General features: G+C 55.6%; 5 protein-coding genes across 7 annotated transcripts; 4 read left to right on the top strand and 1 right to left on the bottom strand.

The window, feature by feature from the left end:
* Positions 1-10,237: 10,237 nt before the first annotated feature.
* Positions 10,238-11,795, bottom strand: PDRG1 (p53 and DNA damage regulated 1). 2 transcript variants are annotated; one of them, XM_069034094.1, is made up of 5 exons: positions 11,618-11,776; positions 11,444-11,519; positions 11,274-11,348; positions 10,912-10,992; positions 10,238-10,600 (listed from the first exon to the last, which is right to left on the bottom strand). In XM_069034094.1, exons 1-5 carry the CDS (start codon positions 11,699-11,701, stop codon positions 10,518-10,520), a joined length of 399 nt encoding a protein of 132 aa, XP_068890195.1. In that variant the 5' UTR covers positions 11,702-11,776; the 3' UTR covers positions 10,238-10,517. The 2 variants fall into 2 exon arrangements, with proteins under 2 accessions (XP_068890195.1, XP_068890196.1); XM_069034095.1 differs by lacking the exon at positions 11,274-11,348 and having other exon boundaries at positions 11,618-11,795.
* Positions 11,796-16,308: 4,513 nt separating this feature from the next.
* On the top strand, positions 16,309-23,243 carry XKR7 (XK related 7). The gene is made up of 3 exons (XM_069034323.1): positions 16,309-16,733; positions 22,009-22,208; positions 22,291-23,243. The coding sequence occupies exons 1-3, from the start codon at positions 16,309-16,311 to the stop codon at positions 23,241-23,243; spliced, it is 1,578 nt and encodes a 525-aa protein (XP_068890424.1).
* Positions 23,244-27,077: 3,834 nt separating this feature from the next.
* On the top strand, positions 27,078-30,876 carry CCM2L (CCM2 like scaffold protein). 2 transcript variants are annotated; one of them, XM_069034050.1, is made up of 10 exons: positions 27,078-27,154; positions 27,405-27,572; positions 27,866-27,949; positions 28,045-28,228; positions 28,596-29,047; positions 29,129-29,264; positions 29,416-29,479; positions 29,699-29,846; positions 30,029-30,167; positions 30,368-30,876. In XM_069034050.1, exons 1-10 carry the CDS (start codon positions 27,125-27,127, stop codon positions 30,643-30,645), a joined length of 1,683 nt encoding a protein of 560 aa, XP_068890151.1. In that variant the 5' UTR covers positions 27,078-27,124; the 3' UTR covers positions 30,646-30,876. The 2 variants fall into 2 exon arrangements, with proteins under 2 accessions (XP_068890151.1, XP_068890152.1); XM_069034051.1 differs by lacking the exon at positions 27,405-27,572 and having other exon boundaries at positions 27,107-27,154.
* Positions 30,877-32,180: 1,304 nt separating this feature from the next.
* HCK (HCK proto-oncogene, Src family tyrosine kinase) lies at positions 32,181-41,853 on the top strand. Its single transcript, XM_069034174.1, has 13 exons — positions 32,181-32,277; positions 33,713-33,842; positions 34,244-34,286; positions 34,546-34,645; positions 34,792-34,890; positions 35,032-35,135; positions 35,562-35,711; positions 36,016-36,168; positions 36,488-36,670; positions 37,118-37,194; positions 39,583-39,736; positions 39,960-40,091; positions 40,664-41,853. Exons 2-13 carry the CDS (start codon positions 33,714-33,716, stop codon positions 40,864-40,866), a joined length of 1,527 nt encoding a protein of 508 aa, XP_068890275.1. The 5' UTR covers positions 32,181-32,277; position 33,713; the 3' UTR covers positions 40,867-41,853.
* Positions 41,854-42,346: 493 nt separating this feature from the next.
* Positions 42,347-58,597, top strand: TM9SF4 (transmembrane 9 superfamily member 4). Its single transcript, XM_069033952.1, has 18 exons — positions 42,347-42,436; positions 47,922-48,035; positions 49,508-49,607; positions 49,973-50,141; positions 50,221-50,350; positions 50,748-50,871; positions 51,678-51,796; positions 51,909-52,020; positions 52,444-52,514; positions 52,922-53,054; positions 53,565-53,646; positions 53,738-53,813; positions 54,145-54,228; positions 54,411-54,586; positions 54,926-54,989; positions 55,531-55,650; positions 56,162-56,251; positions 56,579-58,597. Exons 1-18 carry the CDS (start codon positions 42,347-42,349, stop codon positions 56,726-56,728), a joined length of 2,004 nt encoding a protein of 667 aa, XP_068890053.1. The 3' UTR covers positions 56,729-58,597.
* Positions 58,598-59,393: the final 796 nt, after the last annotated feature.

Below are 59,393 nucleotides of genomic sequence, written 5' to 3'. Positions count from 1 at the left end.
ATGTGATCCCACTGGGGAGCCTTAGCCCTCACCAGGTGTGACATTTGAGCAGCCCGGTCTAGTGGGAGGTGTCCCTGCCCATGGCAAGGGGGTGGAATGGGATGAGCTTTTAAGGTCCCTCCCAACTCAAACTAGTCTGTGACTCTATGGAGGGAGGTTGAAGGTGGATCGTAACACTGGGTTGACCAGTGGTGGTTGAAGAGTGCTGTGGCTGAGCTGCTGCAAGGGTCACTGTGAGCAGTTGTCTGCCCCTGGAGAGGGGGGTGCTGGCTGCATAGGAAAGCCACAGTAAGAATGGTAGAACATGGATTGTAAGATTTGCTCTGTTCTAGCTCCCAGTGCTCATGCAGAGAGACAGAAAATTGAAACTGATCCTCTTCGTCCACAAAGAAACAGCAGGTCTCAGTGGTATCCATATTTATTTATTTTTCCTCTCAGAATATGTGGTGCAGTTGATCCCCAGAAGCTTCTCAAGGGCAATTAAAACAAGTCATACTGTGGGAGCATTTGTTGTGCTGAATCTTGTATTTCTCTTTCTACCCAGCTGAGTCAGAACAGCTGCTTAGCAAAGGATCTGAAGAGGTTTCGGAAGCAGTTAGAAAGGGAAGCGGGAAAGCCTGAGGCAAGAAAAAGTGCCTTTATTCTGAAGACCCTCAAAATGCCTTCAGAGTACTATTTGTTTGTGGAAGAATTTTGCAAGAATCCTGGCATCACTTGGGTTATGAAACTGGTGTGTGCTCTCCCAAAGAAAGTGAGAGATGAATGGATGCCTTCATTCTTCAGAGGGAGAGGAAAATATGCAGGAAACCCACGGGAAGAATTGGGCAGAGGAAGGTGACATGGAGCAGCAGTGCTCCTGGCCAGGTTCCTGATCAACATGTACCACTGAAACGCTGCTTCTTGTGTAAGAGTTTATTTCAGCGGCCGAAAGTCAGCTCAGTTTATTTGCAGAGCCAAAGTTAACTCAGTGGTGAAGGTATAAAGTGCAGAGCTCTGTGTGGGGGAACAGACTGTTCTCCCAGGGGTTCTGGCTGTGGGGTTATGGTTGAGTTCATGCTCTGAAAACTTTCAGTTCAGCTGCAGGTGTGCAAGAAGGTGTGTGTCTGTGTGTGTCTGTGTGTGTGCAGGGCAGGTGGCTAATTGGGCTTCTGGTTAACGAGCATTAGGGCAGCCCCCAAAGATGGAGCTGTGAAAACATCTGCTTGGATTTAGGGCAATCCCATTGTGTTAGATGTCAGCTGGTGCAAGTCCGATGTAAACTTACTGGGTGGAATTCCATCCTGAGAATGTGAAGAGATTATGGGAGACTCCATCATCACAGAATCCCGGAATGGTTTGGGTTGGAAGGGATCTTAAAGTTTATCTCGTTCCACCCCCCTGCCATGGGCCAGGGCACCTTCCACTAGACCAGGTTGCTCAGAGCCCAGTCCAGTTTGGCCTTGAACGCTTCCAGGAAGGGATATCCATTACCATTCTGGAGCACAAGTTGGGGTGGATTTGGTTGGTATGAACTTCTCTCTGCCCTGCAGGTAGAGAAGGGCAGCCTTATGCTCTGAGTCAGGTTTGTTCCCCCAAACCTGCTGCCTGTTTGTTCAGCTGCCTGGAGCTGCGCTGAACACCAAAGCTTCCACTTCAGCCAGTGATCTGGGCATTAAGGAAAAACTGTGTTTCCTTTAGAAATCCTGACAATACCATGTGACACTGAGAAAGGCCTTGCCTGTGCCAGAGGATTCAAGCCATTTAATGTCCTAAGTGTTGTGCTGTGGTGCATAATTAAAAACACACCCCTGCGAGTGAGCAGTCCCTCTGTTTTGTGCAGCAGGTCTGGTGAGGAGGCTGGGACAGGAGGATTTGTCTTACCCTTGTGAGAAGTGACTGGGAGGTAATTATGCAAACTAACTCGTGAATTACAACCAGGAGGATAGCAGCTAGTGATTATCTAACTCTACAAATGGGAACGTGTTAATTGGCAACAAAACCCTTATATTAAGCTGATTTTATGCCCCACAACCTCAATTAACATGGTAAATAGCCAGAACACAGTAAATAAGGATATATGAAAAGCCTGTGATTACTGAAATTATACCAACAACTTAAATAGATTGTGGCTGACCTCAAAACTTGCAGGCAAGTAAAAATAAACTCCATGTTAGTCCTTCTGTTGGTCTGTGTTCTGGAGCAGCCCTGTGTTGTGATGTCCCGGGTTGCCCCCTCCCACACTCAGAGGCAATAGTAGGTCAGGATGTGCCCAGTGCCACAGCCTGGGGCTGGAGGAAGCTGTGCCTGGGAAGCAGTGTCCTGGGGAGCTGTGCTCCTTGGGTGCCTTATCTGGGCCACTCCTCATCCCCTCTTATGCAATGTGCAGCCTAGGCTGTCTTCAGGATTTTTCTGCTCATTTGCCGTAATTCCCCAACATCTTTTTTGACCTTCCTGTTTAATTAAGTTCTTCCGTAACATACACAAATTTAAAATGGGACTTAAAATTCCCAAGAACATATGTTGCGTTACGTATATTTCTGGAAGCATGTGACAGAGTTTGTTTTTTGGTGCTGTGGGAGTTCCCCATAGGCTGCCTGCTCTGCCTTTCCTCCAGGAATCCTCCAAACACACATATGAGGGGGTTTTTGTTGGATCTCCCTGCCCCCATAACCTTAAATAAACATGCTTGCACACGAACAGCTGATGAATCTGGTTATGCAGGTCTTCTGCACTGAAATTCTGGAAAACTGCAGGAAATGCAAATGTTAAAGCCACTAAATCTGCTCTTCCATCTGTAGGTTGGCAAGTCACAAGGTGGGGGAATGTTCTGAAAACTGAACTATATAATTGTTTGAAGAAGGTGAGAATGATAGTCTTTTCTTTGGGAATATCCAACAGGAATTTTGTTCTTTTGCTCGTTTTTCATCCTCTCCTTCTGCCAGTGGCTTGGTCTGTTTTCCTATGGCCTCCTTCTGCAACATTCCTTCACCATTCTCTAGGGCAACAATTACAATGGATTTTCCCAAATGGCTGGATACTTTCTCTGGGATTTGATTTTTTACACTTCATGTACATATTTATATATAAACTTCCAATCTCAGGTGCATCTAACACTAGGCAGAAACTGGGTTATATTATCATATATATTATATATATATGCATGTTTTATAATATATTTATACTATACATTCTTTGGGCGGTCCTGCACAGGGCCAGGAGTTGGACTTTGATCCTTATAGGTCCCTTTCAACTCAGGATTTTCTATTATTCCAGCAGGGTAGGAAAAGGGCTGTGCAGTTCTACTGCTTGGTATTAGATGCATCAGATGAACCTTGTCACTTCCAACTCCTGCAAACACCTACAGGACTCGGCTGGCCCATCGCTGCTGCTGTCACCCTGTCTCTCTCCAGTCCTTTTTCATTGGAAAACTGGTGTTACCAGATCACTGGAAATGTCACTTTGACAAATCAGCTCAGCAAAAAGCTGAAATGTCACTCCCAGTTTTACTGTTAGTGGTTGAATTTTGGCAGCCTTTCTTCTTCCTTGGGTTCACAGAATGTAAGGACAGGGTGATTCATGGGAGAGAACTATTTGATTTTCAACGTGTCACACTTGCTGCTGGATTGAGTTTGATAGCTTTCATTAGATTAACACATCTTCCCAAAAGGTATGCCACCTCAATTTGATGGTTTAGGAGACAGGAAAATCCATCAGTTCTCTCTGTGAAAGTTCAGCAGAGTTTATGCTCGCTCTGAATGATCAAAAGCCTTTCCAGAGTGCAGGTGCAGCAGGCTGCCTTGGGGGAGGGTGCACCGAGGTTTGGAGACACGGTGACATGAAGATCTTGTTCCAAGCCCCCTGCCATGGGCAGGGACACCTTCCACTAGACCACGTGCTCCAAACTCCATCCAGCCTGGCCTTGAGCACTTCCAGGGATGGGCGTTAAAACCCACATTTGAGTGGTGAAGGAGGTTCTTGTTAATAGATCCCTTGGGGTGAATTAGAGTGAAATGACACTGAGTGACTAATGTACATATATGAGGCAGGTTTGTTTTAATTTAAAAGAAAAGGGGGCATACAGCTGTTTTGATTGTTTTCTATTAAAATATAAAAATAACACAAAGTGAAAAAGTATGGGAAAGGAAGAAAGAAAGGTATCACCACCCATGGATCCAGTGATGAGATTTGATCATTGCAATTTCAATGTCTGTGGTCTGCATGATGGTCATGATGGTTCATCCATTAGGAGCCCACACAACAAAGACTTCCAGGGGTTGTATGTGTTCAGTCTTAGGGGAAATGCCTCAATACCTCCCTTGGGGGGTTTTACACTGTCAGATGCAGCTGTGCCTTATAGAGAGGGAGGAAATGGGCATGATAAAAAACATTACCCCACCTCTGCAGGATCTGCTTCTTATCAGCCTTTTCCCTTATCTGATGCAGTAACACTTTCTCTAAGTGGGTTATCTGGGAAACAGTAGATCGAAGGGCCCAGCTTATTTACCTAAGCAAACTTAGGTTTATCACAATGGGGAATTCACAGCTTCTCTGGGCAACCTGTGCCAGTGCCTCACCTTCACCTACAGCACTAGCTCAGGGCAGTTGTTCTTTCCTTTTCCATTACTTGTTGATTACTTCTGATTTTTACTATTTCTGGTCAGATAGCGTCATGCAGTGTTGGACTTCAGCTCAGGTGGCTGAAGAATGGGTTAATAGTTAGGGATGGACAGGGAAAATAATTGTCGCTGGGGCACAGAGGACTGTCAGAGTGAGAATAGCATATTTGCTTGTTCAGTGTCTGTCTTGGATCTTTATTTCATCCCAGATGTTCCTCTCACAAATGTGGCAGCACAAAAGCCTGCACCTGACTGATCCCAGCCAAGGGAGGGGGACACACTGCCTGCAGGCTATTCCGGGCTGCTTGCTGTGGGATCTCTGGCAGGTGCAGGTGAGCTGACCTCACCCTGCCAGCTGCCACGTGTGCTACAGCCACTTAACTGTGCTGCCTCCTCTCCTGACACACAGCCAGGTGACTTCTTTGGTGGCAGCTTTGGGCATAAGACTGGGCCAGCCTTCTGTTTTAATGTTGCTTTGTGCATCTCTAAGTTGGATCTTTTTTGCTTTAAACTCAATAATGTTCTGGTTAGTGCACTCCTGGGAGGTAGATGTAGCTTAGCCCTTCACTTCTGAGACCTCAGAGGGACAGCAAGGCTGGCATTGCTGCACACAGCTGTCACTGTTAAGCTGCCTCTCTCAAGAGGTGGAAGCTCAGAGAAAGAAGGAGACAGAGAGAGGAAGGAAAAAAAATTAAATAAGTTGTCAGATTCCTCATGAATCTGAGAATGGTGTTTGAGCATAATGGAGGATGTGTTGAACTTCCCATTTTATGGGCTGCTCCCTTCTATAAATCTCTCTTGTCAGTAGGGACAGTCTTTGCAGCACCCGGATAGCAGGGAGGATGTAGATTGCTGCTGGGGAACTTCTGATGGAGACCTGGGGACTGTTTTCTCCTGTAGCTGTAGAGCAGTTAAGCCTGGAGAATTTAACTGCTGAGTGCAGTTGGCGGCCCCAACCTTCTGGTCTCTGGTCTTTTACTCAGAATTCTTGATGGGCTGTGGAGATTATGATTGAAAAAAAATCACACAGACTAAATGTGGGGTCATCTGTTGGGGATGACTTTGTATAATTGTTTGGATGTCTCAGGGCTGCAGGCGGGTGATCAAGCAGCCTGGACAGCACCCAACTCCCAAGTGTGGGACAGGGCCAGTGGAGGTTCTCATGGATATGGACAAGCACTTTCATCCAGTGTTCAGAAGGGGATTAGCAGTGACAAACGCTACTTTGAGCTCCTGGGCTGTGACATCCCAACCCATCAGGATCTGAAGCCCTCAATGTGTTATTAAGTAGACAACAAGTTACAGTGTCAAGTCAGCTGCTGGCCCTGGGACAGGGGTGTCTCATGATGCTTCTGCACCTTGCAGGTAGGGGTTTGCAGGCTGAGAGTGAGCTGGTGTGGTGCTGCAGGTGAGGTGTACAGCTCTGTGAACTGGTTACATGAAGGAAGCTGCCACCTGGAAGGACACAGCTGCTTTTGCTCAGAGTATCAGGTTTTTCAGCTGGGTGCAGCACCACCATATAACTCTGTCAGATCTCTAGCCCTGTGTTGTGAAACCCTGCCAATGTGGCTATTTCTGGAAGATGTTCCCCTCCAAGTACCAGCAAATCACAAGCATCAGAGCACTTGCCAGAGATGGAGGGTTATGATCATCTCTCCTGCTTAAGTATCACACAGCAGTGCCCCATCAGCACTGATAAACCTCCCCCCAGAGTGGTTTGGCTGCCAGAAATGAACATCACCAGGTCCGTGGTGCACTGACTGAGATGCAGGCCCGGAACTGAGGGTATTTAAAGCAACAACAAAAAGCCCCTTTAAAACAGAATTTGACTCCGTTGTTTTAGTTTGTCTGTTTTTTAACACAGGTTTTCTCCCTGGTTAAGTGAAAAATACTTATCATGAAATTCAGCTGAAAGTCTCAGAAATTTATCTGTTACATTTGCAATGCAAGTATTGCAACAGCAGGAACCCGAGAACGCAACTGATTTGTCATTACAAGAGTTGAGAGAAACAGAAACAGCAAGCAGTACTACAAAAATGACAAGCAAAAATACAATTATTATTCTTTCAGCCTTAGTCATTAAAGTGCAAGCAGAACCATAGGTAAGGCAGTTCCCTTAGATGTGACTTATGTTGATGGTGCTCTAACAAGAGATGGTCACTGGTATTACTTGTTACAGCACTGTGTCCTGTCAGCTTCAGCCCAGTATTTCACGTGGTGCCACTGGGGACAGTTTTATTTCAAATGAGCAAATAAATTCAGCTCAGTTCTGGTCTGGGATAGCTCTAATGTGCACAGTCTACTCCATTCACAGCCTCAAACAAAACTACTGCTAAGGCAGGCTGCAGGGAAAGAGCCGGAGTAACTTCAGTTAGTCAGGAAAGAAATTAATTGGAATGAAAGTCCTCAATGTCATCACAGTGCTGCTGGGCTCTCAGAGAGATATCTGAATGCTCTGCTGGAAACCTGTTCTCTGCAGACACCCACATCTGCAATTAAAAAGGGTTAATGCTCATCCTGTGAATCTTACTGCTTCAGCATGACTTTATTTTTCACTTTTCTTTCTGGAAGCCAAAGGGATTTTTTTTTTTCTTTAGTCTCATCAAGAACAGGAATAGAAACTTTGCAACAAGCTCAGAATGTTCTTTGGCTCAGCACATGGGAAAGAGATTTAGGGTTGGATTTCCTATTGCTTCACACTCACTCCTGCCTGCTAGCAGGGTAATGATTTTGTGGGTAGGCATTTTTCTTAATGAGCCATTGGCAAAACTGCCTGTTTCTCCCCTAATTTAGTGTTGTATCTCCTCAGCTGGGTTCTGGAGGTAAACACTTCACCTTCCACACTGCCAGCTTCCAGGGAGACTCTGAACTCAAGTTCATGTTCTGAAAGACCCACTTTGCATTGTGAACAGGGAGAGCAGGGGGTGAAGATGTTTATCACTGTCTGAAAGGTTTTATTAGAGTGTTTTGGATGGATGGTCTGGTTTCATGATTTCATTGGCAACTGATCATAATCCTCTAACCTTCCTAGTGATTAAATGATGAATATCCAGCAGCAGAGCAAAGTAAGGAAGCATGTTGCCCCTTCAGAGTGGGAAAACAAGTCAGCATGGGGCTGCCAAAGGACTGGAGCCCGTGTTGGAGCCAGGACTTACACAAGAGCTCTCTGTCAGAGGTCCTTGTGCACTGTGCCTCCCACTCATGCTGCTGCTGGAGTGCTCTGTTCCCAGTAGCTGGTCTTGCAGCATTTTGTCATTGACTTTACGACTGCTAACCCCAGATATTAACAGCAGAGAGATGTCCCCTGCTTTCAGCAGTTCAGCTGTGTCCCTGGTTGTCTGGGAGTTGATTCCCGCATGCAGCTGGGGAATTGTCATTGCTCAGGTACTTCAGTCCGTGGGTTTGATGCCATAGGCTGACAGGGAAAGAACAGCATGTTGGAGGGTTTGGCCTGGTCTGAAATGACAGGCCTGTCAGCAGAGGGGGAGATCTGGGTGTTCTGGTGAATGAGAACATCATAGCAAACACACATTTAGGTGCAGAATTCATCCAGTGCTGGCAGGTGCCCTGCTCAGTCCTGAAGCTGTCGGCACGTCCGCAGGAGGGGAGTGCACATCCTCACCAGGGTGTGCGAGCAATTAGGGGATTAGGAGACCAAAAGGACCAAATGTTTTCCAAAAATGGCTCTCTGTAGTCGCCGTGGTGACTGCTTATTGGGCATTTTCCTGAAGCTAGTTGTGTATTTTAGTGATAGGAAGCAGTGCTTGGATTCTCCACACTTGGAGAAGCTGACACACATTGTACTTTTTGCCATGCACGCCTCAGTGTGTCTACAATCACCTCTGGCTGTGGATTCGAACTAACAACACAGGAGCACAGCATCACCTGAAAGTGAAACATCACCTCGCCTCTACAGGCAGGAAGAGGAAGGTAATGTGTAACTTGCCTGTTCATGTTTTCATTGTGGCTGCTGTGAAGAAACAACTGAAGCAGCTTTTCAGGAATCTTGCTGCATAGCAGAAACTGTGGTGCTGATCCCAAGCCTGGAGGGATAGACCCTCATGGATGAAGTTCACTCTCCCCTCGTGTTGGGCAGCAGCAGCTCCCACTTCTCTCTGGACACCACAGGCTCAGTACAAGGCACTGGCTCCCTTGCTTCTGAGAGTTTCCCAGTTTGGAAGCTGCAGTGGGCTGGAATGAGGTATTTCAGCTGACACAGGGATGCTTGGCTGCTCAGCTGGCTCTCTGCACTGCAGAGCTTAGTTCTGTTCCGTGTGAGAAAACAAAGGGGCTAAACACATTCTGCACAGCAAAACAAAGCTTTTAGGGCAGGCAGGCACCTGATCCTCCTCCTGCTACTACTATGGAAACATGTCAGAGCAGAAAACCTGTTGCCATGAGACTGTAAAAATAACCCTGCCATCACATTATGGAGACACGGACTGGCTGCACCACATGGGTTATGTAAGAGCAGTTCCAGCACTGAGATGTGGCATTGTGAGCTGCCTCTTGCTCCCAGGAGACAAGCAAGCTTCTGAAAAAGCTCCAGGCAAGACAGTTTAGGTAGTAAGTCAGTTATTTTTAGTCTGTGTATCTGAAATGTAAGCCTGAAGTGGACAGAGACACATTTAGAGTACATAGTGTCAGCAGCAGAATTTTAAAAGTTAGACCAAGCAATGGCAGTTGGGCTTTTTGGTTTAAAGAAATCACACCTCTGAACTAAGGGGTCTGATACAGGGTATTTTTTGGAACTCTGTGTAATTTGAAGCGTGTTTAGAACTGGCCAGGGCAGGAGAAGGCCTTGCTAAGTTGGAAGGTGGTCAGGGAGCCAGGGAAATGGTGGTGCTGTGTTTGAAGTTCTCATGGCTGGGGAAAAGGAAAGAGAGCAAGGGACCAAGCCCAGGGACCAGGCCCAGCTCTGTTACTCTTGCAAGATTTGGCAGAACAGGTGAGCAACCTCAGGGCTGGAGAAAGGACAACAGTCATGTTTACAATTCTTAAACTCTATCCAGAAATATCTCTAGAGAAGTTCAAAAAATTAAGGGCTTGGCTAGACCCAGACACTTCCCTGTACGGAGAAAAAAATCAAACTCACTGTAGTCCTGTACTAATTATCACAGATTTTTTAAAATCTTATGCTCTTGACTAAGTTAAGCAATTGGGGGAGCACATTCAGAGGGGGGAGTGCAGAAAACATCAAATTTTAAAACCTTTGCAGAAACTACTGCTGGTTACATCAATTGTCCTTTTACTACAAGACAAACTCAGTGACTATTCCTGCTCAGCTCTTCTCAGGCTGCTTTTTTAAATATACCCAAGTTTTATCCCTTCATCTAGTCCTGAAAGCCTCATTTCTGTCGTCTCTTGCCTTCTAACAGTGGAACATGTTTTCCCATCGAGACTAAAAAGATGCTGCCTCTTGCCCCTCCCTACACATCCTAAGAGATTCCTGACATGCCTCAGATGTACAGCTTTGCTTTGTTTGAATGCAATGGGCGTGCACAACTCCTCTTCTGTGCTTCAGGCATGTGGAGGATTCCCAATCCCTCCTACTCCTGTTCCCAACGTGACAATGGACCAGCTCTGAAGCCAAACCCCAGAAGAGCTCATATAAACCCCCAACAAGGAACATACACATGGAGTCAGGAACGCCCCACTGCTCTGATTTTAATGATCCCACTTGCACCCCAGCCATGGGCCTTTGCCCAGCGCTGTATCCAGCATGGTTCTGCCACCTGAGTTCCAGCACAGAGCAGGAAAGGGTTTGTGATCCAAAGAAAATGCAGTGTTGTAACTAAGGAGCAAAACGATTCCCAGGGCCCTCAGCTGGATGGGCTCTGGACACACCAATGTCTGTAAATCCCGAGGACTGTGGCTATTGACAGTGACAGCCAAACACGCTGTAACAATGGCATGGCCACCTCAGCCCTCCAGGATGCGGTTGATGAGCTTCATTTCCTCAGCAGACATGGGATTCAGGTTAAACCCCTTCAGCTCAGGTTTACCTGAGAGAAGACATTGGAAAAAATCAGGATTTTGCCACAAAAGAAGTGAAGCACTTAATGCTAAACGTGAGAGGGGCTGTGGGGAGGGCAGGGACAGCCCTGGAAGCTGAAGTGGGGTCACCCTAACACAATGTCAGAGGGAGTTTAGGGGTGGGGGACAGCTCCACACAGAGACAGACAGTGCTGCTGGGACACACAAAAGAGATGGAAAAGAGGCTGTGGAAGCACATGGAACTAAGGAATTTCTGGAGCCTTCTGATGCACGAGTGGGCTCCCAGGCACTGAGCAAGATCCAGAGTGGGAGTGTTTACCTTGAGCTTCATAGAGCCGGTTGACCTTCACACGCAGGTCTTTCCGGAGGTTGTTTATCTCTTCATCCAGCTCTTCCTGGTCTGGAAGAGAGGCGGGAATGAGGAGGACTGTGGTGGGCTCTGGGATGAAGGCTTAATTTCCCGGGGGGGTGTCCCACCCTGCCCTCCACCACCCGCGGGGCCAAGCAGCTTCCACATGTGCTTCCCAGGGCACAGCACGGGCCAGAATCAGCCTCTCGAGAGGTTTTGGGCACCTCAAAGCCCATCCCTGGGCAGAACTCCGTTAATTTAGCCAACATCTTGTTAATTACGGTGCTTATTAAAACGCTTATAGCTACACGGGGTCCTCGGGGTGACCTCACCCTGCAGCAGCATCTCCCGGGTCTTCGCCTTCGGCAGCTCGATGAACATGCTCCCGAAGCAAACCATGGCCTTTTCTGGGGGAGAGGAGGGAAGGGAAGGGGCTGTCAGCGGAGCCGCTCCCCGACCCGCGGCCACGAGGTCACGGTGGGCGCAGCCAGCCCGGCCTCACCGTCGGACTCCGGGTCCTTTTGCAGCGCCCGCAGGGCCTCGCGGTTCCGGTTCCGCTTCACGTCCAGGTCCACGATCTGCAACGGGAGCGAGAGAGGCAGGAGCGGCCGCGGCCCGGGGCTACCGGCGGCGGGACAGAGTGGGGCGGGGGAGGCCCGCCGGGGAGGGGTCGTACCTGCTGCCGTGCCGCCAGCACGTCCTCGGCCAGCTCCTCCACCTCGGCCAGGTAGCGCAGCACGAAGGCCGGGTCCCGGGCCATGGCGGGGCCGGGCGGGGCCGGCACCGGGGGCTCCACCGGGTCCGGTCCGGGTCCGCTGCCGTTCGGCTCCGGGCCGCAGCCGCAGCCGCGCAGGAGGGTTCCGCGGCGGGAGGGCCCGGGGGCAGCGCGCCCTCTCGCGGCCACTGCCGGGAGCGCTCCCCGGTTCGGGGACCGCGGGGTCGCGGCGGCCCCGGTGAGGGGCGGAGCGGCGGGGACCGACCGGGGCTGCGAACACGCGTGGCCGGGGTCGCGGGAGGGGCCGTGAGTGGCCGTGGGCTGGGAAGGAGGTGCCCGCCGGCCCGGCGCCAGCCTAGGATCTCGTCCCTGGTGCGGACTAGCGATCCCGGGATTGGCTCCGGGATGCCTCTATCCTCACGGGACTCTCCGGCCGGCAAAAGGATGGAGGGTTCGGTGTGGCCATGAGCCGCTGAGCCCCAGAGTAGGGGTCCTGACCCCTCGGCCGGGGCCCAACCCACCCCGCTCGTCACAGCCCGGAGGGACAGGGGGCTGAGAGCCCCTCTCTTGCCTGGTCCCCTTGTGTGTGAATTATTTATAACTTGTCACAGCCCTTCCCCTCGCCCCCAGCACCACCGTCTGTCTGCTCTTCCTCGCTGCTTCCCAGCACGGTACCGCTGTTGGCAGCTGGGTCCTTGGAGCATCAGGTGGCCTCTCTGTCCTTTTTTCATCCCAGAAGGCAATACAGGGCACTCAAAGTGCGGGGCAATGAGCTCAGGTTTCCTTTCGTGCAGCTGGTGGCTTATCTGTAGCTCAGCGTCCAGAACCTGCCATCCCCAGGGAGTGGAGCCAATTGTGGTCCCGGCAGCTTGACTCACCCTCAGCCAGCCCCGGTGGCCCCAGTCTGTGTCAGGCAGGGGCTGGTCCCTGGAATATTCTGGCAGGGCACCACATCCATCTGCTGCCCTGAACGACCCTGCCTGCAGGAAGGGAAATATATTACACCTCAAAATGCTTTTAATCCCTTTCTTTCTGCCCCACCCAGCCATGAGCAAGAAGAGCTGGAAAGATGGGGTGTGGGAGATGCAGGGAGAGCCAGCACTGATGATGAGGACTGGCAGATCCTCACTGTGTGCGCTCTGCAGCGGGAAAGGGGCCCCTGGAGCCCACCCAGGGAATCCACCCACGGATTTTCATGTCCCATGTCCCTACTCTGGACAGAGCCCTGAAAGAGCATCTCAGGTTTCCAAATGCAGCCCTGTCCCCAGCTGGCAATCTCTGCCACCCTGGCTGTGCCACTCAGCTGCTGCTTCCCTGATGCCGGAGGGACCTCTGGTCTGTCTTGGATCAGTGCTTTGAAGAGAGGGAGCCCCAATGACCTGTCTGAAGCAGCAAACAGGGGCCAGGGGAGAGGAGGAGCCCCAGCACTTGGGGGTCCTGGCACATGTACTTCATGAGACTCATTAGACAAGGAGCTCCCCAAAGGTGATGACCCCAGTGCTGTGGCCCCTCTGGGCTGCTGGAGATGGGGACCGCAGGGGACAGGGATGGAGGGAGCGAGGCAGCGGCTGGCTGGTGGTCACCACACCTCCATGGGCAAATAATCCCTTAAGGGAGATTACCCAGATTGGAAGATTACTGGCCCTAATCCCATAAGGTCATTTGTTTCAGTTAACAGAGATCTCTGTCTGCAGCAGCACTGAATGAAGTACAGCGGCTTCAAGGGAGCAGTGGGATCGAGGGCTGGGAATGATCTGCACTCGGGTTAGATTCCTTCCTGACATCAACCAGAAAATGTACTGGGATTGGGGCTGGATGCCAATGCTGGGAAATGCTCATTTGTCAGTGGGAGCAGCTGGCTGGAGATCTGAAAAAGCAGGAAGGAGAGAGGGCTTTCAGAGACTGGGCAGGAGGGATGGGGATGGGGATGGGGATGGGGATGGGGATGGGGATGGGGATGGGGATGGGGATGGGGATGGGGATGGGGATGGGGATGGGGATGAGATGAGATGGGAATGGGTATGGGAACAGGGATTGGAGCAGACTGACTGTGTCCTGGCATCAGTGGAAGGAAGCAGTGACTCTGGGGTTGCCAATGACAGTGCAATGAAGGCAGGGTTTTGCCAGGAATGTTGGGCTGTATGGAAGGGCGGGGGCTGCTCTCCCTGGAAGGTGGGGCCCAGCTCAGCACAGGCATGGGGGAAGCTGCAGCTGAGGGATCACAAAGCCACGGGCATCTGGAAAACATTCTCAGGGCAGTGAGAAGTGGCTGGTGCTGCACTCTGCGGCCTCTCCCCAGCCAAGCTCTGAGCCAGCCACAAATCATCGTGGATTTCTCCTCCTGGAGCCAGTGCCAAGGGCAGGCATTCTGCTTGGAAGCTGGATTCAGACTGGAACCAGAGGTCCATTTGGACCAGTTCCCCTGGGAACTGGGCAGTCAGAGGGAGCAGCCACCCGCCCGCTGCCAGGAGCTGCTTTGCTTTGCTGTGTGTTTTGTGGAAAGAGCAGGTTTGGTTTCATCATGCTCCTTTTTCTTCCTTGCAGCCCTTTTCTGTATGCAGCCAGAAACCCTCCCTGCCTGCTGGCAGCTGCACAGGAAGCTTCAGGGATGTTTATAAGGTTTTTTTCTCTCTTCTCCTTTCATGTGGCTGCTGGGGCCTGTTGTTAAGATAAATCAGACTTCAAACCACGGTCTCCATGTTCTCAGGCTGTGGATCTTTAACTGCTGCTTCAGAGGGGATGTTTCAGGGTCAGGGGAGAAAGGTGGGTCTGTCTCCCTGATTTCCAAGTCCCCTCTCCCTGGCGCTGTGCCCACCATCATGGCAACGTGGTCTCTGCTGCATCACCCAGCCAAGACAGAGAGTGACCAGGGACCAAGCCCAAAGAGGTCTGGAGTGGCCAGGTGTTGAGACGGGCTCTGGCCAGTGGATCCCATCCTTGGAAGGGGCACTGTCCTGCCTGGTTGTTGATGAAAGGCTGTTTTCTTCGGGCTTTGGGATGCTGGGAGCATCCCCTCTCCCAGGCAGGCATTTGTGGAGGGGATCTGTCAGGAGCATCTCAAGGTGAGGTGTTTCATTATCGATGCTAATACATGCAGCACGGGGAGAGCCTCGCCGAGGGCCCGGCCACTCCCTTGTGCTGAGTAACATCTTCATCCCCTGGATTGTGTCCCAGGAATCCAGGCTTACCCCACCCCCGGTTTGTGCTGATCCCTCTGGCCGCCCTGCAAGGCAGAATTTGGAAGGTGGCCGTGTTTCCCGGGATCAAACACGCTCCCCCTTTCTGTGTGCCACGGTGTGCTGACCACGGGGCAGGCTCCAGCCAGGCTCCTCCGCAGGCAGATGCACCAGGCCGAGCCTCGGGGCTGAGCCGCAGAGCCAGAGCCTGGCCCCGTGGACTGGGGGCTGGGGCTGCCTTCAGGAGGCAGCTGCCTGTATGCAGTCACCCTCCCTGGAGACCCACCACAAAGGAGAGAAAGCCCTTTCCCTCCCAGCCCTTTCCCTCCCAGCAGTGCCAGGGATGCCGGCACAGAGCTGCTCCCCGTGCGAGCGCAGGTCCCGGGGGTACAGCCCCTCGCTCTGCCAGACACATTGTGTCCAAATTGGCACAGGCAACAAGCGGAGGAGAGGTGTTGTGACAGAGCCGAGGAGCAGCTCAGCATCAGGGCTCCTGGGCAGCCAGACTCCAGCGGCCTTGGTACTTCACTTTCAGGGACCTTCCCAAGGCTGAGAAATAACGTGTAATATTTTCACGAGTAACGTGTAACTCTTTCACGAGTTTCAGTTCAGGAACAACAAAAGCCTGCTACAAAACCCCATCTTTGGTCTTTTTAAAGAGGATACACCTTCTTTGAGCAACCTGGTCTAGTGGAAGATGTCCTTGCCCGTGGGAAGGGGTTGGCACAAATTGATTTTTGAGGTCCCTTCTAACCCAAACCATTCTATGATGATTCTATGACTCTCCCTCCAAAGCAGGGCTCAGATCCAGCCCAGCCAGTCCCCGCTGGGACCCTCTCTGGCTGCGTCGGGCAGGATTCTGGTGGTCTGTGGTCCTGTCTCAGCCCAAGGGGAGAACAGGCACCCACACCTCCGCCCACCCGAACCTTGGGGGGCTGACACCGCCCTGGCCCAGCCCAAGCCTAGACCCACTGGCAGGGTCTTGCCTGGGCTGAGCCTCGGGGCTGGGGAGCCGCGGGGCCGCCCAGGAGCTTCTCGGGAAGCTCCGGTCCTCGGTGGGCTGGGGAAGGGTGGTCGGACAGCACGGACAACGTGGTTCCGCCGGGACCGGGGTGGGGTGCAGGGTGGTCCCCACTGGCGCCGTGCGGTGCTCGGCGGGTCCGGGCGGTCCTTGCCGGCGGGGACCCGGGGGGTGGGGGCCGGTCGGGGGAGGGGCCGGTTGCCCTTCCCGGCGCGGGGCGGCGCCCAGCGGCACCGAGCGCTCCTCCGGGACCCCGCGGCGCCGGCGGGGGGGGGCGGCTGCCCCTTCCGGCGGGGGAGCGGCGGGACCCGCCGGGGGCTCCCGGCGCCGGCCGGGGGGGAGCCGGTGTCGGCGGGCGCGGGGCGAGGCCGGCGGGGGCGGGCGCTGCCGGGGCGGGCTCCATCCCTCCGGAAGTCTCTCCCGCTCCCTCCTTTCTCCTCCTTTCCCCCGACAACATGGCCGCGAAGTCGGACGGCGGCGGCGGCGGCCCGGCCGTGCTGCTGGAGAGCCCCGAGGGCGGTGGCGGGCGGCGGGAGGCGGGCGCGGAGCCCCCGGCGCGGCGGTACCGGCTGCGGGACGGGTGCTGGGTGTTCTGCGCGCTCCTCGTCTGCTTCGCGGACGGTGCCTCGGACCTGTGGCTGGCGGCCCATTACTACGTGCGGGGGCAGCGGTGGTGGTTCGGGCTGACGCTGCTGTTCGTGCTGCTGCCCTCGCTCGTGGTGCAGATGCTCAGCCTCAGGTGGTTCGTCTACGACTTCGCCGCCAGCACCAAGGACAGCGGCGGCGGCACCAAGGACAGCGGCCCCCGCGGCTGCTGCCGCCTCTGCGTCTGGCTGCTGCAGGGCCTGATCCACCTGCTGCAGCTGGGGCAGGTCTGGAGGTACGGGGGTACCTGGGGCGTGGGGGTGCCTGGGGGGGTGGGGGTGCAAGGGGGATGGGGCGGCTGCAGGGCCTGATTCATCTGCTGCAGCTGGGGCAGGTCTGACTGTATGGGAAGGTATGGGAGTACAGGGGGTGTGTGGGTAGAGGGCATGGAGGTATCGGGGTGATAGGGGTGCTGGGGGGATGGGGATGCTTCTGGGCTTGACACACCTGCTGAAGCTGGGGAAGGTCTGGAGGTACGAGGGTACCTGAGGGTTGGGGTCCAGGGGGCTTGGATGGGGCTGCTGCAGGGCCTGATCCACCTGCTGCAGCTTGGACAGGTCTGGAGGTACGGGGGGAGGGGGGACATGGGGGTCATGGAGCCAGGCGGGGCCTGGAGGGAGCGGCACAGTGCAGCAGGGACATGGGTGGGGATAACACCACGGAGACCTCAGGAGGGGTTGGCAGGGCATGAGGGAAGTGGGTGGGGATGGAGAGGTGAAGCAGGAGCCCAGGCAGCTGTGGAAAGCACAAGGATCAATCTCTCGGCAGCCCCAGCAGGATGGGTGGTGGGGAAGAGCCCCCAGCTGTGGGCACAGGGAGGTGTGGGTGTGGGCGAGGAGCTGCAGCCCAGCTCAGTGCCACAGCCCTGCCATCCGTGCTGCCAGGTGGTGCTGCGCCTGCTGGGGACCTGCCTGGCCATGGCAGTGTGGTCCTGGGGGTGTGAAGTGTTTATGCTGGGCCCTGAACACCTCGAGGCTCTTGTCCTGATCTCGCTGTATTTGTGGGGTGGTGGGCAAGGAGATGCTGGTGGTCCCCAGCCTGTTCAGGCTCTGCTGCTGCCCCATCCCAGTCCTGGGGACAGGCTGGTGGTGTGGGCAGGGCAAGCAGCAGACAGACCGGCTGGGGCAGCTCAAGGCCCTTCATCTGCCTCTCTGCAGACTCCCCAGATGCCCAAGGTGATGCTTTTGTGGCACCTTCCTCCTCTGTGCCGTGCACCCAGCCCCATGCCCTCCCACTCCATCCCCAGGCGCTGGGGAAGAGCCGGGCGCTGGCACCGAGCGGCTCTCGAGGAGCTGGTGCCGGGAGGGCAGACAATGGCAAATTCCCGGAACAATGCGTGGAGCCGGCAGCACTCCCGGCTCGGGTTTCCATCCTGTTTCCCCTCCCGAGTGCTGTAGTAGAGGCTCTCCGGTCGATCCCTGTTGGTGTCTGCTTGTTCATTCCTCTGCTGCTCTGGATGCTCCGGAGTGTTTAACTTTGTTTGACAGTGCAGTGTCTGCCGTGCCCAGCACACCTGCCAACACACCTGCCCTCCCCCATCCCCCTGACAACGAGGCCACTCTCGGGGTACTCTGGCTGCAGGGTGGGTGCAAAACGTGCTTCAGTGTGCGAGGGGAGCTGGTGAGGCAGAGGACAGGAGCTCTCTGGCCCTGCCTGCAGCTGGCGTGAGCCAGACACACCTGATCCCGGCCCAAGCTGGAGCTGAGCCACAGCCGGGGGCTTTGCTCCTGGGAGTGTCAGTCCCACTCTCGGATCGGCTGCGCCATGGAGACTCCTAAGCCAATTAAAGCGGTAACTCTCAGCACTCACCCTCCAGGACATGTTGGTCTCAAGCAGCAGCTGAGGCTCTTTCTAATCTCTGGATTTGGGATTAGTCCGGGTGACCAGTTAAATGCAGTTTGTTAAACCCATTAGTGGGGTTGGATCCGGTACAGGAGGATGTGGCAGTTAGAGAAGTGTTGGATAAGTGCTGCTGGTGAAAGAAAGGATTTTCCCTGGTCAGAGCACTGTGCCCCTTGCCAAACATATCCCCCTTCCTGATTTACCTGCCTCCTCCCTCACCTCTGCAGGTCTCATCTCTACCAACCTCACTGCACAGCCCTGAGCCCCACCTGTGATAAAGACCCCCAATCCTAAAAAAAGAGCTGCTTCCCACCTGAAAACACAGCTCTGAGCACTGGCTCTGTGGTTATCCCTAATTAAAGCTGTTGAAGTTAGTTGTCATTGGTATGTTCATGGTGCACATGCACAGACTCCATCATGGGTGGTCTCCGGAGATGCTGCTGGTGCCATGACCATGTGCCTGTGTAAGCAGCAGCAGCATGGGCCTGTCCCCAGCTGGTCCCACACCACCACTGTGCTTGTGGGCCATGCTTGGATGGTTTTGCAGCTCAGGAATTGTTATCCACTCACAAAGTCCCCAGATTCTTCACCAAAGCAGCTCTGCAGGGCAGGGGTGCTGTGCATGCCAGTGTGCCTCCTGCCCAGAAGCGTGTCAGGGTCCCCTGCCACCTGTGTGGGCTGGCAGCTGGCCAGGGTGTGCTGCAGGTCCCATTGAGCTGGGGACAGCCCTGTCTGTGCCTGTGTTAGCCCAGGTTCATATGTGGTTTGGCTGCCTGGGATCACTGGGGCCAGACCTCTGGTTCCCTCTCTTCCTGAAAGCCCCCATCAGCTTGTGTACCCCCATCATCTGCTGGACTGAGGACCCAGTGCCACCCCTCAGTCCTGGTGCCAGTCTGCTGGCAGACCAGGAGGGCAAGGACATCCTGGGTAGGCTCATGAGGGATGGCAGTGCTGGGACCTGCAGGTTTGCCCACCACTCTGCTCCCTGGAGCTTTGCTCTGTCTGTGTGGGAGAGGACCCCTTCCAGCCCTGAGAGCACCCAGCTTTGGGGTGTCAGCTTGTCCTGCTGCAGGACCCAGTTCTGGGGGTTCCCACCTGGCCCTGGTGCACAGGAGAAGGGGTTTTTAGGGCCAGACCAAGCCTTTCCCTGAGCACAAGTGCCCTCAGGTACTTCCATCCACCCTGAGTACCCAGGACACCTTGGGGAGTGGGGCTGGTGGGACACAGTGAGTGAGGTGACATGGGCACATGTGCAGCTCTCCCTGATGGCCTGGCTTGGTAGGATGTGTAAGGGATTAAAATGGCTGTAACAGAGAAGCAATTTTCTCCTTGTTTAAATACAGGATTAAGGGATGAGATCCCAAATTATCTTTGTAGGAAAATCACACTTCCTATTGCTCACTCTGGGACCAGAGGGTTGCTTGTCCTTTTCCATCTGAGGATGATGGTTAGCAGATTTGCTTGTAACCAGTGTTGGGCTTTTCTCCTCGTTCATTTTTTTCAACACCTGAAAACTGGGCTCAGTATTTGGGAGTTGGGGGCAAATGGTGACACTGGTGATAAATCTGGCTGTAGTGGGGCTCTGACAAAAGCAATGCCCACCCAAGCCACCAAGTTCCTGCTGCAGGGTTTTTGTTGGATCACTCTTTGCAATACAAAGGAGGGAGCAATTAGCCCTGAGAGCTCTCGCTGTTGGTTTCTGCCTCATCATCAGTTTTTTTGAAAATTAAATGATTTTTTTTCAAGTGATTGATTCTGTGTTTCCCGTGCAGCTGCCACGGCGCAGGGCTGGGGAGCGCCCGCTGCGCTGGCAGTGCCGGGATCGCTCACTGGGCTGAAACACCACGGGATGATCAAATGCAGAACAAATAAGAATCAACATTTCATTCGGGCGAGTTGATGGGAGATGAAATCTCATTTTAATGAGACCTATGGAGCTGGCGGAGAGACAGAGGGATAATTGTGCCCTTGCTGAAAGCTGGGGAGGCCACGGGTCACTTGTTGAACGGTGCAGGACCCAGGGCTGGGGGCTCTGTAGTGTGTGTGCAGGGGCTGCTCTGCGACATGGACAGTGGGATCACAGTGCTGATGAGCCCAATTATCAAGACTAATTACAAGGACAGGATGAGGTCACCGGCTCCCAAGCCTGGTTCATGCATGGACACCCTGGGACAGCAGTGACGCCCTACAGCAGCCAGGGCTCTACATCACTTCCCCAAATGTTTCCCCCTATGCTGTACCTTCCACCCCTGGGCTGCCCACTGGTTTGCTCCCCACCAGCAAGGAGAGTCCTACACTGGGCCCTTCTGAGGGGCAGTGGCTGTGGTGGTGCCACAATGGCAGTGCTGACCTGGCTGCCGTGAGCAGGTGGCACTGGGATGCAGAACTGGGTGGCCACAGCCTCTCCCCACCCTGAGCAGTGAGGGACAAGCTGCAGCAAAGGCTAAAATTAGGTGCTGCCCCCGAGGTGGAGGTTAACACGTCACTTTGACACCAGCATAGAGAAGCCAGTGAGGGCTGGGAGTGGGGCTGGCAGGGTACAGCAGATGGCCGCAGGGTGTCCTGAGGGCTCGGTGGCCCCAGCTGATGGCCCTCACTGTGCTCTCCAGGCTGTGCAGCCCTGGGGTGGGAGCACTTGGCTGTCCCTGCAGTGGGAGCAGGGCTGGCTCCTGCCTCCTCCTGCTGACGGATGAGCTGAAAGTGCTGCGATCAGGCTTTCTCCCATGCTCTGGGCTGATGGAGTTGTCTGGCAGCACATTCTGGAGCTGATGGAGAAGCCGTTGCTCTGCCAGAGGATTTTATTCACTGGGAGGAATCTATGGCCTGACGTCCTCCTGCTGCACCTGTTTTCTTCCTCATCCAGCTCCCTTCTCCTCCTCGCCAGCAGCGCCCTGGCCGTGGTGCAGGCAGGGCTGCCCGGGGATGCCCTGCCTGGCCAGGCCTGCGTCCCCTCCTGCGGTGCCGGATCTGGCCCGATGCCGTGGGGAGGGTCCCTGGTGGCAGTGACTCAGCCGGGCGTGCGTCGGTGCCACACACACCTCCGCTGACCCCCAGCCGATGACCAGATGGCCGGGGCCAGCGTGTGGCTGTGCCCACAGCCCTGCCAAGAGCCCAGGCAACACCGGCATGAGTGCCGGGAGCTTCCCGCGGGCAGCATGGCACAACCAGCTGGTGCCTCCATCCTGGCCGGGGCAGGAAGATGCAGGGTGGGCTCTGTGCCAGCTGGGACCAAAATATCCCTTTTGAGAAGCAGCCGGATGTGGTGTTGGGTTGGGGCACCCTGAATCCTTGGGTGGCTGGAGAGTGGAGCTGTGGATCCTCGGCTGGGGGAAGCCAGACCCTGCATGAAGGGTTAAGGATTGAGGTGATGGGTGGGTAGGTACTGTAGGGCTGGGTGGGCAGCGGGGTGATGGCCTGGGGCTCTGGGGTGCTGAGCTGGCTTTGCACAAGGTGCCCCTTCCCAAATTGGAGCTCTAGCATGGGACAGGGCTGTGTTCATCATTGCTGCTGCCCTGTACCCCCTGGCACCCTGGCCTAGGCGGCTTTCCGTGGTCCCAAATCAGCAGGAACAGGTTGGTAGCAGTCACAGGGCATTCCTGGTGTGGGCATAGCGGGCTGAGCTCACCTGGCAGCGTGGGCTCATCTCACCCTTCCCCTGCCTCGCACAGGTACCTCCGCACGCTGTACCTGGGGCTGCAGAGCCGGTGGCAGGCCGAGCACCGCCGCCGCCACTTCTACTGGCGGATGATGTTCGAGAGCGCAGACATCAGCATGCTGCGGCTGCTGGAGGCCTTCCTCAAGAGCGCGCCCCAGCTCGTGCTGCAGCTCAGCATCATGGTGCAGCAGAACAGCATCGAGCCTCTGCAGGGTAAGGGACAGCCCTCACAGGGGACAGGGTGGTGGGAGGGGGGTCCCTGGCTTCCATGGGCTCTCATGGCCGCTCCCTGCAGGACTCTCGGCCTCGGCCTCGCTGGTCTCACTGGCCTGGATGATCGCGTCCTACCAGAAGGTGCTGCGGGACTCGCGGGAGGACAAGATGCCCATGTCCTACAAGGGTGCCGTGGTGCAGATCCTCTGGCACCTCTTCACCATCGCTGCTCGTGCCATCGCCTTTGCCCTCTTCGCCTCCGTGTTCCAGCTCTACTTCGGCATCTTCATCGTCACCCACTGGTGCATCATGACCTTCTGGATCATCCAGGGCGAGACGGATTTCTGCATGTCCAAGTGGGAGGAGATCATCTACAACATGGTGGTGGGCATCATCTACATCTTCTGCTGGTTCAACGTCAAGGAGGGCCGGAGCCGCTACCGCATGTGCATCTACTACATCATCACGCTGTCGGAGAACGCCGCCCTCACCATCCTCTGGTTCCTGTACTACGACCGCAGGACCACCTCCGACTTCGACGCCTTAATCCTCGTCTGCGTGGTTAGCTCCAGCTTCGCCCTCGGCATCTTCTTCATGTTCATCTACTACTGCCTCTTGCACCCCAATGGCCCCATCTTCAGCCACCGCTCTGTGGGCTGCATCTTCCGGCAGCAGCCTCCCCCGGTGCCGGGGTCCCCCGTGGAAGCCGTCACCAGCCCCCCCCGCTCGCTGCCGCGGACTACAGGGGGGGAGCGGGAGGGGGCGCCGGGGGAGCGGGACAGCTGCGTGCCCGTCTTCCAGGTGAGACCCTGTGCCCCGCCGGCGCCGGCCGCCCGCGCCCCGCGGACAGAGGGGCCCGTCATCCGCATTGACCTGCCCAGGAAGAAGTACCCGGCCTGGGATGCCCACTTCATCGACCGGCGCCTGCGGAAGACCATCCTGGCGCTGGAGTACGCGTCGCCCACCACCCCACGCCTGCAGTACCGCACCCCCGGCGCCCCGCAGGAGGTGCTGGAGTATGAGACCACCGTGTAGGTTGGGGAGCGTGAGGCTGCGGCGGGAGCCCCGGTGCCGCCCAGGCCACCCTGCGTCTCTGCAGCTGTTTGCCTTCCGTCGGGTTTGCCGGCGCTGCCGTGTCGCCATGCCAAGCGCCCCGCGGGCGGTGGCCGGGGAGGTCTCTTGGTGCTATCCCCTCCCCGCGCTGCCTTCTCGCAGCCCAGACCCGTCCCACCCGACGGCGGCCGCCCCCACGCCCTCCAGGGCTCGTCCTTGCCAAAATACCTCACCGGTGCCTGAGCCCAGGCGGTGGGTGCTGTGGCCCTTACCAGTGGTGCAGGATGGGCACCGGGGGCACCCTGGGATGGGGGCTGGCAGCTGCCAGGGGCACGGTGGGGCACGGTGGGGCACAGTGGGCAGCACATGGGAACACAGGTGCCTGTGCCACGGCAGAGCCGTGGGGATGGAACATGGCTGCGCTGGGGTGTGCATGGGGCTTGTCACCCCCAGGGAGCTGGGGCAGGGACAGCCGGGGTCCATCCAGTCCCCCCCATGTGTCTAACTTCCCCCGCACTCTGCCACACCAACCCTAAGTGAGCCCCTTCATATCCATCCTCAGTCCCCCCGGCTCAGGGTTGAGCCATGTCTCCAACTCCATGGGGTCTCCACCATCCTGTGGGGAGTAGACCCTGGCCTGGGGGGGCCCTCGTGGGTAGGCTCGAACCCTGCACTCCTGGTTCTGAGCTGGGTCCCCAGCTGTGGCCAGGATGGCTGCGCCCCATCCTCCCCCCCATCCCCACAGGAACTGCTTCATCTCATCGGGTTTGTTTTCACCTGAATGGTGACATTTTGTGTGACATTTTCTACCTCCGCTGGGGCCGGGGGTGGCAGGGCCTGGCTGGCACCACTGAGGGGTGTGTGTGGGGCCGCCAGCATTCCCCGGATTCCCCAAAGTGGGATTCACCCCCAGCCATTCTCCTCTCCTGGGTTGGCATCACTTCCCATCCGGGAGCATTTCCATTCACTCCTTCATCAGCATCAGCCCCCTCCAGCTCCCCAGTATAAACCTGAGCTGGGACCATGCCTCCCCTGACCTCACCCTGTGTCCCCCCTGCCTCTCCCGTGCCTGTCCCTGTCCTGCCCCGCCTGCCCCCGCCTGCTCCTGCCTCCCCAGAGGAGTGGGGCTGCTTGGGCTCCGGGTTTGAATGTGTCCCTGGTCCTGCCCGGATCCGTTGGCCCCCAACGAGGGGCTGTGCTGAATGTACCCTGTGCCCCCAGGCCGGGACTGTCCCGGGGGGGTTGTGTGCATGTGTGTGTGTGTGTGTGTGTGTCAGTGTGCAGGGGCTGGCAGGGGTTTGCAGGGCAGGGGAGCTGTTGGACCCCCCAGCCTTGTGCTGCTCTGGCCCCTTGCCCCTGCACCCACGGCCCCTGTGCCTTCCCCGCATCCCCTGTGCCCCCACCTTGGCCCCACAGGGTCCCGGCCTCTGGCTGCCCCAAGCCACAGTGCCAAGCCCTGCCCGGGCTGGGGAGCGTGGGCAGCACTGAGAGCCCCTCTGTGCCATGGGGCACCGTGTGAGGCACTAGAGGATGGGAGGGGTGGGATGGGCGAGCTGCACCTGAGAATGGTTGGGATGTGGGGTCCCTGAGGGCCAGTGTGGGTGCCCGGCCCTGCGACACAGTCGGGGTGGGTGGGTGTGTGGTGGCGGTGGCATCACGTTGCTTTTGTTTCCCATTTCTTGGTAGCTGGGGTGACGGCAGGCTGGGCTGGCCATCGCTGGGGTCACTGGTGCTAACTGGTGCTAACTGGAAGCTTTGGAAACCCCTTAGGAGGAGGGTGCAGAGCATGGCTGGGGCTGGGCAGAGGGCTGGGCCCCCGCCACCCGCGCCCTTCCTTCACCGCCGTCACGGGCAGCCCCCGGCGGTGTGTGCTGGTCGTGCTGGGGCAGCCCCGGGCGGGGGGCGGCTCTGGGGCGGGGTCTCTTTTCCTCAGGGAAGGTGGGGGCCGGCAGCCAGGGGTGCCAGGCTGGTCCGGGGGCTCAGCGCTGCAGGCATCGAGCAGTGTCACCGCAGCCCCTGTACACAGTGCCCAGGCGGTGGCAGCTCCTCACTGGTCCGGCTCACGGAGGATCTGGGGATGGCCCACATGGGGACTGTGCCAGCACGGGGCAGCCCCTCTGGGCTCCCCCTGCCCCAGCCCCTCTCCCTGTTCATCCCAGGGCACAGACGCCATTTGGGGTGACCTGCACCCGCCATGCTCTTCATGCCGGGGTTTGTGTGGGGACGCCAGGGCCACACTGGTGGGTCAGAGGGACACTTTTCTATGCACTCAAGCCACGGTACCCTCATCCCTGGGTTGCTCTGGGAAGAGGAGTCTGGCCACGTGTGGGGTTTGGGGGGAGCCCTCAGTCTCGCTCCTGGCCCGGGCCACCCCCCCCGCCCTCTACCCAGCCTGTGCCACAGGGGCAGCCAAACCCAGCGCCCTGCTGCCAGCGGCAGCACCGGGACGGCAGCGCCTGCTCCCTGGGACGACAAGGGGGCATGACTGGGGGCCAGGATGGGCACAGCTCCAGGGGTGCTCGAGCTCCCACTGGGGATGGGGGGGGGTGTTCTGGTCCCTGGGGGTGTCACCCAGGGGTGGCAGCAGGGCTGCTCCAGCTTCAGGGAGTGAGGGAAGTTCGTTCTGGCAGGGGCTGCCGCGGGGTCTCAGCCACATCCCTGGATACCCCATCGCTGGGACCCGGCGGCTGCTGTCACGTACTGTAAATACTCTGTGTGCCACCTTCTTCTCTGGGACCCTCGGCATGGGCGGGGGCGAGCGGGAGGCCGGGGTCCGTCCCGAGACTTTTTTGTATACCACAAACTTTTTGTATATTTTTAATTTTGCTGCAACATGAGATATTAAATTCATTTCAATAAGCCCTGCCTGTGGGATTCTGTCTTTGTCGGCACCTCCAGCACACAGCTGGGGCTCCAAAGCAGGGCAGGATGATTCCTCTCTGTCCCGGGGTGCTCGGGGACGTCATTAACAGAACAGGATGGCTGTAGCAGTGCTGCTGTCTGGTGTTGGTGGTCCTGGCTGGTGCCAGTGGCCCTGGTGTGGTGGCTGGCAGGGAAGGGGTGCACAGGCAGGATGCAGCATCCCGGGGAGGAGCTGCCGGACATGGCCACTGCCGGGCCAATCTCCTCCCTGCTGAGGGCCCCGATCCCTGGCCAACCCCCAGACCCACGGTGGGTTTTGGGCCCATGGGCAGCTGTGGGGACGGGGTGCTGGGTGCAGATGTGTGGGGTCCTGCCAGTGCTCTTCCCAGTGCCAGGGCTGTTCCCAGTGCCAGGACCCCGTGTGAGCAGGACAGGATGTGGGCAGCGAAGGCTGGGAGCCTCCAGAGATGCCCCCTGAGGATGGGGCTCATGTGGGGTCACAGGGAAGCAGAACCAGCCCCAGCCCCAGGAAAGAGCCCTGCAGTGAGGGGCAGGGGCTGCTCCGAAGTGGAGTCCTGCAGGGACCACCAGCACCTGCTCTGGTCCCAGCACCTGCTCCAGTCCCATCTCAGCCCACTTCAAAACCAGTCTGCCCAAATCCCAGCCCCAGTCTTGGTCCAAGTGTCAACCCCAGCCCCAGTTCCAGCACCAGCACCAGTCCAAGTCCCTGCTCCAGTCCCACCCCAGCCAACTTCAGCCCCTCCTTCTGCCCAAGTAACAGCGTAGCCCTTATCCCAGTCCCAGTCCCGACCCAGTCCCAGTGCCAGTGCCAGCCCAGGCCAGCCCAGGCCAGCCCAGCCCAGCCCAGCCCGGCCCAGTCCCAGCACCCCCCAGGAGAGGCAGGAACTCACATCCCAGCTATCCTGGTGGAGTTTCCGACACAGGAAAGCGCCGCGGCGCCGAGTGAGGCAGTGGGGGCGGCCGCAGCACCGCGTCCTGCCATGGACAGCGAGGCCAAGAAGGGCAAGAAGGTGCGCGGGGCTGGGGGCGGTGTCCGGAGGGCTGGCAGGAGTGTGGGAGCGGGTGAGATGCACAAGTTTGAGAGGCCCTGCACCCCCCCACAGCGCAGTGGGGCCACCCAAATAGTGCAAAGAGCCAGCAGAGAGGTGCTCAGCTGTCTCCCCCCTGCTCCCCCAGGTGCTGGGTGCCACGGACCCTGCGTGTGGGGGCCAGGGTTGGGTGCACGGTGCTGACCCCTCCCCGTGCCCATTCCCTTGCCAGGGCTTCGTGTCGCCCATCAAGCGTCTGGTTTTCCCGAAGGCTGCGCGGAGGGCAGCACTCCGCAGCAGTGTCTATCGGCGCCCGCTGCACTCCGTGCCCCTCTACCCCCCCGACTACCTGATCGACCCCCAGATCCTGCTGCACGACTATGTGGAAAAGGAGGTGAAGGTAAAGGGATCCCCAAAGGTGCCCGAGGTCACTTCCTGCTTGGGGTGGGGATATGAGGCCACCACACCATGCTGAGAGCTACACACAGTGAGCAGAAGGGTCCGGGTCTCCTCCCTGCCCAGGTAAACACCCAAGGAGGAGGAGGGTGTGCTGGCAGTGCAGAGAGGACCCCTTAACTGCAGGGCTCCTTGAACCCCAGGGAGATGTGTCCTGACCTTGGGGCCATGGGGAAGGGGGGGGGGAGGGTGCGTGCCCCAGCCTCCCCAAGCTGCACTGGGTTTTTTCCCCCACAGTTTTTAGGTCATCTGACATGGGTGACATCCTCCCTGAACCCCTCCAGCCGGGATGAGGTGCTGCAGCTGCTGGACACGGCCAGGGTAAGAGGGGTCCCCACTCCCCAGAGGGTGGGCACTGGATACCCCACACTGCCGGGTGTCCCACGACCCCCCCGCCCCACACTCTGTCCATGCAGCAGCTAAAGGAGCTGCCGCTGCAGACGACGCCAGAGCAGGACAGCATCCTCAGCCTCTCGGCGCGCTGCCTCCTGCTCACCTGGCGGGACAACGAGGAGCTGATCCTGCGAATCCCTACACACGAGATCGCAGCGGCCTCCTACCTGCGCGACGATGCCCTGCACCTCCTCATCCTCAAAACCGGTGCGGGGGTCCGGCCGGGGGCCACCAGCCGAGGCACAGCCGGCCCCGAGTGGTCGGCGTCCCCTGGGCACGGGGGGCTGGAGCACGGCGGGTGATGGGTGTCAGAGCCTATCAGGGCGGCAGCACGGTCTGAGCACAAAATCCCGCGTTGCCCTTGTCTTGGCGTGTCCCATCCTCTCCCACATACTGAGTCTCGGAGGGGTGCCCCCAAACCACGGAGGCTCCCACATCCTCACCCCATACCGCCATCCCTCTGCATCCCGCTGGGCTGGTGGGACAGGGAGGCCAGGGCAGGGGCGGGGGGCCAGGCAGGGTGGGCAGCGCAGCCCCCCCGCCCTGACGCCCTGCCTGTCCCCGCCCCCCTCAGGCCTGGGAGTGGACCCGGTCCCCGCCGGAGCGCACCCCGAGGCGGCCCCGGCCGGCGTGCCGGAGGCGTTTCCCGCAGAGAAACGTGCGGGGGGCTCGTGGCCGGAGGGCCGGCTCGGGGGCCCGATGGAGCGGCGGCACACGATCTGCAGCCTGGACTGGCGGGCGGCGCGGGGCGGGCAGGAGGGCCGGCAGGGCGGCAGCCTGGAGCGGCGGCGGGGCGGCAGCTGGGAGCGGCGGCAGCGCGGGCGGCCCTCGGGCAGCTGGGAGCGGCGGCAGCCGTGCGGCGGCAGCTGGGAGCGGCGGCGGGCCGGCACCGCCGGCGGCAGCTGGGAGCGCGGCACCGGCTTCGGCAGCTGGGAGCGGCGGCACGCCGGCAGCAACCCCCTGGACCCCCAGGAGCCCTGCCCCGACGCTTACTCCAACCTCATTATCCTCGCCGTGCCCAACAGGGTGAGCGGTCCCGGTGTGTGCCACCCACTGCCCGCTTGCCCACCCGCTGGCACTCACTGTCCTCCTCCCTTCCCGCTGCAGGATGCTGGCGAGGAGTCCTGTGCACTCATCTGCCAGGTGTTCCAGATCATCTACGGCGACCAGAGCATCGAGTGTGTGGACCGCGCCGGGTACCACTACACCTCCACGCCCACACGGCCCTGGCTCTCCAGCAGGAGTGAGTGACTGGGGACAGGAGTAGGAACACCAAGCGGGGTGGCATGGGGCTGATGGGTGGGGGTGCATGGGCACAGCATGGGGCTGAGAGGTGGGGGTACATGGACACATCGTGGGGAGTTTGCTAAGAGATCTCAGCTCTCCCTCCCCAGGCGAGAGCTGCCGCACAGATGGGACATACGGCTACGATGCTGACTACAGCTGCTGCAGCTCCTTGTGAGTCTGCCTCCCCCAGGGTGCCCTGGACTGGCATGGGTGCCACTGGACCTGAGTGGGATACCCCTGCCCCTGGGTGGGTGCCCCTGCCTTTGGGTGGGTGCCAATCCCAGCTGCAGTGATGCTCCAGCCCTACCTGATGGTGGATGCTGTGCAGTGGGTGGGGGCAACTGGGCCCACGAGGGGTACAGGGACCCACTGACCCATGTCCTCCCACAGCAATGGCTCCCACGAGACCTTTGAAGCGTATTACAGCGGCACCTCCTCACCCTCCTTCCACCGCTCCCACCACAGCCTGGCCACTGCTTGCAGCGGCAGCGACCAGAGCGGTGCGGGGCTGGAGCAACTGCAGGACTACATGGTGACGGTGAGGGCACGGGGACAGGCACAGGGACAAGCAGCAGGCCAACAATGCCAGCAGCTGGGGTGGGGGCAGCAGGCAGGTCTAGGCCCCCTGCACCAGAGAACAGCAGTGGGACAGAGGGTGGGGGGCTGTGAGCTGTGTGCTGCCAGTGTCCCCAAGACCGACCCATCCCTGTGTCACCATAGCTGCGCAACAAGCTGTCACCGCAGGAGATCCAGCAGTTTGCCATCCTGCTCCGCGAGTACCGGCTGGGCACGCCGGTGCAGGAATACTGCACCGAGCTCCTGCGCCTCTACGGGGACCGCAGGAAGTTCCTCCTCCTGGGTGAGTGTCTGCAGCCAACTCGTGTCACCCTGGTGATGTCTGTGTGTACCTTGGGGACACGGTGCTGGTGCTGGGTGGGCTTCAGGGGATGTCAGGACCCCGTTGCTTAATGGGGACAGGATGGGACAAACCTCCTGCCAGCAGCCAGTGGGGCTGGCATTGCGCCCCAATGCTTCCGAGGTTTATGGTGCCTATGACAGGAATGAGGCCCTTCATCCCTGACCAAGACATCGGCTACTTTGAGACCTTCCTGGAGAGCATCGGGATCCGGGAGGGCGGGATCCTCACTGACAGCTTCGGCCGCATCAAGCGCAGCATGAGCAACACGTCGGCCTCAGCCGTGCGCAGCTACGACAGCTGGTCCCTGCGCTCCGAGTCCGAGTCCTTCAATCGCATGATCACGGACATCACCCACGACATTGAGGCACTGGCACGGGATGAGGAAGAGGAGGAGGAGGAAGAGGACAACTACCTGTGAGCCAGTGCCAAAACCCAGCTGTCCCCTCCCTGATGTGGTGTTGCACCTCCAGGACCAGATTCAGCAGGTGCCCAGCTCTGCCCCAGCACTAGGGAGGGTGCATTTGTCACCGTGGGAGGGGACAGGCCTCTGCACTGCCCTGTCAGCTCTTGTCAAGGCTGTTGGAATCACAGGGCAGCCATGGCCGTGGGGGAGACACATATGCTGTAATTTCTGCAGATTTCAATTAAATGCTGGGGCTGGGAGCAGAGCCGGTTCTTCCCTGGGAAAGGCCCTGTCAGGGTGTAGGGGCTGCTGCGGTGTGGGGGTGAGCTGGGGTGGGGGGCTGCTGGGCTGGGCTGGGCACCTCCCGTTCCAGTGTCACATGAACGTCACTACCAGTGTCAGGGTGCTGCCGGCTGTTCCTGGCTGGCTCCAGGAGATGCTGAGAGCAATGGAAGGGGTCAGCAAGAGCGTGCTGGGAGAGGAAAGGGCTGGTGGCCGCAGCTGGGCCGCTGCTGCCTGCGACGCCTGTGCGACACTCGTCCGGCCGCGGGCTGCGGGTGTTTCACAAAAGGAAGTTCCTGCCCCGGGACCCGGCTTCCTGCAGGCCCGCCCTGCAGCCCCTCCGCCGCCGAGGGACAGGGCCGGGCTCCCCGCTGCCCAATGGACCTCAGCTGATGTCCCCTGGCCACTGTACCCCAGCCAATATCCCGCCGCTGATGGCCCTTGGCTGATGGCCCCGAGCCAACATCCCCTGGCCAATGTCCCTTGGTGGAGACTGCGGGACGGCGCTGCAGCCCCAGGGTGGTGTGTGGGCAGCAGACGCTGGGGCTACCAGAGCAACTTATTTTTTCTCCTAAAAAATTTACATATGCAAACCCTCATGAGGAGCAGCTCTGGCTGCTTCCTCTGACACCCTGAGCCCAAGCAGCCCACGGTCAGGATCACACAGAGCCGTCGGTCCCCTTGCTGATGCTGCCTCCATCCCGAATTCAAGGGTTGTCGGGGCAATCCAGAAGAAAGGCTGGAACACTGCGGGACTGGGTAGGGCGCCGAGAGAAGCTTTGGCACGGGAATACCAGGACCAGCAGGGACACCAAAAAGCCCAGGAACAGCCGGACCTCTCTGAGCTGTGCTTCACAAAGCCAGCCCCATGCACCCACTGTGTCCTGCACCCCCCCCCCCCCCCCATGTCCTGCACCCCACCACGGGATGCTCAGGGCTTTCTTTTCTCCTTCCTGGGGACAGAGAACCAGGCTGACGCCGTGTCCCCTCACCCTCCGTGGCCCTTCACCAGGCGAGGAAACATCCTGGGGGCTGCCCGGGGTGCGGGACCCGGACCTGTCCGTTGTCCCGGGGGCAGCGAATGGACAGACGGGCTCTGGCACCCTTCGGGGGGTCCCTAAGGGCAGTGGTGTCACGCAGGGCTGGGGTGTCCTTGCGGGTGCGGCTCGTGGGTGGTGGTCTCCGCTCCCAGCCCGGCACAGAAGGCACCGGCCGCGCCCCGCCGTCAGAGTCGGGGGCGGGGCCGTACCGGGCAGGCGGCGGGAGAGCAGCCGGGCAGAGCGGAGCGGCGGCGGCAGCCCGGGTTCCGCGACGGGGACTGGGAGAGGGACCCGCGACGGGGACGTGCTCAGGACGGCAGCGAAGGTGAGAGCTCCGGAGCGGAGCCGTGCGCGGAGCCCCGAGGGCGGCGGGGGAGCGCCGCAGCCGGTCCCGGGCAGCCCGGTGGGTCCGACCCCGCGCCGGTCGCGCTCAGAGCGGCGGACCCGGGGTGACCGGGATGGGGCGATGGCCGGGAGTCCCACGGGTCCCGGTGCAGCCCCGGTTGGGCACGGTGTAGCCCCGACGAGGGGGTCCCTGCGGGTGGCTTTGCAGGGGCTGTCGGGGACCGAGGGCACGGGGCAGCAAGGGCAGAGGGCTGCGGGCAGCCGTGCTCCGGGAGCGATGTGCACCCTCATCCAACCTGGTCCTCATGACTGGGGATACCGCATGAGCCCTGGGACCTGGCTCTCCGGGGTGGGACACATCAGGAATGCCAGCTATGCCACAGGAGCCAGTGGGAATGACCCTTGGACCGCCCGGAGTGTTTGTGTTTTGTAGGGCTGGATGCCCTGAGCCAGTGTGGGACGGGCACAGCAAATACCTGAAGTGGTGATGGTGTGAGCCACATCTGAGTTTAAGCAGGGGACCGTGTGGGTTCGCCAGGATGGATCTGGCACAGTCCCGAGCCTGTGCCCAGGGTGTCCCCAGTGAGGGGGATGAGCTGTCGTGGCTGCTCCTGCTCTGCCCTTGGGAGCAAGGCTGAGCCAGGCTTTGGCACGCAGGGAAAGACAAGGAGTGATCATGGGGTTTTGCGGAGTGACAGCGATGTCCCTCAAGAGCTGTGCTGTGCATATCGAGGGCTCAGCCCTGAGCTTCCTCCTTCACTGTCACCACCAGCACCTTCTCCTTTCTCTGCACCCAGGTCTCCCTGGCCAAGGGAAGTGCATTTGCAAGGGGTTTCCCACTCTTGCTTCTTGCAGCCTTTTTTTCCCACTGGTCTTCTTGGGGAGCTGGAGAAAGTTGAGCATTTGTCTTTGCCCTGGACTGGCTGTTTGGGGCAGCTCCCACCCAGCAGAGAGCAGGGGAGCACAGTGGGGAGTGGTGACCTGTGGTGATGGGGGGGCCACAGGCACTCGGGTGCTGTGGGGGGACCCCCGAGCTGCAGCAAAGCTCACCATGATGAGGGCCCGTCTTTGCAGAAGATGCTGAGTGTGGCTCTCTGCTGCCATGGTGCCCAGTGCCTGCACCCTGTCCTGGATCCCAGAAGGGCTGGGAAGCTGCTCCATGGCAGCTGCTCGTCTGCCCAAAATTCTCCTCCTGTGACATCTCCAGGAGATCCCTTTTCCTCTGGCATGTCCCTGGGCACCTCAGTACCCTGAAGCTGTGGGGGGAGCAAAGCTTTCTCTGTCACAGCAGAGCAGCCGGGTGGGCATTGGGGCCCTATGCCGGGTGGGAGCTGATGGGAACAGGGCTGGACTGGGGTTGAAGCGGGGCTTTCACCTCTGTCGCAATGGCCTCACTTCCCCTTCCTTGGCTGCAGCATGGGTTGCGTGAGGTCAAAGGAAGCTGGTGTCCAGGAGAAGATGGTAAAAACTGACCCTGACCCTGATCCTGGCCCCACCATCCAGCAGGGCCACTATGTGAGGGACCCCACAGCCACCAACAGGCGGGTGAGTGATGAGGGGTTTCAGGGCTGAGCCGTCACGGGGGGCTCAGCCCCTCTCCTCAGCAGTGCTACCAGCACTGAGAGTGGAGCCAGCTGAGGGCACCAGCAGTGCCCATGCACTAGGGCAGGGACTTGGCTATGGGGTGGGAGCCCAGGCCACACTGAGACAAAGCACAGAGTGGACTTGATGGGAATCCAGGAATTACGGAGAAAGGGAGAGAAAAAGGAAGGTGTTGGGAGGGGGTGGAGATGCTGGTGCTGGGTGGGTTGTCGTGTCAGGTGGTGCTGGTGCTGCCCCTCAGGTGCCCTTGTGCCCCTGCCACTGCTGTCGGGGCCAAGACCCCTGGTGGGAAACGGGTCTGTGCCACCTGTGACATCACTCTGTGGTTCTGTTGCACTTTCCAGAACAATAATGTCCCCAGCATGGCTGTGCCCCTGCCTGAGGATGGTAGGTACAAGGGGGCTGCAAGTGGGTGCAGGGGGTGGAAGTGTGTGGGGGCAGCATGGCTGGATCCTCTCTGACCGAGGGCGGAACACTGCCAGTCCTGGTGGGATGGGAGCTCTGGGCTCCCCTGAAGGGCCAGATGTGACACGATGAAGATAGAGGTGCTGGGTACTGTAGGGGTCCTGGCCAGTGTTCATGGCAGGAGTGGCTGAGCACCCCATCCCAGCACGGGGAGGGGTGCCCAGGGAGCTCCCTCCTGCAGGCTTGGGGGACAGCATGGTGCTGGCACTCTACGACTACGAGGCGATGAATGCTGGGGACCTCAGCTTCCAGAAGGGGGAGCGGATGAAGGTCCTGGAGAAGTAAGTGCTGCTGGCAGACCCCCGTCCAGGGTCTCCTGTTGGCTTGTGTGGCCCTGTTGGGAATTTCTTCTGGAATTTGCCCAGGAGGAGCTGCTGGTGCCCAGGTCCAGGTGCCATGAGCCAACCCAATGCCATTTCTGTCATAGCTCAGGGGAGTGGTGGCAAGCACGGTCACTGGTGACAGGATGTGAAGGCTTCATCCCCAGCAACTATGTTGCTCGAGCCAACTCGCTGGAGACAGAGGAGTGAGTCCATCTCTCTGTGTCAGATGCTGGCCCCATGCCATCCCACACTTCCCCACCGCTGCTGTCCCTGCTCCTGCCTCACATCTTGCCCCCAGCCCTGCCCCACACCAGCATTCTTTGGTTCATTTGGTTCTGCTGTAGGTGGTTTTTCAAGGACATCAGCCGGAAGGATGCAGAGCGGCATCTCCTTGGCCCTGGGAACATGATTGGGTCCTTCATGATAAGGGACAGCGAGACGACGAAAGGTGTGGAGGGGTGTCCTCAGCGCCATGATGGGGAACAGCTGCCCAAGAGGCTTCCCTCATCCACCTTTGCCTGGAAGAGGAGCTCCCTCCCCAGCTCCCCAGCCCTGGGGATCTGCTGTGCTGCAGGGAGGGACTGACTGAGGGGCCCATGCTCTTGCTGGAAGTGCCCCTGCAATAGCCTGTGGTGCTGCCACATATCCAAACCCCATGACAGGGATAGGGGAATGTGTTCCTCTGAGGCTGCTTTTGGGTGTTTGGGGTGCAGGCGTAGCTGACCTGGGGCTGAAGGGGTGGTGGCAGCCCAGTGGGATGGGTGCAGCTGGCTCTGCTGGGTGATGGCTCTGTGTGTGCCAGGAGCACCAGGATGGCCAGGTGCAGCAGGAATGTGCTCCCATGGGAGCTGCCAGCTCACCCCTCCCTGCCCAGGGTCTTACTCGCTGTCAGTGCGGGATGGGGATGAGCTGCGGGGCGGGGCAGTGAAGCATTACAAGATCCGGACTCTGGACAGTGGTGGCTTCTACATCTCCCCACGAAACAACTTCAACACGCTGCAGGAGCTGGTCCAGTACTACAAAGGTGAGCCCTGGGGTGCCCGGCTCCCCTTCCCAAATGGGGCTTTGTCCCTGAGCCAAGCAGCCACCGGGCAGCTGAGGGTGTGCAGAGGCTGAGGGACTCCTGCCCATCACCCTTGGGCTCCTGCTGTGGCTCTGACTGCAACATGCAGGGACTTCCAGACCTTTCCCCATTGCCATGGCTGGCCCACTGGCTGTCACAGCTGTGGTGTTGGTGTCCCTGAACGCTCACAGTGCCCAGAACTTCCCTTGAAGCACAGTGTGGCCAGTGAGACAGGCTGGCTGATGGCCCTGGATGCTCTCCTCAGGTCAGAGTGACGGGCTGTGCCAGAAGCTCACCCACCCCTGCCGTGTACCCAAACCACAGAAGCCCTGGGAGAAGGATGCCTGGGAGATCCCTCGGGAGTCACTGAGTCTGGAGAGGAAGCTGGGAGCCGGGCAGTTTGGAGAAGTGTGGATGGGTGAGAGTGAGGGGGAGATGGTTGGGAGGATGATGAAGGTGATGGTGAAGGAGTAAGGGTGAGGGATGGGAGAGAAGGTGAAGGGATGGTGGGATGGAAAAGGCAAGGAGGGAGGGAAGTGTGGGAGAGAAGCAGGAAAACATGGAGGTGGCCCTGCCTTAATGCAGGGGCTGGTTGGGGCTGGGCATGTGGGGACAGCCTGGGGCTATGTGTGGTCTCCAACCTTCCCACAGCAGTTCTGTCTGCAGGACTGAGACTTTGTCTCCAAAGCCCAGTGTTCTCAGGGCAGGCTGGTGATGGTCTGTTGTGCCATCCCCAGCTACCTACAACAAGCACACCAAGGTGGCAGTGAAGACTATGAAGCCGGGCAGCATGTCCGTGGAAGCCTTCCTGGAGGAGGCGAACCTGATGAAGACGCTGCAGCACGACAAGCTGGTAAAGCTGCATGCAGTGGTCACCAGGGAGGAGCCCATCTTCATCATCACTGAATTCATGGAGAAAGGTGCTATCCACATCCCTGAGTGATGTCTGTGGGCCAGGCCAAGTGGCAGCACCCAGGTGCCCTGGGGTGATGCAGGATCAACCCCTTCCACATCCCCAGGCTTGGCTGTGGGCTCTGCAGCAGCTCCCAGGACTCTGGGAGCAGTTCTGGCTCCTGCCACAGCGTGTCAGTGCTCTGGGGCAGGGTGCTGGGAGAGGGGATGTGGTGACAACACTGGGAGAGGAGGGAACCCCAAGAGGGGACAGATGAGTACAAGCACTCCACAGGGCAGGAGGGAGCCTGCAGAGGTGCTCTCCCCTTGGCCCAATCCATGGGAGCAGGATGGAGGATTAAGAGTGTTTCCAGAGTCCCCTTGTCCTGCTTGGCTTCTCGGGACCCTGTGCCACCCTAAGGGTGGGTGCAGGCTCCAGTTAAACCATCAGCCCTGGCACCTTTCCCTGTCTGCAGGGAGCTTGCTGGATTTCCTGAAGAGTGATGAGGGGAACAAGCTGCCACTCCCGAAGCTGATTGACTTCTCTGCCCAGGTGAGGAAGGAGCAGATCTTCCCTGGCTCTGAGTCCCCTTGTGCCCCTGAAAAGGGTGAGTGAGGACCCTGGAAACTTACCTGGGGCTTGTGCAGGGCCAGTCAGAAGCCTGGTCTGAACAGTGCTGGGGGTGCAGTGAGGTTTTCCTGCAGGCAGCCACTGCGTGCTCACCATCCCCATCTTGCTGACCTTGCAGGAGCAGGGGTGTGGGAAAGGAGAAGTGGCAGCTTCCCCCTCACCACGCCGGTATCTGCAGCACTCAGCCAGCCCACCTGCACCTGAGCAGTGCGCAGCAGAGCTGCACAGAGTCTAGGAGAGGGCTGGCCAGGCTGCTCCTTCTGAGGGGCTGGGAAATCTATGATTTCTATGTCTGCCATGGTTCCTGCAGCCCTTGCAGCCCACAGGGCCACTGTGCTTTGTGGAGAAAGCAGGGATGAGGATGGGGCTTGTTTACACAGCTCACATTTGCACAGTCCTTTCTCTGGGATGTGCTGGTGCTGGTTGGTGTGGTCCAACCAAACGCAGGGCAAAGTTATCAATTTCTATAATTGATAACTATTGATATTGATAACTATAATTTCTAATTTGCTGGTGCTGTGACAGTTACCTGCAAACCTTACCCGTAAACTTGGCCAAAGCCCCACAAAGCCAGCACAGCCACACACCCACCCCATCCCACCCCATCCCCAGCTTTGGGGCAGCGCCACGGTGGTGTGAAGCCCTGTGGGTTTAACAGGAATCCTGCAGCATGATCCTGTGTGCTCCCAATGCCTGAGAGGCTGAGCCAGGCACGGTTCCCAGTCCCCTGGAGGGAGCATAGCAGACTGTGTTTCCCCAGGGGAATGCCTACAGGAGGGCTGTGGTTCAATAAAGTCACCAGAGGGCTGTCACGGGCAGGGGAAGGTGGCTGGAGAGGCAGGAGGACTCGGTGATAATTATTTTGGGGATATTTTCAGGAGCTGATTTTGAGTACAGTGGAACGGGCTGTTAAACATCTCACTCCATGTGCAACCATTTGCACAACCACTGAGTCCCTGCTGCTTCTCCAGTGCCCCTGGGTGAGGGCTGAACCCAGGGACCCTTTGAGCTGAGCTCAAATATTTCACAGAGGCACCTCAGTAACAGGAAAGTCAGGATGGGAGCCCAGACCCCGTGGGCTTAGACCAGGTCACTGGCTGCTGGAGCTGACTGTGCTGGGGTCTGCGGGTCTGTGGAGCTGTGCACTCCTGCACACCATCTGTTCTCAGTAAGCTGGCTCGTGCCAAAGCTGGCTCGGCCCACATCTCCCAGGGGCTGCTCGGAGAAGCACTGGGGAGCAAAGGCTGAAGGGCTGTCACGGGCAGGCAGCAGCCTGACATTTGTACTGGGGCTGAGTCACTGTGGGCAGAAATGCATCTGTGGTCATGGAAATGATCCTTCCGCTCTTGCGCTGCCTGGTTACTTCTGTATTTAGTGGGGAGAGCTCTCTGAGTGCTGCACCTCACCCCGGCCAGCTTGTGTGGGGGCGATGAGGATGGGGGGGTCTCCCCTCTGGCTGCTCCAGCCCCTTTGCATTCTGGATTCTGGTCACATCCAGGTATGGGGTAACAGCACAACTTTGAGGTTTGGTTGTGCACACACCAGGTCACCTCTGCCTGATCAGGGCTGAGAGCTGCACACACAGCACTGAGTGCAGAGACTTCAGAAGACAGAGTGGTGGGGGGGGATTGTCAGGGGCCATCACAGCCATCCTGTCTGCAGGCAGAGGTGATTCTTCAGAAACTAGTCTGGAAGAACCCAGGCATCTTCCCTTATGCTTTTCTGCCCTGGCTGAGGAAGCTCTGGAATGCTGACCCTCGCTGCAGCAATTATAGTGAGCCATTTTGGGTGTATTTGGAGACTCGTCTCACATCTTCCCTGAGCAGAGAATGATTTGCTTCTCTCCACGTCCTCATGGCTGTGGATGAAACCTTGCACTGAAAACACTCACAGACACTCTCTGGTGATCACATGAGCTCCTCAGCTGTCAGTTCTCATGGCCTTTCTCATACAGCAGCTTAAAGGTGTCATGTTGGGCTGGTCACCCAAACCCTGACCTTCTGCAAGGGATTCCCTGCTCAGAGAGCAGTTTCCATGCAGGAAAGTCACAGAATGGTCTGGGTTGGGAGGAACATTAAAGCTCCTCTTATTCCAACCCCCCTGCCATGGGCAGGGACACTTTCCACTAGACCAGGTTGTTCCAAGCCCTGTCCAGCCTGATCTTGAACACTTCCAGGGATGGGACATCCATCTCCTGCTGTGGCTCAGCCTCCTTTTACCCTTTTCAGAAGCAGTTGACTTCTTTGGTGCTGAGGGGGTGTGTGTTATTTCAAGCAGCCTCTTTGCATGTGCCTTGTTCCCCTGTGGCAGATTGCAGAGGGAATGTCTTTTATTGAGAAGAGGAACTACATCCACAGAGACCTGAGAGCTGCCAACATCCTGGTGTCAGCAGTGCTGGTGTGCAAGATTGCAGACTTCGGGCTGGCCAGGGTCATTGAGGACACTGAGTACACGGCCCGGGAAGGTGCTGGGGGTGAAGGGTTGGGGGGTTCCCTTGGAGCCACTTGCCACTATGGTGGTCCCTACCCCAGGAGGGACGTGCTGGGTACACAGGCAGAGGCAAGCTCCTCTCATTTGCATCACTTCACTTGTTCCTCTTCTGTTTGTTTCTTGTTCCCCATATTTCACCACCCATTTCTAAGCAGTTGGGGTTAAGATCACATTTCCCATTGGATCTCTTTGTCCAGGTGCCAAGTTTCCCATTAAATGGACTGCACCAGAAGCCATCAACTATGGATCTTTCACCATAAAATCTGATGTCTGGTCCTTTGGGATCCTCCTGACTGAGATCATTACCTATGGACGCATCCCCTACCCAGGTAAGGAGGTGAAATGCCTCCTCTAATCTGGTTCCAAAAGACACATTCTACCCTCTGGGCCACATCCATGTGACCTGAGTTCCTCCAGCTCCATGGGAAAACCCTGTAAATCCTTATCATTAGGGAGCATCCTGTATTTTATACTAAGGATTACTTTGATACATTTTTTAATGGGAAATTACTCTGTAAATGCTACCACAAATGGACCATGAAGGATCTGGGGTGGCACAAAGGGCTGTTCTGAGGAGCAGCTCTGTCCCCACACTGACCTGTTTTCATTGGAAGCAATGGCTTGTCACTCAGCATATGGAAACTTTAATTTATACAAAGTGATTATAAACCCTACCTGATGTGGGACACAAAACTCCATCCTACAATAACCCAGCATCTCCTTTGTCCACGTTTCCCTGACCAGGAAGAGCAGTTCCCCTTCCCAGCCTCTCTAACCACTCTTTCCTTCCTGGGAGACATTGCCCAAAGGGTGAGAAGTTTTGGGTTTGAGGTTTTTATGACTTTTAAAGAAATCAGTGATAAACCAGGTGATATTCACCTGTCTCACCCCATTTTCCCAGGGATGTCAAGTGTGGAGGTGATCAGGGCGCTGGAGCATGGATACCGCATGCCCCGCACGGATAACTGTCCCGAGGAGCTGTACGACGTCATGATGAGGTGCTGGAAGACCAAACCCGAGGATCGTCCCACTTTTGAGTACCTACAAAGTGTTTTGGAGGATTTCTTTACTGCAACAGAGAGCCAGTACCAGCAGCAGCCATAGCACAGGATGCTCAGGACAGACACTGCCAGCTCCTCCCTGTCCCATGTGTGCCCTGCTTCCCCTGCCAGCCTGGCCCAGGAACCACAGCCTTCCCAGAGTGGCTGGGCTGGAGGAAGCGCAGGAGAAAGCGCATGATGGAGGGAGAAGAGACATGTGGCCATACCTTGTGCCTTTCTCAGGAGCCTGAGTGCCTGCAGGGCAGCGGCTCTGGGAAGTGTTGGCTGGACAATGGATGCCCAGGCCCCAGAAGGAGGGACAGGGATGGGGCTGGGCCTGCTTTTGCTGCAAAGGAAAAACCCAGATCAGTATTTTTTTAATCCTTCTGAGATCTTATCACGATGTTCTGCAGAAGTAGGTGCTTTAGCATGCTGGCCTTGGTGAAATGCTGTGCAGTGCCTGTGCTCCTTGTGTGATTGATCCCAGAGGATTCCCATGGGGCACGCTGCAATGCAGCCCATTGGCTCATCATCAGCACAGGATCCTGGGGTTTGGATGTGGAGTGTCACAGACAAGTGTCCTCCTCTCTCCCTCCTGGGTTTCCTTCCCCAGTATTTTCATGGCACCCCCTGTGCAGAGTGCAGGTTTCGTGAAGCTGTGCTGCAGGGGCAGATGGGCACAGTGCTGTTCCAGGCCATCCCTGCAGGGATCCCCCTCCACTAGCCTTGGGAGGAACCTCTGGAGCCCAAAGCCATGGCAAAAGGAGCCGTCTCCCCCATTGGCAAAGCTCACGGACAGGATTTGTTGTCTGCTCGGCATTTGCAGTGTCAGCAAGGGCCAGGTGCTCCCTGCACACTCACTTTATGTTGTTTATTTTTAGTATTTCGTGACAGGTTATCTGGGGAAAAGGAGTAAACAGTTATTTTTTTAAGACAGCCCTGTACTTCTCACAGCAGGGAGATTGGGGCCTGGCATTATATTTTCGGTACCAAAAGGCAAACGCCGTCGCTTCTGCTTTGGGATCTTTCTTTTGTAATGAATAAAGTATTTATCAACCTTTCCTCTCCTGGCCGTTCCTCCTGCTCCGCAGCCCGGGTGGGGGAGACGCAAATGGGGCAAGGTTGGGCCTGCAGCGCCCCTCGGGACGGGGGCTCCAGAGCTGGGCGGGCCCGCACCGCCATCGGAGCAGCCCCCGGGCCGCGGACCGCCAAGGTGGGACGGCAGGGACCGGAGGAACCGGGAGGTTCGGAACGGCCCGGGCGCCTCCCGGCCCCAGCGCCTCGGCGCCCTCACCAAACATGGCGGCCGCGGCGTCGTGCCCGCCCTCCATGCCAAGGCCGCTGCCCTCAGCAAAGATGGCGGCGCGGACCGCCCCTTCCCCGGCCGGCTTCGCGGGGCCGCTGGGGATCGGAGCGGAGACCCCCGCCTCACCTCGCCCGGCAGAAGGGCTGGGCTGATCCGGGGCTAAGCTGGGCCTGGGCCCGGCCCCGGCAGCGCGGAGCGCGGCCGCCCGGCGGGGTCCTGCCCGGCCGCCGCTGTCGCCATGGCGATCGGCCCCGCAGCCAACCGCGCGCCGCTTCCGGTAACGTCAGCGCCGACACGTGGATCCAAGATGGCGGCGTCGGCGGCGATGGTGAGTGCGGCGGGGCCCGGCCCGGCCCCGCGTCCCGCCCGCTGCCCCTCGGCCCGGCCCGGTGCCGGCCCCGGCGCGGGGCTCAGTGCGGGGGCTCCGGTCGCGCCCGCACCGCGCTGGGAGGGATGCGGGCCCGGCCCCTGGCCGGGGGAGGCTCCCCGGTCCCGCGTCTCCCGGCGGTGTCACCAGTGGAGGGCAGAGCTCGGGCCGCCGCTCGGTGCCCAGGGGCCAAACGGAGCCGAGGGGGTTCCTGTCCCGCCTGCCCCGCGCTCCCTCGGCAGCAAAATTGGCTCCGTTTCTGCGGTTCACGGCGTTGGCTGGGCAGGAGGGGCCGGGCGGGGGGCTCGGAGCGGTGTGGGCTGTAGGGAGCACCGCACTGCCTTTTGCCTTCCCTTCCGAGATGTCAGCCGGGGACCGGTGCTGGCGCCTCGCACAGAGGCTGTTGCTCTGTGTGTGGTTTTTACAAATGTTTGGTGGTGATTGTCGGGTCCGGGTTTGAGCAGCTGCTTCACCTTCCCGCGTCCCAGCATCCCTGTTATTCCTATTCAATTATTCCTTGAATCGTCGGGGAACTGAAGGTGTTCCTGGTGGGAATTTGCTAAGGTAGGCGAGCATCGGTGCTACCTCACAGAGGAGAAAACGAGTTGCTGAGACATTTGTTATCTGCCTTGAAGTCTTGTAGGAGTAAAACGGATTTCCTCCTCGCTTTCTTAGGAGGATATTTCTGTGACAATGCATTGCAGGAGTAGCGGTATGGATAAAGGATGTGTGCTGATACAAAGGTCGCTGGCTGGGCTGTAAGGTGACTCACTGAGAGACTGGGAGGGGATTGGGAGAGCCGAGACTTTGCTTTAATTTGCTTTAAGCATCTTCATACCCTGCTGGCTTTCCCCCAGGCAGGGAGGAGGGAGCTCTCAGCTGGCTTTGAGAGCTGGGGATGGTCCTACTGGGAATTTCCTCGTGGCTCTCTGTTGTGTGAAGGGCAGAGAAGGCTGCCAGCAGCTCTGCTGGTGTCAAAGAAGCTCTGAAGTCAATGTGAATGCAGCACTTGTCTCTTTCCGAAGGGCTCTCGGCTGCTCCTCCAGTGCAGGGTGAGCAGGGCAGGGATGTAATAAAGATGAGCTTATCCAAACAGTTGTCAGGATCATCCAAGGAGGCAGCCCTTGGAAAAGGGGACAAGTATCAGGGTGCCATTAGCACTGTTCTTGTCCTGTTAAGGTGCCTGAGGGCAGAATGAAGGTTGCATGTGTGAGAGAGCTTTGTTGGTTTTTTCCCTCCCACAGAGTAGTGGGTTATGTCTTTCCTCCATTTCTGTCACCGTATTAAAAAGTTTCAGTAAGTGGAATGGAATAGGAGAACTGTGTGAATCCATTTGGACAAATGGCTCTGCACAGGTCGTTCTCCCTGTTTTTCTTCAAAGCTGTCTTTGAAAGTTAACAGCTCTTGATTATGGCCGTTTGATGTCCCTGTTGGCATTCTCTGCCAAAAAGAGATGGGACAATTCATGATATCCATCACTGTCACCTCCTGATTCCTTTTCCTCTCTTTGAACAAATACTGTGTTCTGTTCTTCAGTTCCTATGTGGATTGTGCAACTCCTAAGACCTAAAGCAGCTCTGGTACAGCAACAGCCCAATTCAGATGCTTAAAATTGCTGCTGAGGTTTTCTTCAGGTTGTTGGCAGTAACCTGGGCAGGGACGTCCTGGGTGCACATGGCCAGGCCATGGAGCCTCTGGAGCACATTGGAGCTGTTGTGGAGTGCCCCAGGGAACAGCTGCTGTTTCCCCTTTCCCTTAAATTTTGGAGTTCAGACTCTGGCAGTGGTAGCTGGAGGGACCACGAGCTGTAGGGAAGGACAAGTGTGGTAATAACTGGATGTTTTAGGGCCTCTTCATACTGGGTCAGACTGGGGCTTAGTGAACAAGTCTTCTGTTTTGTCAGTGTGGTTTGTGCACCTTCTGTGAATTCACAGAAAGGGGCAATGTTGCTGTAAGTGTTTCTGAATGGGATAAACCTGGGGTTGTCTGCAAATCCCAAGACTGGTGATAATTATCCAGAAGCTTCTTCTTGGAGAGAGTTTGTCTGTGAACTTTCGATCTGAGGGACAGGAATAGATGATTGTGCTCCTGCAGTTACTTCTTTTATTTAGATCATATTCTCCTAAGAAGGGGTCTCTCTGCATGTCTGCCTATAGGAAAATAATCAGGCTTAGACAATCTGAACTATTTTTGCCTATTTGAAGCTGGGTTTTTCTCAGTCTGGGATTGTGCATGTTTGTTGTGTTACTTGTTGCACCATTACACGATTTCCTGGCACCTCAGATGCAAGATTGTCATCTGAGGGGATTTTGTGCATATATTTTGAAATATAAATAATTGGAAAAGGCTGTGAAGGTGTGTGCCCTGTTTGCTGGAAGTCTGGACCTTGCCAGGGCTCTGTGACTGAACCAAAACAGAGCTCCCTCCTAGAAGTTCTGACCTGGCACAGAAGAGAACTCAGCTTGCAGGCATCCCCCAGGTGAGATGATCACCTGGCCAGGCCCATGAGTTACACAGATGTTTTGGGTGGTGTCCATGTTGCCATTGCTAAGTTGCTGCCTTCGTTTGGAGAAGATGAAGCACATTTGTCAGTACAAGAGCAAAGATCCTGATGAGAAAAGCCCTGGCTTCAACTTCTCTGTGCTCTGCCAGCTCAAAAACCTGCACTGGGCATTTCCTTCATATTTCACTTCCAAAGCTCCCCCACCTGTTGCATAGCAGCTTCCCCATTTCTTGCTACCAACTGTTCTTTCCTGGCAAGGCTTTACAGAGTCGCCCTCTTGTCTTTCCTGTTGCCTGGTGCCGCCTGAGTCATCATCATCTATATGCAAAGACAGCCTAATTTCTGCCAAAATTGTCATCAAAAATTTCATCTTCTGCATGCTCATGTGTCTCCTGAGTGTCTGCCAAAGTTCTGTCCTGGTCTTATCACCTCCCAGCCTGCTGGGGCAAGGTTTTGGTTTTGGTTTTTGAGTAACATTGTGTAGGTCTGTCACTTCAGTGACAAATGACGTAAGGGCTACAGGTTGCTGGCTGCTCTGGGGTGCAGTGTGGGACAAGAATGCAGATTCCTTCCAGTACTTTACCTGTCAAGAAGACCTTTTCCTACTCAGTGGAGAGTCACTCAGCACTCCCTTTAAAAATTGGGAAGGCAAAATTTAGTGTAGCACAGAAAATAAGCCCCACGTTGCCTCAGGGCAGATCAGTATTGAAGGTCAGGCAGTTTTAACAAGAGTGTTTCCAAGCTGGAGCTTTATGCATGCTCCAAGTGTATTTGGCTGTGCCTAGAATAGATCTGAAAATCCCCTTTGTAAGCAAAAAAAGATCACAGAATGGTTTGGGTTGGCAGGGTCCTTGGAGCTCATCTTGTTCCACCCCACTGCCATGGGCAGGGACACCTTCCACTGTCCCAGGTTGCTCCAAGCTCCATCTAACCTGGCCTGGAACACTTCCAGGGATGGGGCAGCCACAGCTTCTCTGGGCACCCTGTGCCATGGCCTCACCACCCTCATAGGGAATAACTTCTTCCTAATATCCAATCTAACCCTACTCTCTGTCAATTTAAAGCCATTCCTCCTTGTCCTGTACCCCATGGTCTTGTAAATAGTCTCTCTCAATTTTTCTTGTAGGCTCCCTTCAGGTACTGGAAGCCACATGTATCTGATGACTCAGTACTAACATTTTCTGTAGGTGCCTAGCATTTGCATCTTAAGTACATTTTAGACTTTCAACCCCGTGATAGTTCTGCCTTTTTTTTTTTTTTTTTCATCCTGCTCAATTCCACTAATTCTGGATGCTCTGGTTGGCCCTTACTGGTGTCTGGGCCAAACATACCTTCCTTGCCTTAGAATAAGATGGAAGGAAGGTGATGAAGAGGAAGGGGTGTGGGGGCAATAAACACAGATTTTTAATATTTTTTTTTACCCCAACCTGAGGAACGATCCCCATGACAGAGCTGCTCTTTGTCCACACGTGGCCTATGGAGTGTTCCCCCTGGTGCTGTGTCAGACTGACTGACTGTGCTGAGGACACACAGGGGCAGTGGGGATTTGGTTTCTTATGTCTGCAGCATTAGCTCAAGAGTCGTCCCAAACCAAGCCCCAGGTTTGGTGTGGTTTTCCAGTGGTGCCATACGTGCTGGGAGTTTAGGAGTTAGTAATGCTGTGAGATTATACCAGAGCTGATGTCCTAATGCAGGCAAGCTGCTGCTGGCTAATGCTCTTTAAAGCTCGATTTTCATTTCACAGCCTTCCTGCCCATGCTCGAGTTGGGTTACCTGAGGTAACAGGGAGGGGCTGAGGAAGCAGCAAGGTGTGTTAAATAAAGGATTTGCTGCTGCTTTGTGGGGTCTGGGTTCTCCTGGAGCCCTCATGGAGTTGACTGAACCTTCCAGGTTGACTTGTCACCCTGCTCACTAAAAAAGGGGTGAGAAAGTTTTTGCCGTGTTACTGATCTGTGGTGTGGCCTGGAGGGGTGAGGAAAGCAGAGTGGAGCAGGAGGGAGTGGTGATGTGACTGTCCCTTTGGGTGCAGTCGCTGGTGTCACACCTGACCCCACAATAACTACTCTTCTGCAGGTAGTGGCCTGTGAGCATCCATCTGTAATCAGCTCCAGGGTAACTGCTGCCGTGCAGAGCTGGCACACAGCCAGTGCCAGGGCTACAGCCCTCTTCTCTACTAACACAGGGAGCTCACATCGGGGGGAGCAGAAAAGTAAAGTGATGGCCTGCTCAATGCCCCATGGTGCAGATAAAAATTGCATTTTTCTTGTGGTTGGGCAAAGCCAAAGTTTTCCTAATTGCAGATGAAGAGGCAGAGACACCCAGAGTGGAAAGTGACTTGATGAGGGTGATGCCTTAGGTTTTAACCTTTATATTTTTCAAATTCTGTACTGCTTGGTGTGTGACTCTGAAGTTTCTTGTAGCCTGTTAATTTCTGCTCTCTCATGCTAGGTACACATAACAGAGCCTCTCTGGGCCTGCTTTCCAAGGACACCAAGACTGTCCTAGGCCAAAAGTATAAACCAAAGAGCTGCTAAGGGGGGGCGTTAAGCTGTGCAGAAAACTGAAGCTTTAATTGGAGAATTAACCCTGCTATGCAAATGAACCACACCTATAAAAGGGTGAAGAACTTGTGACCTGTTGTCCATCTTGGGGTCCATCTTGGCAATAGCCTCTGGCCCCATGGGGTACCTTTGAAGGCCTTTCAAAGAAATACCTACTTTTATTCCCTTACTCCAGTTTAGTCTCTGTTTCTCGGAGGCCTCTCAAGGCATCAAGGGTCACAAAACAAAGCTAAGAACAGCTTTTGTGAATTTAATTTCTGTTTAATCACCTGACTGTGCAGCCTCTCTCATGTCTGGGATGAACATTTCCCGTGTTGTTGCACATCTCTAATGTTGTTCCAGTGTTTCTGTTGTGTTTTACTGTTTCTTCTCCTTTTTGCAGGAAAGGCTGAGATATGTGCTGGGCTTGCTGTTGTTGCTACACAGCACAAACTCGTTCTATGTACCTGGGGTGGCTCCTATCAACTTCCACCGCAATGATCCTGTAGAAATAAAGGTAGGATTAACTCAGTGCTGTTAGTCTGTCTGGTTTGGGGGTTTTTCGTCTTTTGGGTTTTTTTCTTTTTTATACCATAGCAGCTAAGAGGGCCTGGAAAGTTAAGTTTGGGGATCCTGTTGCTGAAATTTTGTGTTCAGATATTTCCTTTGTTTCACAACATTTGGGTCCCAGTGTGATTCCTTTTCTTGCCCCTGATCTCTTCTACCAAATTCCTTCAGCAGTTGCACCAAAGTCCTCAAGATGTTGCTCTGTTTGGGAAAAAGGTCCCTTTCTCACTGTGGCTTTGAAGTGAATTTAATTTCTGCAGCATTATACTGACTCTAAAAGTGCTTACACAGAGTGTGCCTTTGGGTGGAAAGTGAATGGTGGAATAAGGTCTGAGTCAGACCTTCTCAATACTCAGTTTGCTCAAGTTGTGTCTCCAGGGAAATCCACGAGAAGCTCTTCCCAAGTGGACGTGTCTGTCCTTGAGCCTTGCAGATCTTTCAGCCTGGCCTTGCTGGGAGCTGTTCCTGTGCAGCGTTGCTGGTACTCAATGACGAGCTGCTGCACCTATCCATGAGGAAGCCAGGCTTTGCTTTCAGACATCAGTGATTTATAGCCCATTTCATTTATTTTTCTAAAGCTGTGACCTCTGTCTCAGCAAATCCAGCACCCTCGGGGCTGCTGAGGTTGGCTGCTCCCACGTGAAGCACAGCACAGTTTTCTCTTTGGCCACAGGCTGCCAGACGTAGGCTATTTTTAAGCAAATGAGACTTGCCTGTGGCTACAGTAAGCTTCCCAGAAGAAGACGGTTTTGGAATGGCTGTTCTCAAAGGGATTTCAGGAGCCAAATGCTTCCTCAAGTGCTTAGGCAAGTCAGTGTATTTGCCAGCACTCTTCCAATAAACAAGCTTGGCTGTGTTACAAAACACTTCTGTTTTTCAGAGCAACTGAAAAACTGTGGCCTTGGCTGTTGTGGTGTGTCTCTGCACTTCCCTTGTACCCTGTGATTTGTGGAAGCTCTCCAGGAATGTTTGTGGTTGGTCACCTTGTCTTCCCAGACTGATGGCTCTCTGGCTTTCCTTGCAGAGATTAAAATTGCTGAACTCTTCATGGCACTGGAGGCCAGACCTCTAGGTCCAGTGGGATATGAATTTTTGTTTGAGGAAATCTTGTATGAAATGTGACTCCTGAATCTCTTTTGAGTTCTTTGTTGTTTCTTAGGACTCCACTGAGACATAAATTTGTGAAACCACCATGCTTTGTTCTCTGAGTGTTTCTCTGTGAATGAATTGCTACTGGAAGTCTCTTAGGAACATCTGTCTCTCTTACTATTTTTAATAGTAGTAGTAGTAGTAGTAGTATCTTCTGGAAGTGAGCTTTATGAAAGGTGTCTTGAAGTAAGCATCAACTTCTGGATGATGCTGAGAGGGCAGAAAATTATCTGGAGTTCTTTCCTGGGGATAATCCTTCCATTCTTCCTGCAGGCTGTGAAGCTGACGAGCTCCCGGACCCAGCTGCCATACGAGTACTACTCACTGCCCTTCTGCCAGCCCAGCAAGATCACATACAAGGCTGAGAACCTCGGTGTGTACCTGTCAGACAGTATGGGGGGGGTGTTTACAGGGGCAAAAGCAATTTCAAGTGTCACTTCTGCTGAGCTGTGAGAACCTGCTTCCTCTGATTCACTGCGTGCTGGCTGTCTGCAAACGGCAGCGTCTGTGTGTTGGACAGAGGAAGTGCTTGTTCTGAAGGAGAGCGTGTAACCTGCTTCATAAGCAGTGCTTGATACTTCCAGCAAAGAAGCTAAACTGTCCTGCAGTCTTATCCTTGCACCTGGGGTATCAAAGGAGACCTGCTGTGGTCCCTCCAGCTGCACGGTGCCTGGCAGCAGGATCAGCAGCAGGAAGCCTGCCAGTCTCCAACCCTGCCCGTATTTTCCTGTTTTCCAGGTGAGGTTCTTCGAGGGGACCGAATTGTAAATACACCTTTCCAGGTTTCCATGAATGTGGAGAAGAAATGTGAAGTTCTGTGCAACTTTCCCAACAAGCCAGTCACCCTGACAGTGGAGCAGAGCAAGCTCATTGCCGAGCGCATCAGGGAGGATTACTATGTCCACCTGTGAGTCATCTTGAGCATGGGTTTGTGTTGGGGGAATTTGGTGCTGTGGACAAATTTGATCTGAAATCTGTGTTTTCAGCATTGCTGATAACCTCCCTGTGGCAACACGGCTGGAGTTTTATTCCAATCGTGAGGAAGAGGAGAAGAAGAAGGAGAAGGATGTGCAGTTCGAGCATGGATATAGGCTTGGGTTTATGGACGGTAACAAGGTAGAGAATTGAGGTGCTGTGTGAGGGTGCCTGGAGGAGATCTGGGTGTCTGCTAGAGGTCTGCCAGAGAGTATCAGAACTGGGAATGCAACCAAAAGGTTTTACAAACAGTGGAAATATGAGAGAGGGGTCTCTAGTGGGAAGAAGAGGGTGGGTGCTGGACTGCTGGTACAATAGCCAGGAGTCCTTGCTTTTATTCACTGTGTAACTTTGGACAGGCTCATGCAGTGGTTTCCCCTCAGCAGAGCAAAGGCACTGTGTCCCCAAGGCTGGCTGATCTCTGGTGTTGGAGTCTTTAGTTTTCCCTCACTGAAGCTGTTTTCTGCAGTTGTTGCTTCTCAGCTTTGCCACTGTGTCCCATGGGGTGCTGATGTTTTATTTTATGTCACTGTTTCAGTTCTACCTGCACAACCACCTCTCCTTCATCCTTTACTACCACAGAGAGGATGTGGAAGAGAGCCAGGAGCACACCTACAGGGTGGTGCGCTTTGAGGTGATTCCCCAAAGCATTAAACTAGAAGGTAAGAGACTCCTGAGGAGGGGGGAAGAATCTCCTGTAGGGACAAAAGTCAGATGCCACTGATGTATCAGGGTTCCAGTTGTTGCTTCACAGGGCACAGAAATGAGTCTAAATTATAAGAATAATAAACCGCTTTGTTATTAAGGAAGTACCAACAGTAGAGACATATCTATGAATTGCAATCCATGGAAAATCAATTCCTGTAAAAAGATCTGACTTTGAGGTTTTGGGGTTGGATTTTTTTTGCACTGTGTCATCTGGTATGAGGCATGTCTGGCATTCTAGCTTTGTTGTGGTGCAGATCTCCCTGACTGGGACACTGTGTGCTAGTCCAGGGACACACAGGATGTTTGGAACTGTTCTGGGGGATTGAAATTTAAAAATAATGGAATGGGGAAAGCACTCCTACCTCAGTGAACCCAGTGGAAAAGGGTGTCTAGAAGGGCAGTTGCTCATGGTGTGCATCACCCCATGCAGTCCTCCTCTGACAGAGCAGGCACTGCTGCAGAGATCTTGTTTCTCACCATATCATGTGGAATGGAGGATTTGTTCATGGTCTAGATCCTTGGCTTCAGAACCTCTGGCTTTTATCCTTCCCGTTTAGGAGAGCCCTGTGCATAGCTTTCCTGAAAGTTTGTTAATGGTGCTCCACTGCTGGTCAGGAGAATAGTTTTGCAAACTGCAGAGCGGGTGAGCGAGTGCTTTCCCACCTGGAATTACTGCAGCCCAATGCCCTCAGGGTGATGCTCCGTGGGAGAGGTGGTGCCTGAGGGAAGGGCTGACCCTGTGCCATGCTTTCTCTTACAGACTTGAAGGCTGATGAGAAGAGCATGTGCACTCTGCCCGAAGCCACGGGCTCTGCCCCTCAGGAAATAGATCCTACTAAAGAGAACCAGTTGCTGTTCACCTACTCTGTGCACTGGGAGGTGAGGCAGTACTGGGGAGCTGGCTGGCAGTGATGCTCTGAGTGTCTGTCACTGGAGTTGTGGAAGACATTGGGAATGTGCTGGTGTGAGAAGAACTCTCCTGTTCTTTTAGGAAAGTGACATTAAGTGGGCTTCCCGCTGGGACACGTACCTGACCATGAGTGACGTGCAGATCCACTGGTTTTCTATCATTAACTCGGTTGTGGTCGTCTTTTTCCTTTCAGGTGAGTGGATGTGTGGGAAGAGGAAGGCTTTACCATTATCTGCAGGGAATTTTCTTTAAGCCTTAGCTGCAGGTGGCTTGAGGAGGATGTGGCCCCATCTGAACCTGGTCAGAAAGGGCAGGAAAACAGTTTAAAGCCTCCCAGTTCAAGCAGTGTCCCATAGGGTCAGGCAGCTACCAGCCTTTTTCCTGCTGGGGTCATTGAGGGAGTAAAAAAACCCACAAGAAATCCACAATGCCCCATTTCTGCTGGAATAGTGCCTTCCCTACCTCTTGGGGTTTTGTTTCTGTCTTTGCTGATGACTCAAGACCTCTTCTCCCAGCCGGAGCAGTGTGTTGGTGGGAGCCATGTAGTTGCACAGCGTGAGAGCAGCACAGCCGTGCAGGAGCCTCTGAGCTGAACCCAGTTTGTGCTTGTTTTCAGGGATTCTCAGCATGATCATCATCCGGACTCTGCGCAAGGACATTGCCAACTACAACAAGGAAGATGACATTGTATGTGTTTGTCCCAGGGGCTGGGATTAGAGGGAGGGAAGCACAGGCCAGGAGGGATCTAGTGTGCAGACTTGGGTGTATTGTTTCTTCCCTTGCCCCTGTTTTGCTTTGAGCCCTGGCCATGGGAGGGGCAGTTGTGTTGTGCTGTCACACACCTTTTTCTGTCTGTGCAATCACATACCTGTTCAGATGTCTTCAGACCTAAGCAGTGACTGCAGACAGCTCTGTAAATGTGCACCCTGGCACTGACAATTCAGGTCTCAGCTGTTTTTAGCCCAAGAGGAAAGAAGTTTCTTGGCTATAGTGGTAAAATTCAGTAGAAAACCTCTTAGGCTGGCTGTGGTAAGACCTTAATTTCTACTGGCATATCACATCTAAATAACCTCCTTTTTCTGTTGTTGCTATAGGAAGATACCATGGAGGAATCTGGTTGGAAACTTGTGCATGGAGATGTCTTCAGGCCTCCACAGTACCCTATGATCCTCAGCTCTCTCCTGGGTTCTGGAATTCAGCTGTTCTGTATGATCCTGATTGTCATCTGTAAGTGGCACATGTTGTACAGGGTGGCTGTAACACAAATGATGCTCGAGGAAGTTTGACTTCACCCTGTGCTCACCTTAGCTGGAGTGAGGCCCATGAAGCTGCTTCCTGTTGCCATCGGCCTGGGCTCGGCATTGCAGAGCTGCTGAATGACGTTGCCCAGCTGAAGGCAGCTTTGTGTGATTATATATCCTTTGCCAAGCTGTGAGCCCTGGCTGATAGTGGGCTGGGAGATTTTTGCCCAGGTGTGCCTTGCCTGCTGAGCTACACCTACCTACTTCCATCCCTGGGGAAGCTGAGGCTGAAGCATGGTCTGTAGCTGGGATCAAAGCTGTGCCTTCCTCTCTGGCCGGTGCTGGAGGCTGTGGATGCGTTATGCTGTGAAGGAAGTCAGGCCTGTGCAGAGATTTCAGGCAGCTGTGGGCTGCAGATAGGACAGGCCCCTGTCCTCCAGCAGCTGCAGCACACATTTCTCAGAGCTGCTGTTCCTTGTCCTGTTTCCCTCTGCAGTTGTTGCTATGCTGGGGATGCTGTCGCCTTCGAGCCGGGGCGCGCTGATGACAACTGCCTGCTTCCTCTTCATGTTCATGGGGTAGGTGCCTCCACGGCTTCCCCCCCGAGCTGTCCAGCCTCTCCCCAGCAACAACAGCTCATTTTCGTTGTCTTGGCTTGTTTCTGTCCAGGGTTTTTGGTGGATTCTTTGCTGGCCGCTTATACCGGACTCTGAAAGGCCATCGATGGAAGAAGGGAGCTTTTTGTGTGAGTCTTGGATGTTCTGTGCTGTTTATCCAGGTTTGCTGATGGCAAGATCTGTGGATAAGCTCCACGTGTTTGTGGTAGCTGGACACAGTCTGGCTGTGCTGCACATTTGCTGTGGGTTGAGTTCTTGTAGCTGTACAGAAAAGGCACCATCCGAGCACGTACTAGAGCAAAGAGGATTGTCCAAGATCCTCCCCACCTCTGTGTCCTTGTTCTGTAGCAGAAGGGACACTTCCTCCCCATGTGTCTTGTCCCAGAGATGGACTCCTTCCAGAGGAACATCTGGCTGATGAGTCAGGTGCTTTCTCTTATGCAGTGGTTCCTCTTGCAGACAGCAACCCTGTACCCGGGCGTCGTCTTCGGCATCTGCTTTGTCCTCAACTGCTTCATCTGGGGGAAACACTCCTCTGGTGCGGTAGGTGCCACCTTCAGTTTGGGGCCTTCTGGGTGGGAGGGGGTCACTGGGCTGATAGGGACTCACTTGGCTCCCCAGACCTTTCCAAGTGGGTGACTGGAAGGTTGGCTTAGCTGATGTCATCAGTCCCCAGGGCAGGTGAGCTGTCAGCCTCACTTCTGTGGCTCTTGATGTGATTCCAGGTGCCTTTCCCTACCATGGTGGCCTTGCTCTGCATGTGGTTTGGGATCTCCTTGCCCTTGGTCTACCTGGGTTACTACTTTGGATTTCGCAAGCAGCCGTATGACAATCCTGTACGGACAAATCAGATTCCCAGGCAGATCCCGGAGCAGAGGTGGTATATGAACAAATTTGTGGGGTGAGTGATGAGTGTCTGGGAAATATGGTGAGTTAACCCCCCTCCCCTCAGTCCCCTTGGGTTGCTGAATGTCACCTGCTGCTCTCTGAACATGAACAGATGGCAGATGGGGTTCCTTGAGACAACACTGATAATTTGGATGTGGTATGAGGGGTACTTGTAGCTGTGGTACGTGCTCAACAGTGGGAGCAGCTGTGCCTTTGCCTGTGAATTTAGTAATCTGGAAATGCAGAGCCTTTGCTTGGAATGTTCTGTGTGGTTTTAATTCCTTTAACAAGGAATTTTTAATGTCCAGGCAGTTATATTGTGCTGCTTATGGTTTTTCTTTCTGCTCTGTAGGATCCTCATGGCTGGTATCCTGCCTTTCGGAGCCATGTTCATCGAACTGTTCTTCATTTTCAGTGTAAGCATTTAATCCACTTTCCTCCTCAATAGGATTCCTTTCATGCCAAAGCTTTTGAAAGGGAGGGGGCTTCCACTGGAGCAGTCTCCTATTCCTGTACTCTCTAAAGGGGATAGCTGGTTTCTTCCAGGCCATTTGGTAGTTTCCAGAGAGAGCTATGGGACTCTCCTGGTGGTTTGAAGGATTGTGGTAAAGATGAAATTTACTGTAACATGACATCAAGGAGGGATCCTGGTCTTGAGACAGTCACTGTTCCAGCTGCTGCCCATTTTTCACTTTGTATGGATGGGGAAGAATTTGCTGTTCCATTGCTTGGGAGATGCAGGGGAATGAACAAGCTACCTGAGAGCTGTCCTTGTGCACCTTTTTGCAGCCTAAATCCTCTGAAGTGACACTGTGAAATGCATTAGATCGGTGGTTTCATCTACATGGGGCTGAGGGGCTCATTATTTTCCCCTGGCTGGCTGCCAGAAGTTAGTCCCACGTTCAGTGATTGATCACAGTAGCACAGAAACAAATTCCTGCTGTGTGTTTGTTGCAGGCAATCTGGGAGAACCAGTTCTATTACCTTTTTGGCTTCCTCTTCCTGGTGTTTATAATTCTGGTGGTATCCTGCTCCCAGATCAGCATTGTCATGGTGTATTTCCAGCTGTGTGCTGAGGTAAGACTTCCATGTTTGTAGTTTGGGTAGCTCAGGGTACTTGCTCCTGGGAAAGCACAGGTCACGTTATTGCTGCTGCTCAGTGAAGATTAGTGTGGGCCAGCTTCACGGGTGTGATTGTCCCCAGCGTCTCTTCACTCTAAAGGGAATTAAAGCTTTTTGATTATCTATTAGGTTGGGAACTGTGGTTTCATACCAGGAATTCTGCTGGGCACAGGGTGTTTTGAGCTGTCCCCAAACTGTTCCATTTCATCCACATACAAAACAAAATGCAGGGCCAGAGGTGAGCCATGTCTGTCGGCAGTGTGCTTTGAGCCTGACCTGCCTTTGCTTCACTGTCAGCTTCGCATCTCTTGGTTTGGAAACACTTCTGTGACAAAAAAGTCCCCCGGCCCCAAATTGTGGATTTCCTTTGAAGGAAGATGATGGGTGGTGTTCTCCCTGTCCTGGAATGGTCATAGCTTCCTTGAGGCAGTGCCCCAGGGGATAATGAGGCTCTTTATCCTGTCAGGATTACCGCTGGTGGTGGAGGACCTTCCTGGTGTCCGGAGGATCTGCCTTCTACGTGCTGATCTATGCTGTCTTCTACTTTGTGAACAAGGTATTCCTCCTGGGTGAAAGTGCCATGTTTTTGGGGGTGACTGTGGGATTTGGGAAAGGAAATGGTGGGCTTGCTGAGTCCCAGTCTGCCCATGCCAGCCCACAGCAGTGCTGACAGCCTTTCCAGACAGGAGAGGAGGGTGTAGGTGCCCCAGGATTTGTGCAGAGTAGCATTCCCTGACCCCACCTCAAACGGGATCTCCCTTCAGATGGACAAAAATGAAAGTTTTCCTCCCTTTGCCAGAGTTCCCCTTGCAGAGGACACTGGTTGGTTTGTTGTCTCTGTGCATTATTTTGCTGAATTTTTTTTCCTCCTCTTCTGTTTCAGCTGGATATTGTTGAGTTCATTCCCTCCTTACTGTACTTTGGCTACACTGCCCTCATGGTCCTGTCCTTCTGGCTCCTGACGGGCACCATCGGCTTCTACGCAGCCTACATGTTCGTGCGGAAGATCTACGCCGCCGTGAAAATAGACTGAAGCTGGAATCCCCCCCAGCAGGAATCAGACACCTCTGAACATGTGTCCTCCCAGGAGGGACAGGGACATCTTCTCCCAGCTCTTTTTAAGGAAACAAAAATCCAGTGGGAGAGTCACAAGAGAAATAATTAACTCTTCGATTTGGAATGTAACTTTGGCACAGTGTACATGGATTCTGGGCTACTTCTGCGGGGAAAAGGGGTCTGTAGATACCTTACATTTTATTATCCTGTTCCATATTTGAGGGAGTTTTTTAGCAGAGAAATATCCCTCTGTATAAGTAAACCCCCTTTTTGCTAATCCATCCTTTTTTTTATGTTGATGATGAACGGATTTGAGACAGCAGTGGAAACACTTGTGAAAACGTTTTCTTCCAGCCCCTGGGGTGCTCTAGGATTCAGGGAGACTCTTCAGACAAGTATCAGACTGGGTTTTTCTCCTGCCTTCATGTCTGCACAGAAGAGGGAGCTTGACTATGGCAGAATAACCGGAGCCTAAAGGCTCACCCAGCGGGAGTCCGGCGCACTCTGATCACCGAAGTCCCGGCTTCGGCTTGTTTACAATTTGCTGGAGGTGCCATTCAGAGCCTGGGAAGTGCAATTTCACCCTGAGAGAGCTTGAGAACTGCAACCTTTGGCATCGCTTCTCCCTCCCTCCAGCCTCGGACAGCACAGGCCGCTGCGGGAAGGTGGGATTGCCTCTCCTTCAGAAGGCAGGACACGATGTGCTGGTGGAAGTGACGTGGTTGTGCTGCAATACAGGACTGGAAGGATGCGTGAGGTAACTACAAGGGTTTGTTCTGTCAATAGCTCTGCTCCAGATGAGTGAGGAAACGGGACAGGCTCCTTCCTGGGAATGCCACTGGGATCCTGCAGAGACTGTGGGAGATGGCTGCGGTGCCGTGGCCTTAGTGCCAAGTAATCTGAGGCAGTGTTGGGCCCGAGCTGCCCAAGGGCTGTGCAGGCCAAGCTGAAGGGGCTGGCACAGGCAGGTGCCCCGTGAGCTGTCCCATGGCTGGGAGCGGGGCTCTCTCGCCGCTGGCCCTGTGCTCTGGCTGCCCTTGCTGCTCTCTGCTCCTCTGAAATTCTCTACCTCCAGGGAACAGGAAAAGTGTACACCCCAAAGCTGTATTTTGTTCTTCACAAAAAACAGTCCAAGCTCTCCAGGATAGCTGACACAGGCTCTTCTTTTCCCATGGCTTGATGCCTGATTCTGCCCGTGGGAAACTCTTTTTAAAAGAGGTTGAAGTTGGGTTGTGGTGGTTTTTTTTATTTGGGTCACTTCAGTGATGTTTATTAGTAAAAAGGTTCCGCATTGCAGTGAAGGCTCCCTCCATCCGCAACTCACTGGATTCAGCCAGGACTACAAAGAAGAGGTTTTCTAATGAGATTTATGAAATTTTTTCTTGGAGTAAGGTCTTCCAATGGCCAGCTGCCACAGGTCACATCATTCCAACCCAAAACTGTCCAAAGCCCTCCCTGCTCCCAGGAAGGGCTTTGGGGTCTTTTTTAACCCTAATTGCCGTAAGTTTCCACCAGGTCCATGCAAGGGCCTGTGTCCCTTTTCGTCAGCCCTGCCCATTATGCCAAATTCTAATCAGCCAGGAATCATGGATGGAAAAAGGGAGCAGGGGATGTCTGAGCCAACTGTGCTGTGGAGTCCTGTGTCGGTTCTGATTTGAGGTCCCTCTCTGAGATTTTCGTTGATTTTTTCTTCTGTTTTTCTTCTGCCCCTACCCCAGTGGAGAGGCTCAGCCAGCATTGATTTCTCTCCCTTCCCTGAAGTGTTTTCTCTGTATTCTTTGTAATTTTTAATTAATGTATGTATTCTTTGTGTCCTATTGTAAATAAATCTGCCATTGTCCTGTCATTCTGCTCTCTTGGGTTCTCCTAAGTCACTTCTGGAGAATTTCTTTTTGTAACACTCGGCCTGTGTGACACCCATGTGGTCTGTGATGTGTGGCTTCAGCCAGAAGCAGAGCTCGGAATACTCTGGTTTTCTTTGTAATATTTTTCTCCTGGTAAATGTAAGTTTCTCCCAGTGTGCCATGCCCTGAATGCTGCCATAAATTGTAATTATGCCACCAGTTGAGGCATTTGGATCTGCTGATGCTGTGCTGCTGGGTAAGATCACTTGAGCAACTTGTCTCTTGTGTGATATGTTGTTTGACGTGTGGCACTGATGGGCAGAGCAGCAGAACAGTTGGATGGCAGTGTTGGGCAGATACACGGTGCTATAGAGCAGCAGAGGGGAGAAGACATCTCTGAAGGGAGTTTCCGTTCCTTCCTCCAAGCGAGAGTTGGAGCAGCGCTGCTGCTGTGGAAGCTGAGCCCTCAGCGTTGGCTTCCAGCTCCGTGGCTTCCCAGAGCTTGTGTGTTTCTGCTGGCGGGTGAGTGGCAGGAGATCAGTGAGCATCTGCTGGAATGCTGCCTGAGGGAGGGAAAATGAATTCCCCTTTCCTGAGAGGGTTTGCCCAGCAGAGCAATGGATGTGATTCCCCCAGGCAACGGGGTCCAGTGTTGGGGGCTGCTGAGTGTGAGTGAGACCAGAGCTGGCAAATGCTTGAATCAAAACTCAGAAATCATCAGAATAATCCCTTCTCTGTTTAAAAAGGCAAAGGAAGCTTCAGCTCCACCACCAGGACAATCCATGCTGAACTTATTTC

Source organism: Aphelocoma coerulescens, chromosome 20, assembly GCF_041296385.1.
Source record: "Aphelocoma coerulescens isolate FSJ_1873_10779 chromosome 20, UR_Acoe_1.0, whole genome shotgun sequence".
NCBI classification, from domain to species: Eukaryota; Metazoa; Chordata; class Aves; order Passeriformes; family Corvidae; genus Aphelocoma; species Aphelocoma coerulescens.
Note: the sequence above shows the minus strand (reverse complement) of the source record. Positions and strands in the feature narration are given on the sequence as shown.

Bases quoted from the DNA above. Each gene is read 5' to 3' on its own strand.
- PDRG1 (XM_069034094.1), bottom strand. From the start codon at position 11,701: ATGGCCCGGGACCCGGCCTTCGTGCTGCGCTACCTGGCCGAGGTGGAG. The intron at 10,993-11,273 runs GTGAGGTCACCC...CCTCTCTTCCAG, and splicing joins CCGGGAGATGCTGCTGCAGG to ACCAGGAAGAGCTGGATGAA. The intron at 10,601-10,911 runs GTAAACACTCCC...GTCTTCTCTCAG, and splicing joins CCGGCTCTATGAAGCTCAAG to GTAAACCTGAGCTGAAGGGG.
- XKR7 (XM_069034323.1), top strand. From the start codon at position 16,309: ATGGCCGCGAAGTCGGACGGCGGCGGCGGCGGCCCGGCCGTGCTGCTG. The intron at 16,734-22,008 runs GTACGGGGGTAC...TGCCTCGCACAG, and splicing joins CAGCTGGGGCAGGTCTGGAG to GTACCTCCGCACGCTGTACC. The intron at 22,209-22,290 runs GTAAGGGACAGC...CGCTCCCTGCAG, and splicing joins CAGCATCGAGCCTCTGCAGG to GACTCTCGGCCTCGGCCTCG.
- CCM2L (XM_069034050.1), top strand. From the start codon at position 27,125: ATGGACAGCGAGGCCAAGAAGGGCAAGAAG. The intron at 29,048-29,128 runs GTGAGCGGTCCC...TTCCCGCTGCAG, and splicing joins TCCTCGCCGTGCCCAACAGG to GATGCTGGCGAGGAGTCCTG. The intron at 29,265-29,415 runs GTGAGTGACTGG...CTCCCTCCCCAG, and splicing joins GCCCTGGCTCTCCAGCAGGA to GCGAGAGCTGCCGCACAGAT.
- HCK (XM_069034174.1), top strand. From the start codon at position 33,714: ATGGGTTGCGTGAGGTCAAAGGAAGCTGGTGTCCAGGAGAAGATGGTA. The intron at 34,287-34,545 runs GTAGGTACAAGG...TCCCTCCTGCAG, and splicing joins TGTGCCCCTGCCTGAGGATG to GCTTGGGGGACAGCATGGTG. The intron at 34,646-34,791 runs GTAAGTGCTGCT...TTTCTGTCATAG, and splicing joins CGGATGAAGGTCCTGGAGAA to CTCAGGGGAGTGGTGGCAAG.
- TM9SF4 (XM_069033952.1), top strand. From the start codon at position 42,347: ATGGCGATCGGCCCCGCAGCCAACCGCGCGCCGCTTCCGGTAACGTCA. The intron at 54,229-54,410 runs GTAGGTGCCACC...ATGTGATTCCAG, and splicing joins GGAAACACTCCTCTGGTGCG to GTGCCTTTCCCTACCATGGT. The intron at 54,990-55,530 runs GTAAGCATTTAA...TGTTTGTTGCAG, and splicing joins AACTGTTCTTCATTTTCAGT to GCAATCTGGGAGAACCAGTT.